Source organism: Nanorana parkeri, unplaced genomic scaffold (genome assembly GCF_000935625.1).
Source record: "Nanorana parkeri isolate BGI_ZX_2015 unplaced genomic scaffold, ASM93562v1 scaffold225, whole genome shotgun sequence".
Taxonomy (NCBI): domain Eukaryota; kingdom Metazoa; phylum Chordata; class Amphibia; order Anura; family Dicroglossidae; genus Nanorana; species Nanorana parkeri.
The window spans coordinates 113,449-185,537 of record NW_017306493.1 but is presented as its reverse complement, the minus strand read 5'-3'; the positions used below and the strand labels follow the sequence as shown (position 1 = coordinate 185,537).

The following is a 72,089-nucleotide window of genomic DNA, read 5'->3' as shown; positions in this document are numbered from 1 at the left end:
TAATATAAGCTATAGCCTATCATGCTATGCATACTGCTCCGGAGTTTCTTACTTCAATCTTAACTAACAATCCACTATTCTATTACTATGCTGATTTCTCTAGCTGTTAATTTTGATAAGATACAATTTGCAGCTTTGTACCATTGTTTTTGGCCCCAAGCTACCTTCATCATTGATCTATTTTCTTGCTTAAATAATGTATAAACTATGACATACACATTGTAAGCTCTTCTTCCAACATTTTGACTTCCATCTCAGCTTACAATGCACTGTTCTATTCCTTTGTTGATTACCCGAGCTAGCTCTAGTTGGTCAGGTCATACCTATAGCAAACCATGTACCTGTGTGTGTAAACTCCATTTTTTCTTATAATACCTTCATCTATTTCAATGCAGTGCAGGTTTCAGTGTATGTTCTTCTTTATTAAGCTTTAGGCTGCCGTAGCATATGTATGGTGAGCTCTGCACTTATAGGTTTCATCCACTCCTGCCTGTTCTGTTTTTCGATATGCTAGCTACTACTAAGTTTTATTATTGAGCGAGCGGCCGCCCGATGACAGCCAGGTGATCGTGTCAGGGAGAGGGAGCCATGGCTTCGTTTAGCGGGGGTCGTGACGGCGCCCCCCCTCAGTCCTGCGCCCGGCGCAAGTGACCCCCCCGCACCCCCGGTTGTTACGCCACTGTCTTGGACGGTCATTTACACCCCTCCAGAAACCCTTACAACCTTTTATGTTTTGTCTAATTATGCAATTAGGGGGAGAAGTGTAAAACTAGGTATACACAGGGGGACTACCCATAATTTATTAGATACTACTAAGTTTTAACTATTACAATGTAAACTTTTACTGTATTCTTGTTCTTTTTTTAGTAGGCTATAGCTTGCTATGGTACACCTACCCACAGTGATTTCATCTATTTCCCAGTAGATACCAATGCTAGCCACAGCTGCTGCGATGCAGTTCTAATTTATTTGTTTGCATATTTTTTATTTGTACATGTTCATGTATTTTTTGGGACTAAACTGAATTTTGGGGGAATCACAAGCTCTATAGCTCTTTTTTGTACTGCTCAGAGAAAGCTATAGCTTGCATAATATATCTAACAAATGTTTTTATCCTGGTTTACAATGCACTTTTCCATCCTTGCACTTATTTTACTACCTGTCATGTTTTAGTTACAATAAGCTCTAAAGCTACGTCTTGATGTTCATCTTGGCCTACAGCGCTGGTAGGTAAGTGCTTTTCTACGCCTGTGCTAATTCTTATCATTCTATTTTAGCTATAGCATGCAGCCTTATACCTTGCTTCTAACCTCTAATCTTGCTTACAACATATTCTCCTATTTCTTGCAAGTCACAGAAAGCTATAATCTACAATTATTTACTCCCAGCACTCTGTACATCCATGTTTCAGTCCCTTTCTTGGCATACAATGCATCTTCTTTACCTATTCTTGACAAGGTCCTGCTATGAAATTTGTGAACTCCACTTGGGCTACTTGCTTAAACCGCAGGCTCTAGTGATCTGTAGTCTTCCATGGAATAGCAACAGTAAGCTTTTCACCTATGTCTCTGTCCAGGGGCATAACTAGAAATCACAGGGCTCCATAGCAAAAAAAGTACCTACCTCCCGAACATGTTCCCGTGCCTACGCCATCTCTGTCTCCTTCTCTTAAGCTATGCTCCTGCTGGCTCTGACATCAGACCCTGCACATACTGGAGACCCTGCAGAGCCCACCATAGACCCTACAGAGCCCACCTGAGACCCCACACAGCCCACCGTAGACCCCACAGAGCCCACCTGGGACCCTGCAGAGCCTACTTGAGACCCTGCATGTACCAGAGGTCTCTGGTACATGCAGGGTCTCAAGTAGGTTTGAGATCCCACACATACCAGAGACCCTGCAGAGCTCACCATAGACCCCACACAGTCCACCATAGACCCCACACAGCCCACCTGGGACCCTGCAGAGCCTACTGACATCAGAGCCGAAGAAGAGATCACTCCACCACTCACTGGTGCAAACCCACCATAGACCCTGCACAGCCCACCAGAGACCCTGCACAGCCCACCTGACACCCTGCAGAACGCACCTGACACCCTGCAGAGCCCACCTGAAACCGTGCAAAACCCACCATAAACACCGCAGAGCCCACCTGACACCCTGCAGAGCCCACCTGAGACCCCGCACAGCCCACCATAGACCCTGCACATTCTATAGACCCTGCAGAGCCCACCATAGACCCTGCAGAGCCCACCTAAAACCCTGCAAAGCCCACCACAGACCCCACAGAGCCCACCTGACACACTGCAGAGCCCACCTGACACACTGCAGAGCCCACCTCAGACCCTGCAGAGCCCACCTCAGACCATGCACATACTAGAGACCCTGCATAGCCCGCCTGAACCCTGTGAAGCCCACCATAGACCCTGAAGATCCCACCTGAGACCCTGCAGAGCCCACCTGAGGCCCCGCACAGCCCACCATGGACCCCAAAGAGCCCATCTGAGATCCTGCAGATCCCACATGAGAAGCTGCACATACTGGAGACCCTGCAGAGCCCACCATAAACCCTGCAGAGCCCACCATAGACCCTGCAGAGCCCACCTAGACCCTGCACATACTGGAGACCCTGCAGAGCCCACCATAGACCCTGCAGAGCCCACCTGGACCCTGAACATACCAGAGACCCTGCACAGCCCACTTGACACCCTGCACATACTGGAGACCCTGCAGAGCACACCATAGACCCTGAAGAGCCCACCTTAGACCCTGCAGAGCCCACCTTAGACCCTGCAGAGCCCATGTGAGACCCTGCACAGCCCACCATAGACCCCACAGAACATATTTGAGATCCCGCAGCGTCCACCTGAGACCCTGCAGAGACCACCCGACACCCTGTAGAGCCCACGTGAGACCCTGCAGATCCCACATGAGACCCTGCACATACTGGAGACCCTGCAGAGCCCACCATAGACCCTGCAGAGCCCACCATAGACCCTGCAGAGCACACCATAGACCCTGCAGAGCCCACCTGGACCCTGCACATACTGGAGACCCTGCAGAGCCCACCATAAACCCTGCAGAGCCCACCATAGACCCTGCAGAGCCCACCTGGACCCTGAACATACCAGAGACCCTGCACAGCCCACTTGGCACCCTGCACAGACTGGAGACCCTGCAGAGCCCACCATAAACCCTGCAGAGCCCACCTGGACCCTGCAGTGCCCACCGTAGACCCTGCAGAGCCCATCTGAGACCCCGCAAAGCCCACCATAGACCCCAAAGAGCATATCCGAGATCCTGCAGAGCCCACCTGAAACCCTGCAGTGCCTACCATAGACCCTACAGAGCCCACCTGAGACCCCACACAGCCCACCGTAGACCCCACAGAGCCCACCTGGGACCCTGCAGAGCCTACTTGAGACCCTGCATGTACCAGAGGTCTCTGGTACATGCAGGGTCTCAAGTAGGCTTGAGATCCCACACATACCAGAGACCCTGCAGAGCTCACCATAAACCCCACACAGTCCACCATAGACCCCACACAGCTCTGGTACATGCAGGGTCTCAAGTAGGCTCTGCAGGATCCCAGGTGGGCTGGTGGCTCTGCAGGGTCCCAGGTGGCTACTGCATAGCCCATCTGAGGCACCGCACAGCCCACCTGGGAGTGACCCTGCAGAGCCCACCATAGATCCTGCACAGTCCACCTAAAACTCTTTATGGTGGGCTCTGCAGGTTCTCAGGTGGGCTGGTCGGGGTCCCTTCACACTGTGCTCCTCTTACCTGTCAGTCCCCAGCCGCCTGCTGCTGGGCCCCGGCCTCCTCTACCTCCGCCGCCGGACTGGTGCAGCTGGGCCCCGGCCTCCTCCACTGCCGGGCCCCGGCCTCCTTCTCGTCCACTGCCAGACCATTGCTACTGGGCCCTGGCCTCCTCCACCTCTGCTGCTGGGCCCCAGCCTCGTGACCGAGCCCCCCGAGCCTCGGGCCCCATTGCGAACCTGTGGGGTCTGAGCTGTTGGTGCACTCCATATTTTTGATGCTTGTTGCATTGAGCTATAGCCGGCTGTTTCTTTTTAGAAAGCTTGTCATGGTACTGCTTGCTTTCAAGTCATTGTATATGCACCTGACTTATTTTGGTTAAGAGTGCAATCTGCTATTTCTATGCCTTTCCCCTTTCTTTTTCCTGTTATGGTCATGGTACAACTATAATAAGCTATAATACTAGGCCTTTTATAATGCTTTCATTATATTCTGCTATGCTTGTACTGAGCTTCTATATTATAGATCTCTGACAAACTATTCTACTTTCATTGGAAAGCAACAATATAATTTAATTCTCTGAAATGATTCTTTATATGATTCTCTATATTAATCATCAGCTTGTGCATTAGAAGTCATATCGAATTCCAAATGTGGCTAAAATAAAACATGTCCTTTGGGGACCTGAAACATTTCTACCTAGCAAATTAGAATCTTATCTAGCAAAAGGATAAGCACCATTTCTCTATGTATTTATTTGAAGAACCTCAATTACTATCCCTAAAAATCATCTCCAACTGTACTGAGGAAAGATGTAATCTAGGTATACTGATATGTAATCTAGGAACTTTCTAGACGTATTGTAAATCTTAGCTGCATATTTCACAAGGACAACATTACGGATGACTAAAATATTAAGAAATAAGAATTCAATCAAAAAGTATCTTACCATAAGCACAACTTGTTCTTGTACCTTACATCAAGCAATGCGTCACCTAGAGCCCATATGTTAAAAGGAACTCAATACTTAATTAGTTCAAGCAAGCAAAAAAAGCACCAAACCCGGTCAGAAATTATATTTCCTGTTTAATTATTACATACCTTGTTTAGTTTTCTTTCACAAAATGCACAATAAATTTTTACTGTAACTTCTAAACTGAATCATGCTGCATCATGTTAGCACTATTTATGGTAGACCATATTTTTTGCATTTTGGGTTCCACAGCTTGATTCCTGTGAATGCTTGGAATGCATTTACAGTTACTGGAACAAAACATTTTCTACTTAATTACGATTTAATTTAGGTAAACAATGAGACCAATTTGAGTATGTACTACATGTTAACATCAGAGCTTCTATTTCTGTGCTTTTCCCTTTTCTTTTTGCTTCAGTGCCCTGGCCTGATATGGTCATGATACAACTATAATAAGCCCCATCATGGTACATTCTATGTTGGTTTTCATTACATTCTGCTATGCTTGTACTGATCTTCTATGTTTTAGAACCCTAGCAACCTACTCTGCTCTCATTGGAAAGCCACAATATCATTTCATTTTCTGAAATGATTATTCTATATTAAACATCAGCTTGTGTATTAGAAGTCATATGGAATTCCAAATGTGGTTAAAAAAAACATGTCCACTGGGGACCTGAAACATTTCCACCTAGCAAAATAAAATCTTATCTAGCAAAAGGTTAAGCACAATTTCTCTATATATTTATCTGTAGCACCTCACCTAATATCATATCGTGCAGTTTTATAATGCTGCCTGCACAAAGTTATCTATAAAGATCTTCAAAAGTGCTGTTTTAGTACATGTTTTCTTCCTAGAAACCCCATATTTTACACTTCCCTTACTAGAACGTGAGAGAAGCATTTCGCCACTGTACATCAGTTAACCCTGAAAATACAATTGTAGATGGGCTTTTAAAAAGACCTGCTAACCTGTTTGTTGTATGCCTGTATGCATCCTTGCAGGTAGCTCTGTTGATATTATGGATGCAGTAACCTTGTCTATGCATTGTATAATACACAGCATATACAGCTATAAAACCAGCAAAAATTGATCTACCATTCATGATGAGAAGCCCATGTTGTGACTTTTTTTTATCTTTCTGTTCCTTTATTTAAAATCACCAAGTTGTGTTTTTTCCAAATGTACATTAGTCAGTTCCCTTACCAAAATGTTCTAACGCTTGAAAAAGAAATTGAAAGAGAAAGAAAACTGGCAAATTGCAAAATGTAATCTTGTAATCAGCATTAACTATTGATACAGCATATTATATATTATTTAAATAAAAGTATACTAGACATATATTTTTTTACACCTCATATTATAATTGACACTATTGATATATGCCCTAACAAAATTACTCACAGCAAGTAGCTTGTTTTGTGGACAAGTTGGCATCAGGTAATCCATTCTTTAAGAGAAATATCAGCTCTTTAGATTCCTTTTTGACTAATCTACAGTTGTAAAAGAAAAATATGTAAAAAGATATCCTCATGTTTTTGTAGTCACAACCAAACTCACTCTTATTGGTTTGTGACCAATCATCCTTCCTAAGATCATCTCCAAAAGTGTACTGAGGGAAGATGTAATCTAGGCTTGCTGATATGTAATCTAGGAACTTTCTAGACCTATTGTAAATCTTAGCTGCATAGGACAACTTTAGTGATGACTAAAATATTAAGAAATAAGAATTCATTTAAAAAATATCTTACCATAAGCACAACTTGTTCTTGTACCTTACATCAAGCAATGCTTCACCTATAAGCCCATATGTTAAAAGGAACTCAATACTTAATTAGTTCAAAGAAGTTAAAAAAGCACCAAATCCGGTCAGAAATGATACTTCCTGTTTAATTATTACACACCTTGTTTAGTTTTCTTTCACTAAACACACAATACATTTTTACTGTAATCTCTAAACTGAATCATGCTGAATCATGTTAACACTAATTATGGTAGACCACATTTTTTGCATTTTGGGTTCCACAGCCTGATTCCTGTGAATGCTTGGAATGCATCTACAGTTACTGGAACAAAACATTTTAGACTAAATTGTGACTTAAAATATGCAAGCAATGAAAACAATTTGAGTATGTCTTCAAATAAATCTAGTTGTGTAGTGCAGCTTAAAGTGAAACTCCAGGAATTTTAAAAGTTAGCCCTTGCAGTGGGGCTACCCTCGCACTGCAAGAGTTAACGGCTCGTTTTTGTCTAGGGGACCGAACAAAGAAGAAATACTCACCTGTGCCTCAATTCCACCTGACTGCTACACTGGTCTCCCCTGCCTCTTCCCCCTCTGCTCCAGCAGTCTAAGGTCCAGTGAGTCACCATGTCTAATATAGTGTGTTAGACATAAGGACGGCAAGGGACATTCCATCGCTGGAGTCGGGGCAGGGTGAGGCTACAGAGACCAGTCTAGCAGCCAGGTGTGATCTAGGCTTGGGTGAGTATTTCTTCTTTATTCAGTCTAGACCAAAACAAACAGTTAACCCTTGCAATGTGGGGTAGCCCCATTTCAAGGGTAAAATTCGTGGAGCTCTGCTTTAACATTAGAGCTGCTTGCTTTAACACACACAGATTGTTGCAAAATTTGGAAAATGTCTATAATTATTATTATTATTATACAGTATTCATATAGCACCAACAGTTTGTGCAGCGAGAATCATTAGGGAACTGTTATTTTTTAATTCCTTTACTGCAGATGTGCTACATTTCACAGTGTAGAAATATAAGTATGGGCAGGTCAGTCAGTGCCTAAAAATATTTAATCTGATCAAATTTAAATAAAAATTCTATTTTTGTGTATTTGTACATATGTTTAACCTACAAATCAAGGATATTTGAGCCAGAGTATATACTATCTTGATTTCCAGACATGAGTCATTCTCTAGCTTCACGTAGTGTAACAGAATATTAGGCCTTTCCTACACAGGTTGGGCACAGGAAGCTCTGCTCTGAAAACAAAGGTGGTCGCTCGCTCAGCACAGTGGCCATTCAGAGAATGCCCAGTATTGTTATACAAAGCACTCTCTGAATTGCACAAGAGACAGTGATGCCACAATCCTCTTGTCCAATCAGGGAACTCGTTGTATCCATTTATAAAAATACTAGGCCTTTTCTGAATGGCTGTTGTGCCGAACGAGTGAGCGAAACCCTGTGGTTTCGGAGCAGAGGGGAAACCACTCTGCACAGCACCATACCAAGGAAATCCCTGTCAGAGCTGTAGTAGCTCTGGCTGTTGGGCTGATCAAGTATGGCATATACAGTAAATATTTACATTGGACCAATGTAAAAATGCATAATACTTTATACCTGGAGTTCAGGTTTAAATAGAACATGGCACCAAAGCCAGTGCTGGACATGCTCACTCATTCACACTCTTAAGGTGGCCATACACTTTACAACCATCGCAAGACCTTAGTCTTGCGATGGTTGTAAAGTACTTAAAAAAACGTACGATCTGCCCATCTTGGACAGGCAGATCGTACTTGCGATGACTGCAATGAGGGGCGGGCTTGCAAGCACGGCAAACGGGCAGTGTGCGCGTGCACACACCGGCCCGTTCGTCAGTTGTCGAACAAGCAGGCCACTCACTCGCCGAGAATCGTACGATTCCCGGCGGATTTTCCAGCCTGCTTGTTCGATGGAAGACGTGCGACCGTACAGTAGAAACGGTAGCACGCCTTTCATACACTGTACGATTCTCGTACGATCGCGGGATTTCCCGCGATTCTCGTACGAGAATCGTACAGTGTATGGGCACCTTTATGCTTTAGTACATGCACGAACAGATACATAAACATGCGCAGATGTGTATACACCTGGTTCCCTATGCATTACTATGTACTATGTGCACATGCAGATCTTTGAGCATAGCCATGTGCTCGACCTTCCTAACAACCTGACTCTAAAGTCTCTGTTGTGATCTTTGAGGATCTTTGAGAATGAATTACAGTGCAGTAAAAGCAACTAGAAAGGTCAGTGATGGCCTGTTTTATAAACTACTTTATTGTCCATAGTCCAGACAGAAGTGCATTTTAAACTTATAAACTAAACATAAATATTTATGGACAGGTTTGATGGCCACTTATGTGATAAAGTATGTATAAATAGACTGATGATAGTTATTGTAGAAAAAACTGCAAAACTGTTTTTTTTTTGTTTTGGATAGAGTGGAGAAGGATTAGAAGATCTGTCAGGTTTTTATTGCTGTCTGCGTCTCGTTAGAAAAATTCACCCTGTCCATTTGTCCTGGTGACTGTCACAACAATCACAAATTTTGAATTGTTACCAGAACTGGAATAGAGGTGAAATCTCCCACTGGGGATACTAGTTGTGGTGACAACCCGGGAATACCCTTACTTTAGAGGGACTTCCACTCACTGCCTGTTGTAGCTATGATACAGTAAGTGAAGGGAAATCTCCCCAGTGGGACACAGATGGCCAAAAAAAAACAAAAAACCTACAGGGTTATTCTCACAAGGGTGAAGAGTTTGGAGAAGGCAAGTAGAAGTAAACAATCTAGGACAACATAGATGAACTGGAAAGTGAGCTAAATTGGAGAATTTTTCCAAATCAGCTATGTTGTCCTAGATTGTTCCCTTCTCCTGCCTTCTCCAAACTCTTCACCCTTTTGTGAATAACCCTGATAGAGTGGTTATAGCCCCTTCTTACACGACCCAAAATCATATAAAAAAAAGTTTTGGCTTCAGTTCTACTTTTAATTAAACCTTAATATCTTCTGCATTTTTATTAACATCATTGTAAGATGAAAGCATATGTCTTCAGCAACCAGGTGTATCTCAATGCTCCCTAAATGCTGACTGTCAACAAAATGAATTTAGACGGCCACTGAGAAAAACTGCAATTCAATTCTGAATGATAGTAAAAGAAACATATTGAATTGGAGTCTTTAAAATATAAAAAAAAAGCGGTGTGTTTATTTTTAAATAATCCTGCTGTATGTGACATTCCTAAAGAAGAACTCTGGACAGAAACAAAATTAACCCTTGCAGTGGAGCTACCCCTTGTCTAGGGAGTTAAAACAACAAAGATTATTTTAGCTCCCTACAAAAAAAACCAAGCACTTAACCCTTGCACTGCATGGGTAGCCCCACTGCAAGAGTTAAATGTGCCCAGAGTTCTTCTTCAAGAAGAAGTGTTTGTATGTCTGATGCTATGGTGGGTAGGCTGTGCCCCTATTGATCCCTGGTCATCCCTGGCCTCTCGCTGAATTGCTGCTCATCTTCCTCTGGTCTGCAGACCCGCCTGCCTCCTTTCCCCTAATTCCTCTGGCATTTCCATGCTCCAGCCCCCCAATTCCTCTCCAAGGGCATCTAAGGACTGGCTGCACAACTACGCAGGCAGCTGCCATCTTGCTCTGGCTGACTACATCTGCACAGTGGCTCCTTGGCCATAATGATACACCAGAGGGTGGAGAGACAGCTTGACACTGGGATTTCTTGCTCTGGTGAACATCAAGGATGCCTGTCTGCGTGTATTAATATTCCCTCTGCACCACATATTCTTGCTGTTTGCCTTGGGGCAGGAACACTTCCGATTCATGGCACTTCCCTTTGCTTCTCCACGACCTCACTGATTTTCAAAAAGGTGTTTTTTTTTAGCTTAAAATGGTCTTACAGGTGCGTTCCAGTGCGTTTGTAGGCATTTTTGATGCGTTTCTATGAGATTCTATGCGTTCCAGTGCATTTCAGACCAGACAAAATAAGACAAGCAGTATTTTTCTGGTCAGGTCTGGAATGGACTGCGCCGGTGTGAACAGAGGCCAGAAATAGCATAGGATGCATTTTGGGTCCGGAAACAGTCTGGTCTGGAGATGATCCGGGCATGGTGTGAATGGGCCCAGAGTGCCTGTAAAGTCAGTATCCATGCAATCCAGTACCTGTACAGCCATTACCTGTGATACCCAGTACCAGTACCTGTACAGCCAGTATCAGTGCCATTCAGTACCAGTGCCTGTACAGCCGGTATCAGTTCCTGTACAGCTGGCACCAGTGCCATCCAGTACAAGTGTCTGTACAGCCAGTACCAGTGCCATCCAGTATAAGATGTCTGTACAGCCATAACCAGTGTCATCCAGTACGAATGCCTGTTTAGCCAGTACTAGAGTCTGTACAGTTAGTACCAGTGCTATCCAGTACCAGTGCCTGTACAGCCAATACCAGTGCTCTACAGTACCAGTGTCTGTACAGCCAGCCCCTGTGCCATCCAGTACCAGTGCCTGTATAACCAGTACCGGTGTCATCCAGTATCAGTGCCTGTGCAGCAATTTCCAGTGCCATTCAGTGCATGGCACTGGAAATGCCATTCAATGCTATTCATTACCAGTTCATGATAAGGGATGAGTAATTTAACCACTTTATAGGCAGGCTCAATATAAAGCAGTCCACTGTAACTTTTCCAGATATGGTGTGAATTTGTACAAACTGTGTGAGAGAGGCACAGGCTACTCATTTGATTTCCACATTCATGAAGAGAGAGATAGCCAGCAGGAGCCCCCTTGATGCCCATCTGATATAGGTAGCAACTGAAGCATAGTGTGGGACCTTATGTCGCCCTTATTTCATCAGGGATATCACCACTATGTGGACAATTATGATTCCCATGTACCACTTTTCAAAGATCTTTTGATCAAACCATAGCTTATGGTGTAATGCGACCAAATTGCAATGGCTTTCCTCAAAGCCTTGTTAACACAAACCTGAAAAGGAGAAAGTCAACAAGTCTGTGTAGTGGGGATTTTTTCACCACCTAAATGTAAGGGATAAATGGGATCTTATTGTCCTTATTATGTTATGTTATTGATGTTATTGAGTGAACCTAAATATGTGAGTGTGTTTTTATATTACTATTTTAATAAAGAGCCTTTTTATGGTTTTATTCAATGTACCATTTTTTGTATTTCTGTGAGTTATAAAACATAGAGATTTTGAAACTGAGAGAAGATAGGTCCAATGGGATTATTAAGTGCATTTTGACTAAACTGATATAGGTTAGTTGTGGTCTTTCGTCTCCACCCTTTACACTTCCCCCACGGCCCGCATTTGCACCTCATCAGCCATCTCAGCGTCCTTTCCTCTAAATAAGGGTACACGCCAGGGATGTCCTTTATTCCTCTTTAACATGGCAATCGAACCACTCTCCGCTCCCTAGCCTCCTCTCCCCTGTATTCAGGAGTCTCAATAGGCCCTAATGATGTTAAGTTAGCCCTGTTCGCCGATGATATAGTACTGTTGTTATCCGACCCCTCTACCCAACTTCCACGAGTGCTCCAACACATAACTATGTTTGGTACATTCTCGGGGCTAAAAATCAATTTTGCCAAAAGCGAATTATTGCCCCTATCACTTTTTATCATATATATTCTATCCAAATACATGTACATGTATTATATATTGGTGTATATAACATTTTCATATATTTTAGTGATGCATCGATACTGATACTAAGCAATACTTGTGAAAATGACCTGATACCATAAACCGATACCGTCGCTTTAATTTTTTCAAATTGATTTGGCTGCATGAGGTCCCACACTTGCTTGGGACCTTGCGGCTGCCTTCTTGGGAACCATGCAATGCCTATTTACAGTGTTTCCGCCGGCTCGCACATCTCCCCCATCATCTCTCCCGGTACAGGTCAGTGTGTGTACGGCGCTACTATTACTGCAGGAGCAGAAGTTACTAGAAGAGGGACTAACACCCTCCATAGACAGGACTGTCACCTGTCCATAGCACAGGACACCCTCCATAGATGGGACTAACACCTGTCTAGAGCACAGGACACCCTCCATAGAAGGGACTGATACCCTCCATAGATGGGACTGTCACCCTCAATAGATGGGACTGTCACCTGTCCTGAGCACAGGAACACCCTCCCTAGACGGGACACCCTCCACAGATGAGCACTGCCTTCCTGGCAAGGTTGGTCCTTGAATATGTTCCATTGGAATGTCCCCTATCTCCCATAATGAGCAATAAAACTACTTTCTGTATGTCACATTCACTACAATCAGCTGTCACTGTGATCTGATCATGTGTATGTTATAATTTACAAAAAGTATAGGGGTCTATTCATTTAATATAATAATAATAATTCTTCTTCTTCTTATTTAGCTACTTCAGACACAGCAGAACTGGGATCCTAGAATACTACTACTTACAAGAATAAAAATAATACTACATGTAATAATACTAATAATAATAACTCCAGGATCTCAGTTCTACCTCAGGTACAGAACAATAAAGATCCTAAAATGTTTATTATTTTATATTGTTATTATTATTTTGCTATTACTGTGACTACCTCTGGTACAGGAGAACTGCCATTCATAACATTATTATTATTATTTTATTGCTATGGCTACAGCAGATCACTAGAACTGTGATCCTGGAATTATGTTAATTATTGTCTTTGCCATTATGCATTACTGTATAAGGTATTGCTGAGATTTGTAGTCGTCTGTAGCTTATGGTATTATTCTGCATTGCTGGAATTTGTGGCCCTCTAGAGCAGGTGCCATTCTGCATTGCTGTTTAATGTATTGCTGAGATTTGTAGTCCTCTATAGCTGATGGTATTCTGCATTGCTGTATAATGTATCGCTGGGATTTGTAGTCCTCTATAGCTGGTTCCATTCTGCTTTTCTCTATAATGTATTGCTGGGATTTGTAGTCCTTTATAACTGATGGTATTCTGCATAGCTGTATAATGTATTGCTCAGATTTATTGGGTTGAGGGTAAGGAGTCTGTGCAGACCAGTTAAGTTCCTCCACCCCAAACTCGCTCATCCATGTCTTTATGGACCTTGCTTTGTGCACTGGTGCGCAGTCATGTTGGAACAAGAAGGGGCCATCCCCAAACTCCTCCCACAAAGTTGGGAGGATGAAATTGTCCAAAATGTCTTTGTTATGCTGATGCCTTAAGAGTTCCCTTCACTGGAACTAAGGGGCCAAGCCCAACCCCTGAAAAACAACCCCAGACCATAATCCCCCCTCCACCAAACTTTACACTTGGCACAATGCAGTCAGGCATTCTCCTGGCAACCGCCAACCCAGACACGAAGTTTAGAGGTCTGTAGCTATTGACTCTGCAGACAGTTGGTGACTTCTGCGCACTGTGCGCTTCAGCATGCGCTGACCCCGCTCTGTCATTTTACGTGGCATACCACTTCGTGGCTGAGTTGCAGTTGTTCCCAGTTGCTTCCACTTTCTTATAATACCACTAACAGTTGACCGTGGAATATTTACTAGTAAGGAAATTTTATGAATGCACTTATTGCACAAGTGACAACCTGTCACGGTACCACGCTTGAATTCACTGAGCTCCTGAGAGCGACCCATTCTTTCACAAATGTTTGTACAAGCAGTCTGCATGCCTAGGCACGTGATTTTATACACCTGTGGCGATTAAGGTGATTTGAACAGATAAATTAACCAGATAAATGCCACTATAATCCAGCCAGGCTGTCTACAGCCCTGGCTATCACTAAATGTCCAGTAGCCACATCACAGAATGTGATGGTGGCTACACCTCCAAGCCTCCAGTCCTCTCAACACTTTCCCCTAGAGGACAACCTTCACTATAACACCTAAATCTGGGACATACATCTCCGCCATCCTGGCTAGACCCAGACGTTGTTATCTGCCTGCTGCCACAATATACACACATATACTTTATACATATATATCTATACATATAGATATATATGTATATACACTGAGTGGCCAGATTATTATGACCACCTGACGTTTGTAGGCAAATTAGCCATAATTTCGCGCTGAAGTTGCTAGAGGGCCAGACCATTATAAATAGGGAAGCAGGTTGTTTACCACGACAGTAGAAGTGATTTTTTCCTGAAGATATGGGTAAACAACGCAATTTAACAGCCTTTGAACGTGGGATGATTGTTGGCGCTCGGAGCCATGGAGCGAGTATCACCAAAACAGCAGAATTCGTTAAATGTTCAAGAGCAGCTGTTGTTAAAGTGTTTAAAGACTGGACTGTCAGCCGAAAATCTAGGTCTGAACGTGCGAATTGTGACCGTCAGCGACTAGTCAATGTTAGGGAGAGTGGCAAGACTGGTACAAGACAACAGAAGGGCAACAGTGCATCAAATTACTGCTGATCCTAATCAGGGATCCTCTCAATGCAGGTCATTACTTGCAGCGCGGCTTCCTGATTGCGCGGGAAGCTGGCTCCATGTTCCCCTACGGCACTACCGGTCAGAGGAAATTTTCATCTGCCCGTAAGTTTCAATATCGGGGAGGGTATCGGAGCATTTGGGTGAGTACTCGCCCAAATACTTGGTATCGGCACTGATACTAGTATAGGTGCATCAATAATCAAAATGTATTTGACTGTGCTAAATAGCGCTTCTCACTGGTCAGTGCAGTCATCTGAACCACGCTGACCAATGAGTGCTTGCAATTTGCGAGCAAAATTCACAATGCATAGGGCAGGACTGCGCTGGACAGCAGCACGGGGTACAGATAGTACACCCATGGTGAAGGGGAGGGACTGTTCGCTGAAAGGTAAGTATACCACGGGGGGTGGCGGTTTGGGAGAAACAAGGCCAGATTTCATAGGGTCATTCCATTTTCCCATATTACCTGGGAAAGTGAACTTACCCTTTAATGCACATTGTGTGTGTGTAAGAGAGTTCTGCTGCCAGGTTACCACAATGGAATGGCGGCGACGATCTCAAAGCACATGCACAATGTCCTACGCGTGCATTTATTTGCATCCAGATTTTGTCTACTCCAGTTTTGATAAATTCCCCAGTAAAAGAAGGGGTATAAACAGCTAGAAAGGCCAGGGGTGGCTTGTTTTAATGATATCACTTAATTGTGACTTTTTTGTAACATAGCAGATAGGTAAAGAGAACATATGCGTTTTACTTTAGAAGAAATGTATTCCCATTCTGACGCTACACTGTGACATACCCAGGAGAAAAATGGATTGCAGAAATTGTTTGTATAACATTAAGATAACCTTGGGTCACACTGACGAAGGTACACATTAGCACAACAGCTACTTTTTTTACAGGTTTGCAACAATTCTAATGACATTGTCTTAATTTATGGCAGTATTTGGCAATAGTGATCTATTGCTGGCTACAAACAGCCAGCAATAGATCACTATACCAGTAATATTTTGCTGCAGGGAGATGCTGGACCAGCAACCATTTAAAAAAAGATATATAGCAAATAGCCACTATCCCACTGATGTTTTAAAATGCCTGCTGGAAACAAGTGGGTAATGTCCTAGTTTGGACACAGGTATACTTTAGCAATAATTTGGGTCAGTGCAGATGGGTCTAAATAAGCTATAGTTCTGCAACTCTTCAGTTCATTAAATACATGCTTTTAATGGCACCCCACTTCTGTGAAACTTCTAGAAGAACAGGTACCGCACTGGTTCAATTAGAATAATGTGGAGAGCTTATTTGTGGAAGTTCTTCCTCTTACTGCTTCACTTCTCAGTCTCCTTCTAATGAAGGGTGGGAAGCCCCTAATAAAGGAAAACAAAAAAATGTAAAGAACTTACACAAAAAGCATTAAAATACAAAAGAACAAAATAAGGAAAAACTAAATTAAATAAATCAAACAACCCTAAATCCACAGATGCACACAATGATTTACTAAAGGAGCTGAGAATCTTTACTCAAAAAGAGTGTGAATTTTCACTTCATTTATCAAATAATATGAAAAGCATCAGCAAATAATTGTGTATCCAGGAATTTGCTTTTTATATGATTTGATAATTGATATGAATGTTCACACACATTTTTAAATGAAGATTCCCAACTCTTTTTGTAAATCAGCCTCAATGTGTCACAATAAGCAACAGACATAATGCACTGCAGACAACTGTAATGTAAGTGTTTCATAGGATTTTTGGGTCATTTGACTCCTTGTACTGTGTGTGATGCAGTGACGTGCAGTACGGTCCGTGCTGGGTGAGGCATTCCCCCTGCCCATCCCAGCCCCACCCCCATCCTGCCCCGCTCTGCCCCAGCCCAGTGACACCCAGCCTCCCAACCCAGTCACCTAACTGTGTGTAGAGAAGGGAGGGAGAAAGGAGGAGACAGGGGGGACCCTCCCTGTTCCTCACTTGCTTGTCACTGGTGAGGCATCAAGATGTCCTCAGTGTTTTTTCTTTTTTTGATTAGACAGCTTGGACCAAACCATCCACAGAGCTCAAGCCTCTAACACAAAGTAGAGGCTGTGACAGGTCTGTCCTCACTATGTTAGGTTACACAGCAGTGGGGAAGCCCACTGCTGTGTAACCTAACTTAGCTGTCAAAAGTCGGATGCAGCTCCGCCTGTAATTCACTGGTAGTGCTCCGTCCATGACAGGTTACACAGCGGGGAGGCTTTTCCCGCTGTGTAACCTGTTAGAAGCTGGTCTGAATGGAAAAAAAGCTGTCAGCTTCAGACTTGAATGTAACAGCTTTTTCCTCCATAATACTCGGTGAGGCTCTGCTTCACCTGCCTCCCCTGACCGCACGTCCCTGATGCGATGCCTTGTAACAAGGATGTCATGAATCAAATTAAAGCACAACACAGAAGGATACCACAAAGAACTCCATAAACTACACTAATTCACTATAATGGGCAACACAAAACTGTCAAGAATACTTTGTCCAAACTTTGGTATCTCCTTAATTCAGATTCAGTTCCTAAAAAAGAGTTGCGAATGCTAAAATCATTCTCTTTAAAATATCCAAACAGTGAAAATCCGACAGTTCCAAAGACACTTACTGTAAACTACACTAATGTCTACATTATTGAATTTATATTTAAAGAAGGACATGTCAGCAAAGGTGGTCAGTGTATTTCTATCAGTGCTGGTTTTCTTTATTGGCACATCAGATTATTCAATGATTCTGAAACCAGGTTTTACTTAATAACCTATTTATTTTCTTTTACTTCTAAGGACTTCAGAGTTACTGCGATTGCAGCATGAATTGCAAAATACATTGACTTACTGTAAAATTAAGTTAACAGACATTAAAGGGATAATAGAATTTAGAATTTTAACATTGATTGCACACACATCAGTAATAATATGCTCAATTTTATTTGAACTTTCCAAGAGCAAATATATTTACATAATTTCTGAATGAACAAGGCATCATCTAGCTAAAAAATTTGATAATTCTGGATTCATTTTACAAACAGTTCCCAAAATGATTACTACACGAAAAACTATAGCACCATAATATTTAAATGGGATTTTTTTGGTGCCAATATAGTCACAGACTATTCAAAATTCAAACATCAATGTATTAAGTACACAACCTATACCACATATAGATTAAAGGCAGTCAGTATAAAACAGTCAATATATCAACCATTAAAAATAAATCACCTCTGCTGTTTTGCAGAGAACACCTCTGCTTACCACATATTATATGCATAGCACTATGTATGAGCCATATATATACTCTTTCATTCCATGGTCAATTATATAATCGTGGGTTTCAACGTGAATATCAGAATGGATAGATTTCAACACATTTTGCAATGATGTTCTTCAGGAACAGAGGTAATGTACAATTCAATCTAATTCATGATCAATATATATAGTTTATCGATAATTGAATTCCCATACAAGGTGTACACCTAAGCATACTGCCAAAATCAAATGTACATATAAGAAGTTAATCACAGATTCATAGTGGAGCCCTCCTGGTTTGGGGGGTTGGGGTGGGTCACAGGAATCAAATAAAATAGTTGTGAATCTTTACTGTAAAATGTGCTCACATTTGCAGATTTGTGCCCTCCTTGTTTTTGGTGATTGGTGGTAAAATGTGGCCTCATCCTGCCTACCTCTGCCTCCTCGCCATCCATCCGTATAGGAAGTTGGGAGGAAAGGGATGGGAGCTGGTGTAACTGGGAAAGGCTGCTGCCACTGTGCCACCCATGGGAGGACTCACCTGCCTTATATGGTGGCTGGGCCAAGTGGAAATGTAGTGTGCATTGCCATGCCAACGGTGACACCAGACATCGTAATCACATGCTGTCAGGGTAGATAAATAGAGGGACTGGCAGTGTTGCCAGTCCCTTTGGATAGAGACCACAGTCACAGACAGAGGGGGAGATTGGAGGTATTATTGAGAGACTGTACATATGTTTTCTAGCACTCTATGATCTATATCGCTCAGTTAGGGTGCGGAGTGTAGAGGGGCATAGAATTGTTCTTAGACCACCCTATGGTATGATATGTGAGAGGTGTGTAGATATTGTTGGCAGATGGGAGATTTTATGGGGAGGCTTGTGAGGACTGGATGCCGCAATTATTTGCAAAAACTATCAAGTATGATATTGTTTGATGAGTTTCAACTATTTCTTTACTGTGTATCTGTGATAATGAGTATCAAATTATTTCAATATACTTTGGAAAGATATTCAACCAACTGGATCTTCCATATCCTTCCCCCCTGCAACCCACCCAAACCAGGAAGGACTCTACCATGAATCTGTGGTAAACAGCTTTATTGTACATCTGATTTTGGAAGTATGTTTAGATATACACCTTGTACTGGAATTATATTATAATATGGATTAACTGGATAAAACGGCAAATAGAGGTGTTCTCTTCAAAACATTAAAGTAGATGTATTTTTAATGGTTGATATATTGACCTTTTGGTGTTAATCTATATGTGGTATAGGTTGTGTACTTAATAAATTGATTTTTTTATTTGTATATATATTTATAAGTCGTTTACTATATTGGCACCAAAACATCCCATTTAAAGATTAATGTGTCATAGTTTGTTGTGAAGCATATGATGCCTTGATCACCTCCTAATCTTGTGATGGCTGCACCGGTCAAAACCCACTGTATGTCAATAACACGTGACTATATGCAGTTCCAAACCAACCAAGCCTTCACAAGGACGTGGCGATACCACTCCAAGCCTCACCCTGCACAGAGATTTTCCAGCTGGCAGGACAACAATCTCAGGCCAGCAAACTGAGAGCAATCACCACTAAGGTTGGTTAACCCTGCAGTTAACTCTTTACACACAAAACAGTAGCTTCCACCACATGTTTTAATGAAAACACGCACCGTTCTCAGTAAATGCTTTGACAATTCAAAAACTGAAACAGAGCCTATGATACCGGTGTCCTTTCAGACAGGAATATGACTGGATTCACTATACAGTAGCACTCTTCACAGAGACATAGACACTTTGAAGGAGAACTATGAGGTGAGTGCTTTGCACTCACCTCATAGTTCTAGCTGACCTGTGACAATGAGACTGTCACAGGTCGGCTCAGTAGATCAGGAGGTGAGCAAACACATATCGGCGTTCACTCACTTCTCGATCTTGTCACGGCACTCTGCCGTGACAGGGGAGTGGCTCCCTGCTCCGATCCTCCAGTGTGGGGTGGGGGGGGGGCGGGTACAGCTGGCTCTGCCTCTAGATAGGCAGAGCCAGCTGTCACTCACGCAGCTGGGCGGATCAAGACATAATGGTCAGGATCCGCTTCAGCGTCTCAGTATACCGCGAGCTGTTGCTTGCGGTATACTGCGGCGTCTCAGTATATCGCTAGCTTTAGCTCGCGGTATACTGAGCCTAGGGTGACGGGAGGACGCTAGTTTGTGTCCTCCCATTACCCTAAGGAGAACTATGGGGAAAAGCGCTAACCCCATAGTTCTCCTTTAAGTTCTCATTTAGAGGGTAAAGATAAGCTTAACGATTTTTAAGATTGCTTTTTAATAAAATGAAAGGTGCAGGAAAAAATATAGAAGATGTTAACAAAGAGACAGAGATAAGAACAGTAAAATAAAAAGGAATAAAAGCAGAGAACTTAACAAATCCTGCGTTTAGTAAGCTCTAGCAGAGTCCAGTTCAGTGCAACAGAAGATGGTTCTGAATGGCTCTTTCTTCAAGTAATGATGCAAATGAAGATCACCGGCACTTGATGGATACTTATAATTTCTTGTTTCTAATTATATCAAAAGGTGCGTCACGTGCAAAAACCAACGTTTCGGGGCCATGCAGGGTCCCTTCATCAGGGTGACAGTGACTATAGGTCCCTGTGTGGCCCCGAAACATTGGTTTTTGCACATGATGCACCTTTTGAAATACATAGAAACAAGAATTTACAAGTATTCTTCGAGTGCTGGTGATTTTCATTTGCATAAAGACTTGGTATTGCACGGCACCATCCTGCGAGCATCACCATTTACTGTATGGTCCTAAACGCTGTAAGAAGTGCATGGGATACATCTGGACACCAAGTAAGGCTTGCAAAGATTCTTTCTTGATGTTAAAGGGGGACTTTTCTGGGATATTACAAGAGCTTCTCCTTTTGATGTTACGAGCTTTGGTGTTACAAGCAACTCCTGACTGCTCTGCGCAGCTGGTTTTTGTCAGTCCTCTAGAGGGTGTCCCTGAGCTGGCCCCCTAGCCCAATCCAGAAGAAGCAGGGAGGATGACTAGGAGGGAAGAGCATTTTATGATCCTCTCCTCTGCCCCTCCAAGCTGTTAATTCCATAACTATCAACATAGTTTAATATTCATACATTTTACTATCTGATAACCCCTAAATTATTGTGTGTCATGACATTATCTTTGTGTGGATTACTAAATTCAACGTGCTTATGAATTATGGGTGGCTCAGAAGGAGAATTATGTGTTTATTGCTTTCTGGACCTCCTAGACCCATCAAATTTATATATACTTAAAGTGACATTAAACCCTCAGATTTTTTAACATAAAACAATACTGTAATGTGTGCCTTACTGTAATCCATGGTAGTTTCCCTTCTCTTTGCTGCTCTTCCTTTTAAATCTGTATCTGTTCTCATGCTCTGCAGAACTTCTGTTTTGCAGCAGACTGCCTTGTCTCAGGAATGGATACACGGTGTCTGTGTATCCGTTTGTATAGGCTTGTAACCTGAGCCAGCACTACAGGAAGACCATGGATTACAGTAAGGCACACATTACAGTATTGGTTTATGTTAAAAAATCTGAGGGTTTAATGTCACTTTAAGGTAGGAACCCCAGATCTGGAGTTATGATTTTTGAATTTGGGGATAACTTTCAGTTTATGGCTCAAGGTGAATTGGAGTTCACCACCTGGGTCGTTATCATTGTCAGACCCTCTTGTGTTTAACTAGATCTGTCAAGTGTTAATTTATTGGTGATCTGCAACTATGATTGTTTGACTTTCATTAGGGCTTTATGAACCCCTCACCCCTAGGCCAAATATAAACACCTCATACACCTAGCAGGTTATTGTGAAAGCTAGAAAGATCATTGGGCAGATTAGCAGATATCCAATTACTCTTAAATGCATCCTGGCAAGGCTTGAGGTGACTGTGAAATGTGAGGAATCTTTAACCTCTAGACAGATATATATTTTGTATTTAATTCAGCCATATCTATACAAGACTTCCTAAATAGAACTGGGGTTCACACCATATTACAAGTGCAATAAGTTTTCCATCTTGCAGTGAATACTGAATAACTGATGTAGATCAGTATGCCATCAACTGCACAAGTTATGCTTTCTCAGATTTTTTCCTGCCATGCAAAATTGTGTTAAGTCTGTCTCACATTGCTGGCTTTTTAAAATATATTTGAGATGATCAACTTTACCAGGGAGACATCAGTTGGAGACTGGCAAAATCATGGACATGTATGACATTACTTTTGTGTTATTAAATGCAAAAAGCACACTTTAAAAATCCACAAAAAATATGAGTAGATTAGGAAGTTGGCAATTTTGAGAGGAAAAGTGGGAGTCTTGTTGAGGTAAATATGTGAGGTGTTTGATGACCAATATGAACAATATTTATCTATACATCCATAATCACTTGAAGAATACAGACATTTTTATGATTCCATCAGCAGTTGATAAATACACAGAATACAATTCCCTATATCATCTTAAACTGTATGGAAGACCAAAACATTATTTCTTATTTAAAGTGTAGGAAGAGGGTGAATCCCCAATCAGATTATTTTATTTGCTGTCCATGTCCTGCTTGGGGAGATTTTTATTCACTTCCTGTCAGGAACAGGAAGTGAGAAAAAATCTTGTGAAAATGAATGGAATTCCTTAGAGAATTGCATTGGAACAGTTCTACCCTTTCTGTTATATCTTGTACTGGTAACAACTTTTTGGATTTCCCACCAATTTTATCTCAGTGACAAGGACCACTAGTAAAACAGAAGGGTGAATCTCCTCAGTGGGGACACAGAAATTTTAAATTAAAGAAATGGAAGCCCCAGCTAAATTATCTAAAGAACACACTTGTTAAAATAAATACTTTAATTGCTACATAAGCATATTGTGCTCTTTGACTGGCGCATTCTAGACAATACCTAACTGCTGCATAAGCTTATTGGGCTTTTTGACTAACACATTCTAGACAATACATCCTCATTTACCGATTAAATGTTTTGTTTTTATTTATTTGTTCTATATTTCTGTGACCAAGCACTTACTGCAAGTATCAGGCCTATGTCTCTACCTCCAACTTCTGAGGTGAACATAAAAGTATATACACATGAAATTGAGTCATATTATGGTTGCAAACTTGTATTATGAATTCACTCATTTCAAATCAGTGATATAGATCTATGGATATAGTGCAAAAAATATATAAAGCTTATTTCACAAAATGTTCAGATCATAAACTGCTTATGCATGGTATGTAGTGGGAATGACTAACAAGCTTCGCTCTTATACTGTAAATGCACTATTGTTTTGGATTTATTCAATATACAATTCCACCAAAAAGCTATATTTATTGACCACATTTCATTTGTTAGAGTTCTTCATGGAGTAACTGAATCCAGCACTGTAACAAAATTCTCATCAACTTTGTCAAGCTGAATAATCCTAGAAATGAACCATTTTACCTATAAAAAAAAAGAAAGTAAAACACATCTGTAAGTTGCATTCTTACTAGTAGCAGGAAAATTGATACATAAACTGGTAGTGTCTCCAGCCAGCAGGCAGGTCAGCAATACATCCCGTGTCTTACCTAAAATATAATACTTAGCACACAATGTTTACACCAAGGGTGCTTATTGTCAGACTACTTGTTCCCAACTTGCATGAAGGGCATGTCAGAGGCAAAATGTACAATCCAACCACTTTTTGTCTACAAGTCCTCATCGAGCAGGACAAAGCTATGGTAACCCATAACGCTTATGCAGATGCTTGCAATCACAGGCTTCAGCACAAAGGTTTCATCCATATTAGATGAGTGCAGTCTTTTGACTCCTTACATCTCAAAACTATGATCCAACTGTTCCTTACACTATTTATTTATTTAGTATAATTATCATTATCATAATATTAGTTCTATGTTGCAGCTATGCAAAATGTTAGTTTATTAGTAATTCTTCACTTGCGCATTTATCAGCAAGTGTTAGCTATAGTAAAATCATCATTGCTATACTCTAATAGCATAATTGACATGTTTTAAATGATAGTAATAGTTAAACTCCACAGTGTCCTATCACTGAAAAATTGGGTGCTAAAGTAACCAACAGGTAATACTGTTACATTCTCCAATATAATATAGATTACCAAAACTCATAAGCACAAATTCAGTAATTTTTATGAACTTCTGTCAATGTTACAGAGATAAATCCAATGTTTTGGACCACTAAGGCTTTGACAAAGGTCCTCCGCAGAACTGAAATGTCACCCTTTTCTTCATGACGTTAATAAAAGTTAGTAAAAAGGATTGAATGGGTTCAAAAGAGTGCTGGTGACACATGCTATTTCTAAATTTATTCCCATGAAAAATGTAAAAAGTGAAGAGTTAAGACCTGAAAATATGGTGTCATTTATCCAAATCGGAAATAGCACTTTTTAGGATTTTTTCCTCTCAGTAAAATATACCCTACCATCGGATGCACTTCGTTTAGCCAAAGTGCAGAAAGACTTCGATTCAGCCGATCCAACATAAACACACATCAAAATATTTTAAAGAATCAAAATGCTGTAAAGGCCAACCTTTTAATCAAGAACTCCAGGAAGTGCAGTTGTGAAAGGCTTGAAAGGTTATGTATAATGTGAAAATGACCCTTATATCTGTGGTACTCCTTTCTAGACCTGCTGCTTGAAAATTGTGGGTCTCCCTGCAGTTCAGCTCCCACTGGCACACTTGCTTAAGACTTTATATATTTTGAATTAGAGTAGTCTGCCCCTTACAAATATTTGGGGATTTCCCTACCTACCGTAACAGAGAGCAGGAAAAAGAAAAGTGCTGTCAGTGGACGAAGAATGAATGACACTGCAGAGGTCAGTTTTACACTTACCTTCACAAACCTTTCTCACTTTCTAAAGTCCTTGTTTAAAGAGATTCAGTTACTTTAGTCATTCAGGAAAAAGTGACAGAGCCTCTTGAAAGCCAACTCCTACACATTTATACTCTCCTTCACCTGCACTCCCCACAACTCTGTTTTTTGCTCTGAACTAGGTTCCTTGTCAGATGATGTAGGAGCTTACATAGGGTTGATGGCATCATCTTCCTTCTCATGTGACAGTAAAATATAACAGTAAGTTGTATCTACAGGCAATGCATACTCAGTTCAGCTGCAGTGTTCTTGCACTTTCTTGTATACTCCAGAGTAGTGTTGTAGGTGAACTTGGTGCAGAGTTTGCCCAAGCCCATGCGGCATGCCCATGTCATTTGTAGCAGGGCCTTTCCCTTCCAACAGCTACATGTCACAAATGGGTGGGGGAATGCCCTGGCTGCACCTGGGAGGGGGGTATGTCAATGACAGATTTGCGCTGGCTTGGGCAAACTCCAGCGAACCAGATTCTCACCAAGCCCCAATACAACACCACTCACTAAGTATCCTTTAGTGATCCTCTATGATTAAGCACATGTGGTGAAACGAGTAAGGGTAGAAGGCATTAGGGAGTGTTTGGAGGTGTTTACTTATGGATGTATGTTAGATCAACTACAATAAAACTTGATTTTATATGCACACTGGCTAAGTCTGGCTGATATTTGAGGATTATCCTTTGGTGATAGTTTAGTTCAAATTTAAGTACTGAAGAAGGACAGATCTTTAGTGTAATGATTATGCAATGATTAATATAGACAATCATATAAACATACATAACTTCTTTTTGGGTGGAAAAAGCTGCATTTTGAATATTTTTGTTTACTAACACTGTATAAAGCTATTCCACTAAAAAAAAATGCTTCTTCTGCCATAATTATGGTTAAGAAACACCTTTTCAGATTATGAGCAAGCAATAATACATCACTGTTTTTTTAAACTTATTCATTGCCATCCCTTTATTTTTGGCCATCAATGTGAGGATTCTTTTACCTTTACAATTGTGATAGTTGCGCTGTAGAAGAAGCTCAGCAGAAAGAGGGTGATGAATGTAGCAGCTGTTGACCATAGACTATCCTCGTCATCCTCATTGCTGTTCTCCCAGATGAAGTACTCTAAAGTGGTAGAGATTGGAGGAAATGGGTTATTAATTTGTGTAATTGTTAATTATCCAAGGTCAAACAAGGAAAGGCACTGCCCAGACACAAAATATATGTTTCTTGTATCAAGGCCTTGTGAGCCCAGGGACAATAAAAAGTATCCAAGGTAACAACGGTGCTGAATTGTTGGCACCTTGCAGGTTCTGCAAGTATGTGTTTCAGTCATCAAACTGATCTCTGTGTTCCTATGGAGCCCTAAAATAAGTCTTGCACTCTCCAGGTGCCAAGACCACCCCGGTTGAATTATTGTTAAATGACAGAACCTCTACTGCTCACTGGGGTTCTGGCAATTGACAGTTGAATGGCAGGATTTAATCTTAACTCTGTGTTTAGCTTTAGCCTAGGGTTCAAGGGACTAAGATGACAGGTATTGTGGTTGCACTTCAGCACTGCTCCTACGTTAGATATGTCTTGTGCCAGGTCACGGTAACTTTAAACAATGCAATAGGGTTATGCATGTTTTATGACTATGATGTTACAATGAGTGACAATTCATAAAGGTGGGCCTGATGCATAAAGTTATATGCAATGTATTTTTTTTTATTGCTTCCCATTTTTCACATAATCAGGTAATATTTTGCTATTTTCTTTAAGGCAAATGCATGTAAAAATCATTTATACCTCAGACTAATAAAATGGTTATTATAAATGAATACCAGGCTTAAAAATAAATGTAATAAGCAGTAGCTCAAGGGCTGTACAGAATACTGGTTTGTAAACGCTTGATACTAACAGGGTTATTCCCAAAAGGTTGAAGAGTTTACAGAAGGCAGGAGAAAATTCTCCAATTTTGCTCACTTTCCAGTTCAGCTATGTTGTCCTAGATTTTTCACTTCTCCTTCCTTCTCCAAACTCTTCACCCTTTTGTGAATAACCCTGTAAATAATACCATCAATATCCATATAAAGCAGCATTCAAAATATATAGTCAATTTATGAAGGCGTTTCCCAACGACCTCATTAGTTTGTGTTTTCAAAAGGATGGCAAAAAATGTGCAGTAAAATTTTGTATTGACTTTCAACATGTTGTTTCTAAAGTTAATACTCCATAAAATTCAACTGATGATACCTAAAACAATCATTATATGATAGAATTACCATGCGAGTCTCATTTCTGATAAAAAGGTACTAACCTAATCCAGAATTTGAAGTACTTCACTTTCTATTTAGATTGTATGTGCTTTTCAGTTGCTATTGCTAATAAAATATTTAATATTTTCTAAAAATAAAATAAAGTAATATTAAAGTGCTTCTAAAGCTATCCAGGAATTATATCTAGTGGCAGTCAAGAACATTGGGCAACTCCTGTATGTTCTGGTAGTAGACATGTCAGAAGTGGACCCCAGGCCTCCTGTGAATGTGGAGTTCAGATAAGTGCAACATAAGTCGGAAAAGTGTAGCAGCTGAGAAGAGAATGCCAAGGGTGAATTCCAGAGAGCTTAGAGGAGAGTGGAAGGCGCCAGAAGGTGATGTTATCCACAGGATTTCCACATGATAATGTGGTGTCTGGACTCTGTGGTCATTACATTTTTAGGTGTGTGGGTCGGAAACGACCTATTGCACATCAACATTAGAAGGTGGTGTATGATTGCCAAAGAACATGGAGACTTTCGGTAGGAAGGGGATGAAGTAATAAAGGATGCCCTACAGCTACGCGTGGGTCAAAATTCCAGGCTGGCAGAATCTTTTTTAAACTAGCTTCTTAATTATAGCACTTTAATTGTTGAAAATGTACTGGAGATCCACATGTGTCTTTAGTGATATTTAACATTTCTTTCATTTAAACTTATGAGGACCTAAAACACATGATGGTGTTGGTCTGAAGTGCTGCTGGTAATGGGATTGTCAGGGTGACCAGACCAAATCACATCAAAAGACTTTAAGTTCATAAGTAAACCGTATATACATTTCATTTTGATTGAATGTGCCTTTAAAATCTTTTTTTTTCCAAAAATCCTTACTTGATCCCCTGAAATGTTTATGTTTTTAGGACTGTAAAAAGTAAATGTTCCATTGATTGTGTTTTGCTAAAGCAGCAGCTTGTAATTTGTTAATATAAGAAGTAAACTGATTGATCTAAGTTTTGTTTTCTAATGCTAAGATTTCTATATTTAGCAAGTCAGACATGTGATAAAATAGTGATCCCTGTTATAAATATATCTTTTAATGCATCTGGTTGGCAGTCTAACACTGCAGCAATCATTAGTTAACTAAGGAGCTTTTTTCAAATATGATCCTTACTGTATAATACAGAATTGGCCATATAAGAAACAGACATGCGATAATTGGACTAATTTAGTTGAAGGTGAAATAAGTAGGCATCTGAAACACTGGATATTTTCTTAACTCTTTTATGCATTTAAAGGGTTATTCACAAAACGGTGAAGAGTTTGGAGAAGGCAGGAGAAGTGAACAATCTAGGCCAAAATAGCTGAACTGGAAAGTGAGCTGAATTGGAGACTCTTTCCAGTTCAGCTATGTTATCCTAGATTGTTCACTTCTCCTACCTTCTCCAAACTCTTCACCCTTTGGTGAATAACACTGTTAGTCTTTACAGAAGAGTTTAAGCAGACAAACACAGGACAATTTCACACATAAAAGGGCTACACGCTTGACAATAGAAAACAGGTATCACAATAGTATTGCGGGGTATGCCAATCATTCAAGGATATTAAAGTGATTGTAACCCAAAATCTATTTTTCAGAATGTTTGGCTAATTATCTCACTGTATACAGTTTATATGGACAAATCATTTTTATGCATCTATTGCAAAGTTTCTTAGCTTGAGATCCTGTCAGTTACAGCACTTTGTGTTGCAGGCTGACAACGATAAGCCACTATTTCGTAATTAGCAGCAGAGTTGTCCGCTTTCTCTCCAGGTAAGATACTTTGCAACAGATTCATGCAAAAATTATTTGTACAAGATAACTGTATACAGTGAGACATGATGTCAAACATACTGCAAAATTGATTTAGGCTTTACATACACTTTAAGGTTTATGCATTATCTTACACTAGGTGTCTGTTAAAATTAGCCTGCATAATTTTCATGTGTGGCCTAGTGTTCACTATGTTTACGGGCTGGAGTGATTTGTTCTGATTGAGCGCATCACACTGTTACATTTTTTTTTAGACTTAATTGAAGTGCCAAAATGCAATGCATGCATTCCGGAGAGCAACGATGACCTCAGGTGAGCTCCAGTGCATTGCACTGAAACCTTCCTCAAGTCAGCGTTGCAATGTAAACAGGGCACATAGGCAAAAAAATGTGTTAGCATACCCTGGCGATGGCCAGCATTCTTATTACGCAGAAAAATGCAGGTCGCTGCATATAGTGTAAACGAGCCCTTAGAGGCATATTTTATACCATGACCGTAACATTGTAAGCAGGTATGTAGTTGGTTTCTGTACACATCTCTAACAGGGTAGCATTGGATTTTTTTTTCTCTAAAGGAACCTAATGGTTACATAGGCAAGTTAATGTGTGTGCTTTTCCAACACTTCGTACTGTGTAGAGAAATTTAGCAAAATAGGAATTTAATTTGCATGTTTGGTTGATTAAAATTAATACAGATTTACTGAGCTAGTTATACTCCTTTAGTAAATGCACCTCATTAAGGTTAGTACTGACTGGACAAAATTATCAAGAGCACGGAGATTGTTAGTGCACGTTAGTCCATGTTATGTAGATTGTAAGATATCTTATATATGGCCTATTAGAAGGATAACATAGATTTAAAGAACTTAGTAGGGCTGAGCCTATGACCAGTACCTGAATATGGTATTGTATTTTTTTCCTACTGCATTCTCTAGTTTAAATTCAGCGTCCTCACATGTATGTTGTTGTGTATCTACCATATGCTTATATTTAGGCCATGGACCCTGGGCCTGTACCTTTTTCCATGGAGGACATTTTCATAGACAGTGATTTTTATTATAACCTTTCTGCTTGGCAAGTGCCAAATTAGAAACGATTTTGTGGAAATGTGTTGTTGGTTACTCCCATGTACTTTGTTTTAAAAGTTGAGAATAAAAAATCCAAAATACCGGTGAGACTTGGTGCTCAACACTTTGATTCGAGTGAGCAAAGGAGGCGATGCTACAAGTTGTTAAGGGCCTATACAAAGTTTAGTAAAATTTAGACTAGAAATATATTGAGAACATATATATTATAATTTAACAGTAAAACTACAGACACCACTGTTTATCAATTTGTGGTGGAAAAGCAGAAAAAGCCACCATATGCACTAGAAAGGTACTCTCTGACAAACTATGTATTCTTCAGATATATACAAGCACTTCCATTTGCAAATTTAGGTCCATAGTAAGAACTTTGCAAATCCAGTCTGGCTGTTATAAAGTGACATATTTGTGTGAATATGACACTTTTTTCTTCTAAAATACATTTTAATAAAGGTTTAGATTAATAAGGCTGTGGATGTTTATGTACCTATACAGGGAATGTCAGCTGTACGCTTTTAAGTTAGATTTTCTTATTGAAAATCTAACTTAATCCAAAAGTAATGCAATATTTATAAGTACGGACACTTTAGACATGTATATTTATAAAAATTAAATACTATGTTATACCTATGTTATATATATATATATACTATGTATCTATGTTATATATATATGTCTGATATCTGGTTTTATCATTGTAATTATTATTTATGCATCTCTGTTTGTAGCATAATGCTATATTAGGACCCCACATAAGTAAAGACAGACATACTGAGTTTAGCAACATAATGTTATACAAGAGTTTATTGAGATATAAGCACATGACATGACATGACAGACACAAAGTGAAATCCAGTGTTCCACACACCAGAAACAGGGGGAAGGGTAAATGCAAGATATTAATGAATTAAGAATACATAAACATTGAAACATGTTGGAAATCTTGATAAACAGTGTTAATACAATGCCGTTGTTGTCACTAGTGTACTTTTCAATGTTGTTAGTATTTCCTCTGATTGTTCTTAAGATACATGATATGATTATATAATTTCATCCAAATGGCAAAAACTGCATTGGGTTAACATTTGCATCATTCTATGGCACTAGAGCACTAAAGCTTGATGTTCCACACATCAAAATGACGATAGGTTGTAGTTAGAATTTCAGATATTTAAAGATTCATTTACCCCTGTTTTTCTTTATTTCTTTTGAAGTTATATCCCTGAGCACGCCTGAACAGGTATATATTGCTCCTCTGTTCCAATCTGTTTTATTAACAATGGCTCTGGTGTACATCCAGTAGGTCCCAGTATCTTCATCCAGTATGGGCTCAGTGTTTGTGTACTTCTCTTCATCCATGACTAAACCATTCTTCTTCCACTGCACATACAAGTCTTTGGGATTGAAATCTTTAAACACGCAGGTTAGACCTATAAAGTCAAATACAGCCAGCTCCTCTGATGGTGGTTGATAACAATATATTGTTGGATTTGTCATTTCTTCATCTGTAGGGAATACATTTTTTATAATTAATACAATGTATATTTGTATTGCTATACAGATAACTATCTTTTAAATCCAATAAAGGGGTCTGTCTAAGCAAAATATAAATTTAACTCAGGTCACCCACCATCTTCTTACAAATAGAATCATAGCAAAAGCTAACCATTGGTTCAGCTCATCAGCAGCCACCCATTACTGAAATATAATTTTTTTTTTTCTACCCAAATGTTTACCCTTAGACTTCTGTATTCCGTATATCAATATTTTCAGGCAGAGGTAGTTTGCAGTGGTATATATTTGGAGAGTTAATAATATAGGCAGTAATATTTATACTAGAGAAATATGTCCTAGGACAAGATACTTCCCTGATCAAAATTGCCCTTTTAAGTCAAGTCCTATCTTTTTAGGACGTAGATCCTTCTCTAACGCATTCAGATGTCGTGTAATTTGGACTTCATCAGTAATAGGCTTTTTTTTAGGAAAACAGTAAAGATTACCCTGGTAAACATGAGACAAGGAGCCAAGAGCTCCATCTGCAGGCTGCAAATCAAAAATATTATCTAGAAAAAAACAACAGTGAACTTTGTCTGTGAAGGTTCTTATTCATCCAGGTCATGATATATCTGAACTTTGCACTCCTTATCACCTTATTAGTGTGTTAATAACAGCGGCGTTTTATTATCTGTCTAGATAAGGTAATGTGTATACTTTCACTAAAAAAAATACAATATATCAAAAGAATGTATTCATATGTATTGACCTCACTCAAAGAAATCAAATACATTTAAAAAAATAGATTTTATATTCCCGATACATATATATTTATGCATAAATTTGTACCTGCTCTATATTTAATGTTCTTTTCCACGGGGGCTGGAAGGTCACTGTGTGCTACAACACAGGTAAAGGAGTTTCCAGAATGCCAGTCAGCGACACTGATCCTCAGGGTACTTGTAACAGTGTATGTGCCATCATATCCCTGCTCTGGGTCATTGGTGAAAACCTGAAGTCTTTTGCCATCCTGACGCCTCCACTTAATTTCCAGAGACTCTGTAGAGGACAGTTTTTCCACTTTACAGGTAACTTTGGCTTCCTTGGTGATCACCAAGTCTTTTGGGGAAGGTGGCAGGATAACAACCTTTGGAAGTGAACCGGATGACTCTGAATAAAAAAAAACAAACAACAATTAGAATTTAAAAAAGGAAAAAAAAAGCCAAATGACCTGCAGCAAGGTGGTTATTATTTTATTATAATGATCTGCATTAGACCTCATCAATTAACCATTTTGGATAATACTTAAAGGGGAATTTTTTTTATTAACCCTTGCTTTGGGGCTATCCCTGCACTGCAAGGGTTAACTACTCTTTTGTCTTGGTGTAAAAATAAAAAAAAAGTTATACTGACCTGATCCTCGGAGCCGGCTTGTTCTCAGACTGTCAAGCAAAACATCCAAACCTCTGTCATTATCCTTAGTGGTGAGACAAGTTGTTTTACATGCTGGTTTGTGAGTGTGCCATGATGCCTTTCTGCTGTTTTATTGTTTTCAGACTGGTCCCTGCCTCCTCTCTCCCCCTCCACTGCAGAGGTCTGAGGTCCCGTGAGTCATTTGGTCTTATACACTGTGTATAGGACATGAGGATGCCAAGGGACATACCATTGCTGGAGCTGAGGAGGAGGCAGACTGGAGGGAGAGCTGTAACAGCCGTCTGGCTCCAAGGATCAGGTAAGTATAACTTTGTTACTTTTCTCCCTAGACCAAAATGAGCACTTAACCCTCAAATGCGGGGGTGGCCTCAATGCAAGGGTTAATAAGACATTTCCCTGGATTTCTGCTTTAAACGTTACATTGTAAACACTAGTAATTCCTTTTTGGGATGTTCATCACAGATGTCAGATGTTCTTTCACTTTGAAATCCATGTTACAGAAGTGACAACTAGAATTTAAAATCCATAAAAGCCATTTTAAAAGCCATACACTTCTGCATGTCACCTCCTCTACATCCCAATCAATTCACAGTGCAAATGGTCACTAGTGTCCCACGTTCACATTTTTTATGAAGTTTCAATAAGCAATGGTCTGTTCGTTTAATACAGAGTGGGGGGGGATCCTAAATGTTATATGGCATTAAATCTGTCGCTGTCACAGATAACACTGCAGTTTTAATATACCAAAATCTCTTTCAAACAATGTCTGAGTTGCCTTACTACAACAAAGAGGATTCAAGCCTGACCTGGAAAATAAAGCTTTAATGTCGCTGTGAAACAATACTGAAAGATCCCATTAAAGAGTAGCTTCTTTTTTAGTCTTGTAAATATATATTGAAATAGATTTCAATCATAAGTAAAAAAAAAAAAAAAAGTTGATCCTTCCAGAGATTATGTAAGCTAATAACTTACTGTACCCTCTGCATGTGCTGCATTGCAATCAGTTAGCATTGTTCACATGTCATTCTGTGAACTACAGAACACCTCCCCCCTATGTTATGGAGGGAAGAGGAGATGTTTTGTAGTGTGCCTTACTTCCTGTCCTAACAATGCTGCTCCTCCAGTACAGACACAGCACAGTGAGTAAGTATTGTCACCCAAGGACAGGAAGTGTCTTGCTGCCAGGTTCTCCAGGTGAAAATAAAGGAAATAGAATCTGAAAAAAGAAAATGACTACCGTCCCCTTTTCCCCTTTTCTAAGTAACTGGTAAGCTGCAGTATATTACATTTTTGATCTTAGGTTTAGGTCCACTTTAAAGCAGAACTCTGGCAAATCAAACCGGCACACTGCAAGGGTTAAGTCTTGTTTTGCCTAGGGGGGCTAAAATAACAGATATATTCACCTGAATCACGATCCCGGCCAGCTCCTTGACTGGTCCCCTCAACGTCACTTCCCCTCCACTCCAGTGGTTTAACTTGGTCCTGTGAGTCATCATGTTCTATACAGTGTATTGGACATGAGGATGCCAAGGAACATTCCATCACTGGAGTGTAGGAAGAGACAGGCTGCAGTGGAGGTAGAGAGCTGTGTAGTGTAGGATCCCGGTTTGGGTGAGTATAACTTTGTTATGTTAGCTCCCTAGACAAAACATGCACTTAACCCTTGCAGTGCAGGGGTAGCCCCACAGCAAAAGGGTTAAGATTTAATTTGCCCGGAGTTCTGCTTTAAAAATGTTTTACTAGTCCACCTATCTTTCAGATGCTTTTGGCAATGACAGTTGTTTTGTTTGTGTTTACAGCAGATTATGCTATTATTACCTGCACATTTATGTATGCTGTCTTTTTCTGTGGTGGAAGTTGGTGGATGGATCACCCTACAAGTGTAAGTGTCCCCAGAATTCCAGTCATCCTTGGGAACAGAAACTTGACTTCTAGATTCAAATTTCCCTTCGGAATTCTTGTATGGAGTGCTGTTTGTTGGGGCAATAGAAGTTGTCTTTCCATTCAAAAGCCACTGTATTTTAATTTCATCTGGAAAGTATCCAGTCATGAGACAAACTAGGTCCACGGAACCAGTTTCCCCACAAGATCCTTGCATAAGTGCTACAGTGGGTGGACTTGCTGGGGTGGGATCACTGCATTCTAAACAAACAGATAAAACATGAATTAATTGCAACCTATTTGTGAAATACAGTTAATACCCCAACATATTTATTAGTTACATGTAAATGCTGGAGTTCCACTTTAAGATAACAAAGTAATACAAATAATGTTTTTTTCAGGACAAGCATGACTTTCTTTAATTATATTGTGTTGCAATTTTTTTATTTATTTATTAAAGGTATTTATATAGGGCAAACAATTTATGCAGCGCCCTCAAGCAGCCTACAGTCTAAGGTCCCTATCTCACATGCTTATACACAAGTGCCAATTTAGACAGGAGCCAATTAACCTTCCAGCATGTCTTTCGAGTGTGGGAGGAAACCAGAGTACCCGGAGAAAACCAACACAAGCACAGGGAGAACATGCAAACTCCTTGCAGATAGTGTCCTGACCGGTATTTGAACCGGGGATCCCCAGTGCTACTGTAGTATTACTATAAATAAAAGTATACATTTATTTTATAATGTTTCCCATTTATAATGACACTTACTGGTGTATACATAAACAAATTTTCAGAGCCATTCGTCCTGCAAAACTGCATGTACGTTCTGTGTGCATAGAGGCAAAAGCGAATGTTATTTGTATATTTTCTTTCAAGTCCGAAAGTAATATCAGTAAATACTCCATTTTGGCCAATAGATGGAGCTGAGGATTGGAAACAAGTATTTAACTCCTATTTTCCTGAGCTCCATTCGGTTGAATTAATGTATATGCGGTTTGGCAGGATGAATGGCTCTGCAAATTCTTTTTTATAAATACACCCTTAAAATGATGACTTTGGCACAAAGTGTTGCAAAGAACGTGTTCTTTTTGCTGATCACATTACACAATATTCCAGAATACAGTAAAAAGAAAATAGGCAAAAAGAAAAGCAGTGCTTCACAACAGCATAGCTAGTATTCAGTTCTACAGACATTTGTGGCTATATTGTATGAACATATACATAGCATTAAACTATGGCTGTATACCAACTAAGGGCTAAGACTGAAAGGTTTTACAGGAATAGAGCCCCTCTTCTTCAGTGGAATCTGAAAGAGGAATTGCACCCCCAAATATTAATCAACTGTACTTCTGTGTTGCCAAATATGCAAGAATATATATTCTTGTATATTTGGCAACACAGAAGCACAGTTAAATGAGGCATTAAAGCACTGCTAACCAGCCTGGGGGCCGAATGTAGCCCTTTGGCACTCATTGTGCAGTCCTTGGGGCCCCTGCAGACATTAGTCTGTTTTTGGATGCTCACTAAGGCCAGCAGAGGATTTTTTTTTGGTTCATTCTGTTTTATGCTTTTCTTTTCTGTCCATCCTTTTTCTCTTTTTTTCCCTCTTATCTTTTATAATTGATTTTGAGAAACATCAAATATGAAGTAATATTTAGGGGGGCTGTAAATAGAACAAATGTGGGAGCATTGTATTAACAGTTATCTCTAGCCATCTCGTGTAAACTTTCTCTGGTCTATAACTGTCTCCTGAAGCAGGTCCCCAGCCTCTGGCCATCTCTTGTAGCATGTTCCCAGTCTCTGACCATCTCATCATCCAGCATGTCCCCAGTCTCTGACCATCTCTTGTAGCATGTCCCTAGTCCCTGAACATCTCTTGTAGCATGTCCCTAGTCCCTGAACATCACTTGTAGCATGTCCATAGACCTCTGACCATGTTCTTTTTAATGTCTGCGGTCTCTGACAACTTTCTGTCAGGGACTGCACTTAGAGCCCACTGTTAAAAGTTAGACCATTTACTTGCTAATGTAACTTTGTTAAATTAGTTACATGTTTGCCTATGTTTATGAGACAAGTACATTTACAATATTGGTAAACTTACTACTAGAAAAAACAGTTTTGCTCTTACCTGGTATATCCTTGTTGATGTTTTGACCCGAGGCCTTGTGATTCACATTACATGTATATTTGTTACTTTTCCAATTAGATGTAGGAATAGTCAGATAGCTGGATGAAATATAGTTCCCATTTCTACTGAGTACGCCTGGAAGACTTTTAATTCCAGTAGTTATGGAGCCTGAATTCCAAGTGACATCTACAGGTTCAGGGAGGTAGCCAGTAGACAAGCACCCAATGGTGACTTCTGAGGATGTGATGTCACAGCAGGGCACCAGGGGGAAAACTGATGGAGCGCTTTTCTCAGCTGTGGGTAATAAATTAATTTATCAGTTATCAGATCATATCTGACAGAAAAACAGCAAATACATCTCAGTTATGTCAACTCTGCAAAGAAAAGGATATTTTTACATATAGTTACCAACCAACATCTCCTTTGTTAGTTTGGTATAGCTATTGGAACGGATAAAGACATGCAAAGAATGTATTAGGTGTTAGCACAAATCATTGCCAGGTGTGTTTTGTTAACATTGCTGGTTTTCTTATCATTCATACCTAGTGAGATTAGCTAACTTAATATGTATTAGTATAATGTGATAATGTTTGGAGCATAACAGAAAAAAATGGAATGCATTTTGCCTTTACCTAATGTATGTGATAATTCCAAAATGAGATGTTTTTCAATATGCTATATATACTATATGACCAGGTGATTCTGTTATTTATTGCTGATCTATTGAATTCTCATAGTAATGAATCAATTAATTGACTCTATGATGCTTCCATTTGAAAAAAACTGGCTGAAAAATAGCTGACTCAGACTCCTACCAGACAGGCTTTCCGATCACGTACACCTGTCACTTTTTCAGGCCGACCCAATCGGATGCCCAATGTAAGTCTAAGGATAGCTGGATCTGAATAGATGTAAGTCTAAGGATAGCTGGATCTAAATGGATGTGTGTCAGTTTACATCCGGCCAGGTCTGGAAAAACAAACGGAACAGTGTTCCATTTCACCAAGACTGATCATGCCAGATCGGGGGTAATTTGTTGTTGGTCCATATATATCCAATTTCCCATAGACCGACATGGAGCCTGGTCATTTCAGTTTTTTCCTCCATTGCTGATCAGGAGGTAATCCGTGCATGGAACCCTCCTAATCGGACAGTGTAAAAGGGGCCTTAGAATTCTGTCAAAGCCAACAACAGTCATCAAGGCTAACTATCCTCAGGGCTGTAATTTCCCACAAGGCCAACCGAGGCTCGGCCTTGGGGCAGCAGGGAGTAGAGGGGCAGCAGGGGTGTGGAATTCCTATCTCCAAATGCTTGGTACATGCAGTTCTGGGCACAGGGTGGGTTGCTGTTTTCTACATTTAGCCCTGCTTTGGGCAAGCAGAGCTAAATGTACAGCAGGGAAGCCGCCGCTTGTTTTGTACAAGTGATCTCGGCGGTGTCTCAAAGATCACTTGCATGCAGCCTGCATACAGGGGGGCGCATTGAGGAACCTGGCCTTGGGGCAGCTGAGAGAGTAAATCTGGCCCTGACTATCCTACCAGTTATAACTGGATTACTATTTTTCCAGAGACTGGTTTTGCTTTTTAACTTCTAAGTGGAGTGTCTTTGTAGTTTTGCCTTTCCATCATCAGTATAATTTAACCATGTTTCCACATTGCCTCTACATTGCTAAAGCCTGGCTTGGAAAATATTATAAGAACACTGGGGTTAAAGGAGTATTGCAAAACTAGTTAACCATTGGGAATATTTCACCAAAAACTAAATTTCTATTGCAATGGATGGGTAAAATTTGACTTACATACATGCATACATACATACAGGCAGGAAAGAACATCTCTGTATTGCTAAAGCCTGGCTTGGAAAATATTATAAGAACACTGGGGTTAAAGGAGTAGTGCAAAACTAGTTAACCATTGGGAATATTTCACCAAAAACTAAATTTCTATTGCAATGGATGGGTAAAATTTGACTTACATACATGCATACATACTTGCATACATACAGGCAGGAAAGAACATCTCTGTGGGATTTCCATACACCAATGGAGTACTTTCTGTACTCCATTGGTGTATGTACTCTGGGTTGTCATGTTGCATTGAATTCAAAACAGTTTTAGAAAGTTACAGCTGCTGCAGATTGAAAGCCAACTGAAGCCAATTACAAAATGGCTTTTTATAGGCTATATTTAAAAAAGAAAAGAAAATGGCAGCTGTTGACACAACAGGTCAATAGTGCATTTTTATGTTTGCCTACAGAAAGCTCAAAAACAAATGTGATGTAGCCATAAACTTATGATATACTAACAATACAGTAAGTAACATTGCTTGTTCAGTACACAATCTGTTATATTTCTACTTTCACATACTACATTTGTCTAGTATACCACTATTGACCTTTGCAAGCAATTCTTCCAAGTCTGTTTGTACAGCTACAATAATTCCCACACTGGGATGCACCTGGAATTCCAAAATCTCTTTCTGGAATTCAACATAGGGATATTGGGATAGCAGAAAATGCCACACTGACAATAGGAGCCCATTTACACTTCTGAGATGTTCTCAGGTGTTACATGCGTGAGCACTTTGCTCGACCATTCATTTTGAATGGCACACCAACACACTAAGGTAATGCACTACAATGCATTGTGTGCGCTGCTTAAGAAAAATGCTGCTGGATTGTTTTTTCTTGTGCATTCTGGTGCATTGGCAGCTTATTTAAAATTAACGCAACCTACTTTAACACGTGACACAATATGCATTAACACAATGTACAAGAAAAGGCAAAGCGTGAATGAGCCCCAAGGGTCTAAACATAAGACTTTAAGTACCAATTCAGAACTCTATGCATATTCAACTGTGGACTTCTGTTACCGTATTCACACACCTATCTTTTAGGCCATGCATGTATATAAGATTACCCTATTACTTTACATTCATTTATCTGTATCCAGCTATTTCTCATTTTGCTGCTGATAACAATATCCTCACCATATAGGCACAGAGCCTATAGGTGGCTCTCACAGTGCTATCTTTTATATGGTACACACATTGCTGCACAGCTTTTTTAAAGATATTATTGAGAGAAGGGTTATTTTTGTTACCAGTCTGGTTTAACTTCAAGTTAAATGTGATTCACAAATTGGCATACCATGGATTCTCTATTCACTCATTGGGGTTGATTTAATAAGGGCAAATAGGCTCTTTTACTTTGCAAGGGAATTTACACTTTGCAGGGGAAGTTTCCCCTTAGTTTAATGAGGTAAAGCTCTGCTGACTTCCACCTTCCAATCATGTGCAAGCAAAAATACTCTTTTTTATTTTCCTTGCACATGATTGGGTATTTGGGCACTTAGCAAAGTGACATTTCACCACAGTCACCAAGCTAAGGGAACATATTTCCTTGCAAAGTACAAAATGCCTGGAAAAGTGAACGGCCTATTTGTCTTTAGTAAATCAACACTACTGCCCCTACAGTATGCACAGATTGTCTCTATTGCCTTATCCTTACTATTTCTGCAATTATTTTTAAGACGCTTAGAGGGCTAGAAATAAACCCTGTCCCTGATTAACAGTTCTTCTCCTTCTAGCATCACAGCACTATTACTATGCACTGTACAGTTTATTTTCTAACTGAATTTTTTTTGTATTTATCTAAGGAACCCTAAGTCAGTTTATTTGAAGTCCATTATTCCTAAGTCTCTGGCATGCAACGCTAAATACCTAATAACTCTGCACTGTCCTGTATTTTTTGTATATTGATATATACAGGGGGTAGTCGTATGTTACTTGCCCCTCTGTGCAGTATATGTCAATATGGTGCCTACCTCCTCCCAGGAAAGAGAAATTCCTGCAAACAATGTCACAGCAGTGATGTTATACGATTTTATCAAAGTGGCCTAATGTGCTAAATGTAGTTCCATCTTAGCAGTTAACATGTAATGTTACCAGAGTATTGCCACATTGCTGGTATCATTCCACGCTATTTCAGCCCATTATTCTATCTTAGCAAATAAATGGACTAAAAAATGAAGAAGCTGTTGGTTCTCCCACTTATCCTGTCCAAGTAATGATAAAACAAGCCAACACGCCACCATGGGAACTTGCTAAATGGTGGGACATTTGCTAAATGGTGGGACACTTGCTAAATGGTGGGACATATGCTGAGCAGTATGTGCAGTACACATTGAAGGATATTTATCGAAACTGGAGCAAACAAAATCCAGCAGCAGTTGCTAATGGCAACAAATCAAGTTTTAGCTTTCATTTTCAAACCTTAACTGAACAAACTGAAAAGAGAATGTCATTGGTTACTATGGGCAACTGCTCTAGATTCTGTTTGCTCCAGTTTTGATACATTCCCCTCGATATCCTTATCCAGCAATGTGCAATGCACATCTGAAAATCTGGGCACCCCCACATTCACAAAACAATGTACTGCATGACTGCACAGGTGGTCTAAGGCTATGATTTGGACAAGTTTGTGCACATTTTCTCCTTGTCTTTTCAAACTAAGGACTATTGTAATGTTCTAAGCCTTTTGTAGTGTAGGTAAATGATCCTGAACATGGTTTACAGCTCTTTTGGTTCTGAACAGAGCCAATCAAGGTCAATAATGCACACATAGCATTTTGGGGCACTGAAAGCTCTGATAACCCAAGATCCTTGACTACCATAGCTTTTCGTGGCATAGCTGACATTAAAGCTTACAATATAGAACTTAATTTTTAGGGGATTTATTGACTACAATATAATTGCAAAAGAGCAAATTTTGTTTAGCTCCATATTGTCCATGTTTCAGTGGGCTATAGCTGGCCTCATGGTTCTGCGCTGAACTGCAAATAATGTATCTGTTTTGGGACTGAAGTTTTAATTTCCTAGCTCCAGTTAATAAGCTAAAGCTTATTAGCTACAATAAGCAACACTCAATAGTATGTGTGCATCACCCTGGCATCATTCTTTTTCGGGGCAGTAAACTATAGCTCGTGCTGAACTGCCAGTAGCTACTTTAACAAGCAATAGCCTGCAGCTCTGTACCTCTTTTTGACCTCTATTCTGACTTGTTTTTTTTAACTTGGCTCAGCATTTTATAACCTGCTGTGGGATTCCTACAGTATTCCATGTGCCATCCTTCTGTTAGCTTACAACATGTTTTCTATTCTGATTCTTGTTTCAATAAGCTTTAAATGTATATTATATACCTACATTAAGCCCCACAGCCATGGTTTATCCAGATACAAGCTTACCATTACAATATAATTGCAAAAGAGCAAATTTTGTTTAGCTCCATATTGTCCATGTTTCAGTGGGCTATAGCTGGCCTCATGGTTCTGCGCTGAACTGCAAATAATGTATCTGTTTTGGGACTGAAGTTTTAATTTATTTGCTCCAGTTAATAAGCTAGAGCTTATTAGCTACAATAAGCAACACTCAATAGTATGTGTGCATCACCCTGGCATCATTCTTTTTCGGGGCAGTAAACTATAGCTTGTGCTGAACTGCCAGTAGCTACTTTAACAAGCAATAGCCTGCAGCTCTGCACCTCTTTTTGACCTCTATTCTGACTTGTTTTTTTAACTTGTCTCAGCATTTTATAACCTGCTGTGTGGGATTCCTACAGTATTCCATGTGCCATCCTTCTGTTAGCTTACAACATGTTTTCTATTCTGATTCTTGTTTCAATAAGCTTTAAATGTATATTATATACCTACATTAAGCCCCACAGCCATGGTTTATCCAGATACAAGCTTACCATTTTTTATGCCTGTGCTTTTTACGGTCTATATGCTTCCCTTTGCACCTAGCCTTCAATACATTTATCTTTGCCTAGATTCTGGCTTAAAACACGTTATTCTACTTTTTGCTTTTGAGTGTGAAATATAGCTTGCTATTACTTGCTTTCACGCATGCCCTCCCTCCCACATTTTGGCTTACTTTTTATTATTCTATTCGGATTTTTGCCCAGTAATCTATATGCAGCCATAGTATATATACAGTAAGCATTGCACCCATTTTTTCTCAATGGTGCTTTCTCTCCTAGACCTGAATGGTTTATCTGTTTAAGCTATAGCATGCACCAACCATGCTGCTAGCATATAGTGCATTCTACTATTCCTATGCTTATTTAAATTAGCTATAACCTTTAAAGCATACACACTTTTGACCCCTGTTCTACCTGTCTACCTTCCATCCTGGCATACAACACACTAGACTATATCTGTTGTGTTTTCTCCAGCCATTGGCACAGCAAGCTCTATTCTATCACAGCATACCTATAGCAAGCCATGCACCTGTGGTTCTGACCTTCATTCTAGCTTAAAAGGCTTTCTCTCCTGGACCTGAATGGCTTATCTGTTTAAGCTATAGCATGCACCAACCATGCTGCTAGCCTATGGTGCATTCTACTATTCATATGCTTATTTAAATAAGCTATAACCTTTGAATCATACACACTTTTGACTCATTTTTTACCTGTCTACCTTCCATCCTGTCATACAACCATGCTGCTAGCCTATAGTGAATTTTACTATTCCTATGCTTATTTCAATTAGCTATAACCTTTAAAGCATACACACTTTTGACCCCTGTTCTACCTATCTACCTTCCATCCTGGCATACAACACACTATACTATTTCTGTTCTGATTTCTCCAGCCGTTGGCACAGCAAGCTCTATTCTTTATTAAGCTATAGCCTGCAGCAAGCATGCTGCTAGCATATAGTGCATTATACTATTCCTATGCTTATTTAGATTTGCTATAACCTTTGAATCATACACACTTCTGACCCCTGTTTTACCTGCCTACCTTCCATCCTGGCATACAACCATGCTGCTAGCCTATAGTGCATTCTACTATGCCTATGCTTATTTAAATTATCTATAACCTTTAAAGCATACACACTTTTGACCCCTGTTCTACCTGTCTACCTTCCATCCTGGCATACAACACACCATACTATTTCTGTTCTGATTTCTCCAGCCATTGGCACAGCAAGCTCTCTTCTATCACAGCATACCTATAGCAAGCCATGCACCTGTGGTTCTGACCTTCATTCTAGCTTAAAAGGCTTTCTCTCCTGGACCTGAATGGCTTATCTGTTTTAGCTATAGCATGCACCAACCATGCTGCTAGCCTATAGTGCATTCTACTATTCCTATGCTTATTCCAATTAGCTATAACATTTGAATCATACACACTTTTGACCCCTGTTCTACCTGTCTACCTTCCATCCTGGCATACAACACACTATACTATTTCTGTTCTGATTTCTCCAGCCGTTGGCACAGCAAGCTCTATTCTTTATTAAGTTATAGCCCGCAGCAACCATGCTGCTAGCATATAGTGGATTCTACCATTCCTATGCTTATTTAAATTAGCTATAACCTTTAAAGCATACACAATTTTGACCCCTGTTCTACCTGTCTACCTTCCATCCTGGCATACAACACAAGTTGGCACAGCAAGCTCTATTCTTTATTAAGCTATAGCCTGCAGCAACCATGCTGCTAGCATATAGTGCATTCTACTATTCCTATGCTTATTTAAATTTGCTATAACCTTTGAATCATACACACTTCTGACCCCTGTTTTACCTGTCTACCTTCCATCCTGGCATACAACCATGCTGCTAGCCTATAGTGCATTCTACTATTCCTATGCTTATTTAAATTAGCTATAACCTTTAAAGCATACACACTTTTGACCCCTGTTCTACCTGTCTACCTTCCATCCTGGCATACAACACACTATACTATTTCTGTTCTAATTTCTCCAGCCGTTGGCACAGCAAGCTCTATTCTATCACAGCATACCTATAGCAAGCCATGCACCTGTGGTTCTGACCTTCATTCTAGCCTAAAAGGCTTTCTCTCCTGGACCTGAATGGCTTATTTGTTTAAGCTATAGCATGCACCAACCATGCTGCTAGCCTATAGTGCATTCTACTATTCCTATGCTTATTTAAATTAGCTATAACCTTTGAAGCATACACACTTTTGACCCCTGTTCTACCTGTCTACCTTTCACCCTGGCATACAACATACTATACTATTGCTGCTCTGATTTCTCCAGCCGATGGCACTGCGAGCTCTGTTCTATCACAGCATACCTATAGCAAGCCATGCACCTGTGGCTCAGACCTTCTTGCTTAAAAGGCTTTTTTATAATTCTGCACTTGTTCCAGAAAGCTATATTTGTCCCCATACAAGCTTACCATTTTTTATGCCTGTGTGTTCTGACCTTCATTCTAGCCTAAAAGGCTTTCTCTCCTGGACCTGAATGGCTTATTTGTTTAAGCTATAGCATGCACCAACCATGCTGCTAGCCTATAGTGCATTCTACTATTCCTATGCTTATTTAAATTAGCTATAACCTTTGAAGCATACACACTTTTGACCCCTGTTCTACCTGTCTACCTTCCATCCTGGCATACAACATACTATACTATTTCTGCTCGGATTTCTCCAGCCGATGGCACTGCAAGCTCTGTTCTATCACAGCATACCTATAGCAAGCCATGCACCTGTGGCTCAGACCTTCTTGCTTAAAAGGCTTTTTTATAATTCTGCACTTGTTCCAGAAAGCTATATTTGTCCCCATACAAGCTTACCATTTTTTATGCCTGTGCTTTTTTCTGTCTATATGCTTCCTATTACACCTAGCCTTCAATACATTTTTCTTTGCCTAGATTCTGGTTTAAAACACATTATTCGACTTTTTTGCTTCTCAGTGTAAACTATAGCTTGCTATTACATACTTCCATCCATACCCCCGATTTTAGTTTACCATTCATTATTCTATTCCTATTTTTTCCCCAGTAAGCTATATGCATCCAGAGTACAAGTAAGCATTGCACCCATATTTATTTTCTCAAGGGTGTTTTCTCTTCTGGAGCTATATGTTTATTTCTATAAGCTATAGCCCACAGCAACCATGCTGCTAGCATATAGTGGATTCTACTATTCCTATGCTTTTTTAATTAGCTTTCCATCCTGGCTTACAACATACTATATTATTTCTGTTCTGAATGTATATATGTGTTTCTATCCTCCATTCTTCCTAATATGTTTACTCCTGTGCTTTTTTGTTGAGTAAACCCTGCACCCATGGCTCTGTCATCTAACTGTGTTGAAAAGCATTGTGCCCTTCCTAGCTTAATTTCCAATGGCAGTTGCTGCAGAAAGCTATAGCTTGCCACATCTATGTTACTCACACTCATGAGTGCTTAGAACAAATTATTTTCTGGGTGTGCTTGTTCAAATCAGCTAAAGCCTACCAACATTAAAACTTTATTAGAGTATTTAGATACATTACTGGCCTTCATCCCTGCACCCATTGTTTTATCTAGCCTTGGCATGCTATGCATCCTTAAATTCCTAAGCTACTAATAAGCCATATCATGTCATGGTATATCTACAGTAATCCAAAGGTTGTGATATACTCTTTAGGTTGCAATATATTCCTCTGATTCTGTTGCTTATTTCAGTGCAATAGGGTATTACACAGTCCCAAAAGCTATAGCCTGCTATAGTAAAACTTATTGCAAAAAAAACACTACAGCATGGTATTGCTATAGGTTTTTGAATTACATAGCATAGATGCTTTTACATGATATTGTCATAATATAGCTGTAGCAATCGTGTCACCCATGTTTGTTACCCTATATCTGACTTTCACTATCTACTATGTGCTGAGCTTCCATTACAGTAAGCTTCACCCTTTTATGGTCTACCTAATGTTACCCTCACATGTATGCTTGCTACTTTTAGTCTTGCAGTCTACTCTAGTATTCATGGAAGAACCGCAGTCCCACACATCAAAAGGTTTTTGTTTGTCCAGACCACAGTTCGTGTACTTGAAGTTATGCTGTTAGATGATATCTTTCCTACCTTGTAACCTCATATTTTACATATCACTTTCTAGAATGTGAGAATAGCATCCTACAGCCACTGTACATAATAAAACACTGCAAATAGCATTCTAGAATGACTAATATATACCTGTGACCAGTGCTGATAACCATTTTGCTGTAAACCTCTACTAATTCCTGTAGCAAACTTTGCTAAAATTCTTCTTTGCTAGTCACAGTCAATACATTTGTAGACAATACATTTTGATCCCTAATGTATGCTATTTCCTAATCCACACTAGTTGGTTCCATAACGAACATCAATCCTACTTTATATGTTTGCTCTGACTTCTAAAAATATAACACTTCCAACGCAAACCCATTAAACAGAAAAAATGGACACTTTACAAAATAAATGTATAATCAGTATACTATAAATATGAATATATTTACTATTACAGTTAAGCACAAAAATTCATCTGTTCGGATGAGGATATTCCAAAAGTTGAAAACAAACTTTTTTTTTTACCATGGCTTGAATGTAATAAACCAATACAATATTTCCCTGAAATTCTCCAACCAAAAAAACTTACTGCAATGAAGTTATTCTCAGGTAATCAATGTTTTCTCCATTACTAGCAACTCTTCAGATTCTTCTCTGGCCACTGTAAATAAGAAAAAAAAATATTAAAGAAAGACTCATTTTCTCATGGTAGAAAAAAATCACTATACTCACATCTTCCTGTGCATTCCCAAGTCATTTCTTTTCACAGTTTTAGTATTCAAAAATTACAACATAACTATATGTTTGTTAGACAATATTGATCCAATATTTGGAGAAAATACAATTAAGAATGATTAACAAATAATATGCCAAATAATGTTATTTAGAAACTTACCATAAGCTGTCATGATGCTGCACCTTATGTCAAGCAGATATTTACCCAAAGTGGTAGAGCTCACATGGTATGGCTAGCTTTACTTGCCAGCTGAAGCAAGTAAAGAACATTAAACTGGTTCAGAAATGCCACTTCCTGCTATATTGTTCATACCTTACTTGTTCCATTTTCTTCAGAAATTCACAATACTAATTTTAATCTCCAAATTGAATCATATTGACAGTAAATATAGAAAACCACTTATTTTGCATATTGGGTATCTGCACAGCTGGATTCCTGTGAATGGAATGCCTATCAAGTTACTAGCACAGTATTTTAGACTTGTGCATGACACGAAACTTGCAAGCAATGCAATCAAAACATGATTTCCTATAACACAAACACATTTACAACATGATGGAAGTGTATGTGTTTCTTTAGCAATAGTTATCTCTTTTCCCATAAAGAACACAGTATTGTATACTACCAAGGTTTCGGACAGTGTGGCAGTGCAAGTAAACCTGGCCAGATTTTATAATGTTTGCCATTATTCTTTTCATGTACACTGTATAGCCAAAGGAGATGTATGAACATCACGTAAGTTCAAATAAGCATTTTGCTTTTTTATATTTGCATGTAGTGATAATCATGTTGAAGCCGCTTGATAGATAGGTCCTTCTGCCACTCACAGCGTGACCCACCTTAACTGTTACCAAACTCCTCACATACCAAGAAGTGTAGGGTGGGCTCTATTAAATGCAGGATAGAAGTCCTGCATAAATGGGGTATTAAAACAAACAATAGCACAACAGCAAATATAACTGTAGTTATAACATTAAATACTACTGGGAATAACAAGAGCCCTATGTATATAGCATGCCTATATCACTGGCCAGTGGGTCTATGTCTATATTTTGCCAACATTGAGGCCCTGGGTCTTCAGTTGGAGCACTCAAGCAGAGTCTGGCAAGCATAATAAACTCAGATGGGCCAACATTGAGGCCATGGTTCTTCAGTTGGAGGACTCAAGCAGATTTTGGCAAGCATAATAAACTCAGAAGGGCAAAGTGCCTGTCACCACAGGCATTGTCCTTGATTAGTCCCTCAAAGGCCAAATGAAAGGTCATGCTGGGTGAAGTTGAACATTGCAGCTGCAGCCAGTAGAAGTGCTGGTTCCTTTTGGTCTTGCCAAGATGACCACCACTCATCCTACCCTTGACACACTTTTCCCACAGTCCTGGCGCCAGTGGGTGGGAGTAAAGTCCACCAGCCAAAGAGCGATCTTCTCTCTGCTGATAGGTACTGGCTTAGTTCCAGGCTGCAACTGCAGGCAATACGCCTCATATTTTGCTCCTCTTTTCTCTCTGTGTTTCTTTACTCTTGGCAGGGAAGGATCAATGACCAGTTGCCAGAAGAATCATTCTGTTGCACTGCTTTAAGGGCCAGAAGCCTGGTAGCTGGACTACATGCTTTCCTCACCAAAGTCTTTGGTCCCCAAAGAATAGAAACTGAGTTTTTGCAGCCAGTAGAAGTGCTGGTTCCTTTTGGTCTTGCCAAGATGACCACCACTCATCCTACCCTTGACACACTTTTCCCACAGTCCTGGCGCCAGTGGGTGGGAGTAAAGTCCACCAGCCAAAGAGCGATCTTCTCTCTGCTGATAGGTACTGGCTTAGTTCCAGGCTGCAACTGCAGGCAATACGCCTCATATTTTGCTCCTCTTTTCTCTCTGTGTTTCTTTACTCTTGGCAGGGAAGGATCAATGACCAGTTGCCAGAAGAATCATTCTGTTGCACTGCTTTAAGGGCCAGAAGCCTGGTAGCTGGACTACATGCTTTCCTCACTAAAGTCTTTGGTCCCCAACTACAACTAAATAAACTAAATTAACACTGAAATGGAACAAGGTAATATGTATTTACAATTGGTGTGGGCAGCAGAACTTCCCATTACCATGTGTCAGGTAATGGTCTGAGATTTTCATCCACTGGTACAATGATTAGATCTACCTACGCATCAAGAAATCTGTGCAAAGTGGAGATTACCTCTTCAGAACTGTATCATAAGCTAGTATTTTAGGGGGATGTATTTGTCTCTTTACCCTCTGCTCTCTGGAGGCCTCCCTAACAGGCTTGAAGGGTTGTGGAGGGTACTTCAACCTCTCTGGCTGATTCAATCAATGTCTTTTTCTGTTTTTTCTTTGTGTTTCCTCCTGTCTGACCTGTGGTGGGAAGTCTGGAGTATCAGCTCCCTACTGATTTGGATGATCACCATCTCTTGTACTAGTGTCTGTAGATCCCTCTGGTCATAACCCACTGAGCCCTAGATTAAACCCCCACTCATTGTTTTCATTATCTTCAGACACTCCTATGTCGAAATCAACAGGTCTGGGTAGTGCAGGCAATTATCGCTGAGTCCTTCGTAAATGAGTCAGATTAATTCAGCTGAATATCGGATCTATTGGTGAAAGCACTCAGACAGCATCTCTTAGTGGCAATAGATGGTTTCAATGTCAGGGGCCTTGTCTTCACCTCTAGGTGAATCTGGTATACAGAAAGACAGGTAATTGAGCACAGTTGATTTAAAGTTGGGAGCTCCATCAGTCAAGTCATCTAGCTTTTGCTTTCCATGGCGACCCAGATTCCTTAACAGCACATGATCTCCAGGCTGCAGATCTTAAACCCAAATTCTCAAGTCATGGTTATTCTTGTTTCTCTGACCTCAGATGTCAGAAACTTGAGCCTTTTCATAGGCAATCTTTAAAATCTTCTGGAACTGGTCTACACGGCATTTATGAGATGCAGCCTACATCCGACCAGCCAAAATTACCTTAGGCCAAATACACTGCCAGTCGAGCCTCTCTCTGGAAAATGAGCATATAAGGAGAGTACCCTTTTTCATAAATCTCTGTGCTATTATATGCATTGACAAACTCTGAGATGTATCTGCTCTAATGCTGTTTCTTCTCCATCATGAGAGTCCCAAACATCTTAAGAAGTGTGCAATTAAACTGCTCAGGCTGTGGGTCTCCTTGTGGATAATTGGGGGTTGTCGGTGAATTCACAATTCCTAACAGGCCTAACAACTGCTTAATGAGTCTGCTTTCAAAGTCTCTGCCTCGGTCTGAGACTTTTGAGGTAGTCTATAATAAACAATGTAAGTCGATGGAGAGACCCTCTGCACTCCCCACAGCAGTCCCGGCCAGATAAGAAAAAAGTGGTGCTCGCAGTGATGAATTACCACGGATGGTGCCGTGCAAACACAGGAAATTGTGACGTCACATCTTTCCGCCTTGAGGAAGGGACCCTGCGCGGCCCCGAAAACGTCGGTTTATTTGGATGTCTGCGACGCTTTCTGTCCAATAAAAGGGACATATTTATCTTTACTACTGAGTGCTGGTGATTTCCTGACTTTCCTATAATAAACAATGAACATTTCCATCAGAACTTTGGCCACAGTTGAAACTCTTTGACCTTTAGTCAGAAAAGCCTGGGTATAGTGGATAATCACCACAAAGATGTTCCCTTGTCCATTTGTATCAGATTCCAAGCACAGGTGCACACCAATTCCTTGGCTTTGGAGATGGCCCATTGGGGCAGTTCTGGAATTCCTCTGTATGCACCATAAGCAGGAATGACAGCAATTCTCAACTTCAGTCCTTACACAGAACCAGGAGAACTGATCCCTAAGTTTAAAAGCTCTTTCTGGTCCCAGGTAATAATGCTTATTGTGTAAAGCCAATAATACAGTGCCTCTATGCTTCTCAGGAAGGAATAACTGCCACATGTCTTTGGAATTGCATGTGGTGGCCCTTCATTAGATCATCACCCATCATGAAGCTGCAACTAATTCCGTTCTTTATGAATCAGTCTGGCCTGTTCTGGAGAATCTGTCAGCAAAAGCCCCAGCCAATGGCTATTTAAGGCATTCAAAGCCAGACAACAAAGAGGGTCCTCAGCTTGGTCTTTCTTACTAAGAGTAGGCAGACCTCCATCCTTCACCTGAGCTAGATTTCAGTAGAGCTTTGGGACACCTGCATCAATGACCCTGATGTCCTCAGTCCCTGTAGCTCCTCTGACTCGATGTCACACCCCCTGGCATAGGGCCTGCATTCCTTCCAGAATCAGCCTAGTTTATTCCTCTCCCAAGGCTTCACAATTGTGAGGTCTTCTGGACAAGTCTTCAGCATTTCTGTTTCCAACTCCTAGTCACTATTTCAGACCGAAGCCAAACTTGGTCAAAACAGCTAACCACCAATACCTCATGGCATTTAGATTGGCAGTTGTGAGGAAGTACAGGACATGGTCTGCTGGCTTTAAGTCATCTTCCTCTCCCTCGGTCCTCAGAAGTTCATTGAGGGTTAGGGCAATATTGGCAAATCCTTCCTCAAACCGTCTGTATTACCTGTAAAATCCCAGAAACAATCTCAGCACTTTGGCATTTCAAAGCCTTGGCCGAGGCAATAGGTTCAGTAGGCAATTGGGTATTATATTGTGTTGATTTGCATTCAAATCAAATTAAAGGCAATTTAACTGAAATGTTGGGTTTGATAAACTGGATTCTTCTCAGCACAGAGCTTAGCCCCCGCACAGAATATATTACACTGAATTTTAACCTTATGGTGCATTTTTGATTACAGGAGTATATTACAAAATGTATTCCTGTATCATAAGGAAACTAAAAATGCAAAAAAAGGTGTACCCCCAAAGTTTTTCTTTAAGCCAGCTTTATATCCAATTACAGACTAAATGCTCTATATGTACAGACCTTAAAGTAGTATTAAATGCTGGGCATTTTTTACCTTATTACATTCTCTACATTAAGGTAAAAAAAAAGTCCCACTTGCCATGATAACCAGTTGATTGTAATATTTTGGGGGGTGTAGCGGGACAATGAGGGTATGCTAGGACTTGTAGTTCAATTATGATATGTCCCAGCATGCTCTCATTTTACCTGTACACCCGCACATATCACAGGGGGGGGGGGCGCAAAATTTTGTTCTGCCCCGGGCGCCCGTTACTCTGGTTACGCCACTGGGGGTGGAGATAGTCAGTTAGCTGCAACCACTTGTTAAATCACTGCCATCTTATGTAAGAGACACCGGTGACTTCCTGGAAAAATTGAGAGATGTGGGGGAAGTCCAGGAAGATTGGATCCTGCTTACCATGGACATCTCGTCCTTATACACATGCATCCCCACTGAGTTGGGGCTAAGAGCGGCACAACATTTTCTTCACAAAAGGACTGTGGCTGAACCACCCACTGATTTTTTGATCGAATTTTTACATTTAATATTGGACAATAACTATTTTCATTTTGAGAAAGGTTTTTATCTGCAAAAAAAAGGCACGGCCATGGGAAGCTCTGCTGCCCCCTCCTATGCGAACCTATTTGTTGGACTAATGGAGGAGGAGCATATCTTTCCATTGGATTACTTTAAATGGGTGAAAATGTGGGTCAGATACTGTACATCAACAACATTTTTGTTATATGGACAGGTACGCAGGACGCTGTGCATACGTTTGTGTCATTCCTAAATTCCATTGTTAAAGGGTTTTTAACCCTGAGATATCGCATACCATGATTTATTTCCTCGATGTAAGGATAACGGTCAAGAATGACTGCCTGGACACTACCCTCTATAGCAAAGCCACAGACCGCAACACACTCCTTAGCTACCAAAGCACACATCCTGGTAGACTGAAAGACACTCTTCCGATATCTCAGTTCCTAAGAGTTATGTGCATTTGTTCAGACCATGATGACTGTGCGGTCCAACTCAGGGCTATGCACCACAAGTTTCGTGAAAGGGGATACCCTGAGGACATTTTGAAACGCACATGGAATGTGCGAGACAAAGACTACACACACCCAAAACCAGTACTAGTGCGGATAAGACCACATTTATTACTACATTCAATTCTGAGACATGTGACATTGGGAGAACTCTGGGTAGAAATAATGGCATTCTCCAGGCTGATAGGACACTAGCCCCTACTGTAAAACAGATACCACGGGTCACCTTCTCCAAAAACAAATCTATTCGAGACCGCTTAGTTAAGGCGGATCCGATAGATAAGTACTCAACCCAGGGCTTTAACTTCTCCACTAGAAAAGGGTGCTTCAAATACTTCAATTGCAGTATCTGCAACTCCATTATAGTGGGGGACTCATTTATGCACCCACATTTGGGCAAGAAGTATGTGATCCCTGGCTACTATAACTGCAATACCGACCACTGTGTTTATGTCTTGAAGTGCCCCTGTTCATTAGTGTATGTCGGCAAGACAATTAACGCCTTTAAAAAGAGATATCAGAAGCACAAAAACTATATCAAATTGGCCATAGAACAAAAAAAGAATGGGAGGTAAATGGACCCCAACAAACCGGTCACCATACATTTTGCCATGCACAGTCACCAGGTACATGAACTACGTGCGATGGTAATAGAACAGGTGCTAAACCCCCCCGGGGTGGCAACCATAACAACGCACTACTACGCAGGGAAGCGTTTTGGATACATACTTTAGAGACCATGCATCCCAGGGGACTTAACAGTACGATATCCTATACATGCTTCCTTATGGACTGATGCTATTTCCATTCCTTTATGTCCTGTACACCTTTAGGACCATTTATCCAGATACTTGACTGTAGGGATCTACTATGAATCTTAACCATCCAAACCAAATAAGGTCTTTTAGCCTTTTACCCCTCTTTCTCACCCCCCTTTTTTGATTGAGCCCCCCCCCCCCTTGGTTTCAGTGCCTTGTTATGTATTTTTGCTTATATGTGGCTTGTTGACCCCTGATCCTATGTTATTCATTTGGCATTCATTTTTTCTCATATGTGGCCTGTTGACCTCTGACCCTATGTATTTCCGATGCCTCGCCACTTTGTTCTTTCAGCCTCCCCCCTTGCCGTCTGTTACCAGCAGAGGAGCAGCTGTGCATAACAGCCCGGCCGCTCGTACTGTATCCTAACAACGAGGAGATGCCGGGAGCGGATCTACGGCCTCCGGCACATGCGCAGTTCATTGCTGTGTCCGACGGGGAACAGACAGCGCTCTCCACGCTACATTTGGTGACCATGGCAACTGGGGATGCTGCAGCATCGACAACAGGTAGATCCAATGACAGGGGTCCTTGCACACATGTAGCCTTTGAAAAAAGAAAAGAGTTCTTGTTTACCTTTTTTTTGCACTTAATACTAATAGAATTATTCTGTGTTGATGTGGGTGTGTCTATCTTTTTTATTTTGGCAGGAATTACATCAAGGGCTGTCTGTTTTCACCTGGATTGATGTGTATTTATACCTGCATGTTCACCTATGCATTGTGTCACTGTCGCTCTGATGAAGGATCCCTGTGTGGACCCGAAACGTTAGCACCGTATGACAGTATGTGACATTGGGTATTGAATAAACATATCAATACTTTAAAAACCCTTCAAGTGTGTGCCGGTGATTTACTTTTATTTACTAATAGTCAGGTAGCTGACTATCATAGTCACATAGTTAGTCAGATGGAAAAAGACACAAGTCCATTGAGTTCAACCTATAGAGATATGAAAAAAAAGGAAAACAAGCCTAAAACAAAATGCTATGCCCATAGTTACACAATGTTGATCAAGAGGAAGGCAAAAAACCCCTATAAAGCGTGTACATCAAGGGCTGTCTGTTTTCACCTGGATTGATGTGTATTTATACCTGCATGTTCACCTATGCATTGTGTCACTGTCGCTCTGATGAAGGATCCCTGTGTGGACCCGAAACGTTAGCACCGTATGACAGTATGTGACATTGGGTATTGAATAAACATATCAATACTTTAAAAACCCTTCAAGTGTGTGCCGGTGATTTACTTTTATTTACTAATAGTCAGGTAGCTGACTATCATAGTTACATAGTTAGTCAGATGGAAAAAGACACAAGTCCATCGAGTTCAACCTATAGAGATATGAAAAAAAAAGGAAAACAAGCCTAAAACGAAATGCTGTGCCCATAGTTACACAATGTTGATCAAGAGGAAGGCAAAAAACCCCTATAAAGCGTGGTTCAATTTGCCCCAACAAGGGAAAAAAAATCCTTCCTTATCCCTTCAGGCAATCAGATATTCCCAAGATCAACAGTCTCTGGTGCTTAATATATCTATAAGCTCAATGTCCAGTAATATTCTGTGCATTTAGGAATACATCCAGATTTTTTTTGAAACAGTAAACTGAGCTAGCTAGAACTAGCTCCTGGGGGAGTCTGTTCCACATTTTCACAGCTCTAACTGTGAAGAATCCTTTCCGTATGTAAATTTTAAACCTCTTTTCCTCCAGATGCAAAGAGTGCCCTCTTGTCCTTTGCAGTGACCTTAAAGTGAATAATCTGGCACCAAGCTTACTGTATGGACCATTTATGTATTTATACATGGTGATCATGTCCCCCCTTAATCGCCTCTTCTCCGGAGAGAACACATTCAGGTCAGCTGATCTTTCTGCAATACCTCTTATGATGAATGATGGAACTCAGCTGCGGAAGTCTTCTTCAACAGAAATTTTACTTCAAGATTATGTCAGTCTCTATAACTAAGGTTGTATCAATGGTAATGCTTGCATCACATCACAAGAAAAATAAATTGTGATGCTGCTGAATTCATTCTATTGTTCAGTTCACATGACAGGATTGAAGCATTATGTAACAAAACTGTTGTAATGTTCCTCACATCACACATTGTTAGTTTGAAGTCAATAAACAGTAATAATCAGTCTGTAATGTTATCTTCACACCACAAGATAATTGTCTGAAGACAATAGTTAGTAATAGTCAATGTGTAAAGTTTTCCTCACAAGGTTATGGCATTAGCTTGAAAAGCATGTAGTAGCAGAAGCAACTTGTAATAGATGATTAACACCACACGTTTAAAAGTCATACTGGGTTGTGTGCATTTCATCAACTATGGCAGTAAATATTTGCTGTTTAGTTGTACTCAGGCTCCTACAGGGGAATCCTCCAGACTGGGCTGATTGCTAGCGTTTAGAAGCCGCGGAGTAGTGATTTGCTTGAGTCTTGGTGCAATATGAGTCCCAGCAGCATCGGTTTGCAGCAGAACTGGAGGCTTTAGGGTGTAGGCTATAGAGCCTATTAAGAGGCAGTTACTCTGAGTTACTTGTAAGGGGCCAACATGCTCAGACCTGATCTTTTTACTATTAATGTATTTAAAGAACTTTTAGGGGTTTGTCTTACACTCTTTTGCAACCGTCGTTCGTTTTGAATCTTTGTGACTTTTATTTCCTTTTTACATATTTTGTTGTATTCTTTGTAGCTTTCAAATAACGACAGTGTTCCTTCATTTTTAAATTTTTTTAAACACCCTTTTCTTATGCTCTATTGCTTTTTTAACAACATTGGATGTGAGCCACATGGCTTATACCTTTATCCTTTTAAACGTATTGCTTACAGGAATATTTTTTGCAGTATGTTTGTAAACAATTGATTTGAAACATTTCCATTTCCGTTCTGTGTTTTTTTTTACTGTCATCACTTGCGAGCCCCTCTGTGCGATAACAATTAAGGAAAAAAAAGAAAGCTAAGTAGAATAAATTTAAAGAATCCCCAACTTTTTTACATTCCTCACCCATATGCACATACTAACACAAACATGCGTCAGGTGTGCCCACGTACAAAAAGCGTCTATTGCACCCCCAATGTTAGGTATTGCCACAGGTAACAAAATGAGAGAAATCATTTTAGAGCCATTATTCATGGTTAACTCTAAAAATTAAGTGTATTTTTAACTGAAATTTTTAATTTGATAAAAAGTTGCGCTAATATCATGTGACATTTGCAGCTGTCAGCATTTTATTCTACAGGATCTCTGCTTTCAGAAAATATACTGTATAATTCTGGGGGATTTAGGTAATTCTCAGGCCTAAAATGTGGATTATAACGTGTGAAAAAAAATGCAAAAATGGTTCAGGGTTAGGTTAATGGCAGACAGAGTGGTAATGCAACACAAGGTACATCCTGTTTCATGTATTCACTCCTTGAAAAACTGTTTGAAGGTGAATACTGTTGTGCAAGATGTGAGCAAGTTTATTTGGAAGCCTAGATCCTGGATCTAAAGGATCAGCTGGCTACAGGACTTTACACATCAGGTGCTGGCTGGGGCCAGTATAGAAAACAGTGGCTATATACAGTATATGGGGCAGAGTGAAAAGCGTTAGAGAGGCTTGTCCTGAGTTAATATATCCTAATAATTATGCTTTGTTGCATAATATTGGGATGATCCACTCAGGAGTAGCATTGCTAGAGCAGAATACCTCCTTTAGCTACCAGATGAGTGACAGCTCCAGTATGGATGGAAGCAGGTGCTTAGGCAATGATAAACAGATTCTGGTTGTAGGGGACTCTATTATTAGAAGGACAGACAGGGAAATCTGTCCAAAGACCGCAACTACCAGTTTGTTTCTTGCCTGGTGCTCTTTAAAATAGAGACAGAAGGATCATCACTGGCATTTCTACAGTACAAGGAATCCAACAAAAAAATGCAAGACTGCAATCAGAGCAGCAAAGATAACTTACAAAAAAACAGGTTGCTACAGAGAGTGAAGGAAACCCAAAGCAATTCTTCAAATATATCTGTAGTAAAAAGGTAAGGATGAAACATGTAGGCTCCATAATGGTTTAACAAGGGAGGCTGGTAACAAGTTACCAGGATAAGGAAGATGCATTAAATACATTCTCCTCTTCAGTTTATGCAGACAAAAGTGACAGGTTTAATAATCAAAACAGTAATACTAATAAAATTGTACTGAAGTTACCTTGATGGCTGATAGAAGTCTAGATTATAAAAATACCAGAAAAACCTAATACGAACGAATCTCCTGGACCAGCTAGCTTAAAGACCATTGTTCCTAATGTTTAAGGAAATTTTAATCACTGGAATGGTACCGACTGAGTACTAACCCCAAAAAGGGGTGGAGATGTATACCAGGTAACTACAGACCAGTGAGCCTTACATCAATAGTTTGCAAGGGATTGGAAGGATTGGTAAGGGACTGTGTTCAAGAATTTACTTGTGGAAATAGTATTATAAGCAATAACCAGCATGGATTTATGAAGAACTGTTCTTGTCAGACTAACCTATTAACATTCTATGAGGAAGTGAGCAGTAAGTTAGATAGAGGAGGGCTAGTGGACGTAGTTTATCTGGATTCTGATAAATAATTCAATACAATACCCCACAAATGTTTAATTTTCAAATTAAAGCCTATTGACTTTGAAGAAATTGTATGACCATGTGTAGAAAACTAGTTTCAGGAATGGATCCAGAGGGTAGTGATAACCCCAGGGTTGATTATAATCAGCACAAAACACAGGGGTTTCAAACAACACTTGCCAGCTAGCCTGCAACAAAACAAATTACACTGTGCAACAATATGCATTAAAAAAATAGCACAACTTTTGCAAAGTATGTGGAAGCCACAGTGCCTCATCATGGCCCCCATGTGTAGCGTGGTCCTAACTCTATTCTTAGAGAACCTCCATACTGGAGCATATGTAGTGGTAGATAAATTGAATACAGATTTGCCTGGAGGCGCCCCACTCTTCCAAGGGCACAGGGACGCACTGGAGGCCCCGCATTTCAAAATGCACTCTAAGGCCCCTAATTTTTTTATTAAATATATATGTAGGTTTGAATACGTAGCACTATCTCTGTGTTTTCTGATATCAGGCTATGTAGGGCAATAACTTCACAACAGGATATAGAATTGTTATAATAAGACCTTGATAAAAGTGAGGGGTAAGCAGATACATGGCAGGTGAGGTTCAATATTGAAAAATTTGATGTTATGCAATATACTCATTAGGAGGTTCTTCTTTGGGAAAATCGGGGATGGAGAAAGATCCAGGGTAGATCCTGGTAGACACTATGAAAAAAAGGGGGGGGGGGGTGGTACCCAGAGTCCAAGCCCAAAATTTAGTTCACCCTAAGTATAGAGGGTATTGTCGACCATAGGCTATCAAAAACAATCCTCTACTGTGGGAAACTGTAAAACAGGAAATTAGATGACCAAAAGAAGATCAAATCAAAAGGCAGTGCAATGAGGATCGCCTGGTAAGGTACAAAAATATAAAGTTTTATTCAATGCATTAAAAGATGATGAGTTGCCAAAAAACACACACCTACTGGCCACCACCTGTTCACCCTGTTTAAAATTGGTCAATGAACCAAATCACTCATTCCAAACAAACCATACATACTTCGACAAGCTGATCAGCATATATGTTTGACCGGTACTGCTCAAAAAATGGGAGCAAACAGCGCTAGAGGACAATTAAATGGTATATGTCTCAAATCGAGATATGATAAATAAAAAAGCTATGGGAGAGCAGCTAGATTGCTTCAACTTCTCCGCTGGATTCGGAAGTCTTTTTATCCACAAAGAGGATGATATGACTGGATAAATAGTTGTTTCTTTGTAGCCACAGCTATAAATGTGAAACAAGTTCATACGGTACAGGATGCCTCAACAGGCATTGATGTAGTATGAATGAATGCAGTCCTTCAGTTTGCTAAAGAGTATCACCTGGAGTTTTATCACACTAGGAAACAATGTTTAACCATACAGTGTGTAGATCCACAAATGGGGGTACTCACAGGTGCAGTGACTTTCCGGATCAAGTTCAGGGAGTCAGATCACTCCACCACTCGTTGTTTTGTAAAGCCGTACGTAGGGGAACAGTTTTCACTTCAAAAAGACTTTCCTTTTGTTCAGCAGCGTCCTAATAGCTTGTTGTATATTGTAGTTTGGTCACAAACAGCGCTGTTCGTTTTCATTGACCGGGAATCCATTACCTGACATGCAGGTGAAATCACAGCTTGGCGTCTACTACCATGACGCGTTTCGCCCCGCCTTCTTTCTCAGGGCTTCGGCAAATTCTGGTAGACCACAGATTTAGCAATAGCATGCAATGCCAAGCTGCAGCTAACAAAGCCAGCAGACTACTATCATACATTTAAAACATGTATGCTCTCGAGAAATAAAACTGTAGTTCTACCACTTTAGCAGACACTGGTTAAGCCTTAGCTTGAGCATGTGGTTTAGTTTTGGTCACCAGTCCTCTGGAAGCATGTTCTTGAAATAGAGAGAACTCTTAAAAGGGCAACAAAATTAAGAAGGTGGATAAAGGATCTGAGTTATGAAGAACAACTACAGAAACTGAACTTAAGAAAGGATATGATTGCAATATAGAAATTAATCAATGGTGACTGCATTATTACTGTATTAACCTTGTAACCTAAGAGCTCTGAAGAAGACATGTGGCCACAATGTGAAGTTGGACAAGAAGCGGTTTAATCTTACACTGCGTACAGGTTTTTTTCTACTGTCAGAGCAGTAAGAATGTGGAACTCCCTTCCACAGTTAGTGGTATCAACTGTGGGGCATAGATGATTAAAAAAAAAGACGTTTTTCAGTTTACAAAATATACAGGGGTATGAAAGTTCATAGGACATGTGAGCACACACACACACACACACACACACACACACACACACACACAGACTCATATACATACAGTATATAGGTTGAACTGGATGGACGTGTTTTTTCAACTTTATAAACAATGTAACTATGTAACTAAGATAAAATATACAATATTAATTTAATAATATTGTATGAAATAAAAATTGCAACTGCTACCATATTATTATACAGGGTCTTTGCTTTCAGAAAACATATAATTCTGGAGGGGGAATTAAGTAACCTTCAGGCCTAAAATTTGCATTATAAAAATGGTTTTGGCAGCAAAAGGATTAAAGCCTTCACCTTCTCCAGAACCCGTGTCCGCCATTAGTAGGTGGCTCTGCCCTATATTTCCCTGCCACTGAAGACTCAACCATTATGATCACTCACTCTTCGGAGTCAACAGGCCACTCTCTCCCTTTCTCCTGAAGTCTTCAGTAGCACCACCACATAGTACATGTGATAGCTCAATCTCAATCAGGCAGCAGCAGCACATGGCCCTGGGCCCTCTCTGAGTTTGGAATAGATCACGGTCACTTGGTACATCTATCCTGCATCCAGAAACAGTGATCTTTTCCAAACCGCATTTAATAGTATCACATACAATTACATGCAAACTGCCACTTACAGATGTGGCTGCTGCCACCTGGTCATTAACTTGAATGAGTACAGTGACCGCATCTGAATGGGACATCTGGGATTCTTGTGGCAAGAATCCATATGACATTGGGAATGCATTCTTGTGTCTCTGGGAGTCTCTGGGGGAGGGGGGCCTTTTCCCATGATGCAGTATGCTATACCAGAATAAGACCTTATCAAAATTTGTCCAGAGCGTTGGAGGGATTTTAATCCATTACAGGGTCTTGAAGTCAGATGCAAATTGCTTGAGTAGTAACAGGGTCCACCTCCAACTGTCACAGGGCAAACGGCTGTCAGATCACCTGGCATGGGATCCCCCAAGGCATGGAGTCTAAGAACTAGCTGACTAGCTGACCCCCAGGTTCACACTGCTTAACACGTGGAGACTACCTGTACATGCAGGAGAAGGAGAATGCAGAAATGTTCAGACAGTACTGGTTGAGTTGGAGACAGCAACAATGATAACAGAGATCTGGAAGACAAGCCAAAGGTCAGAAAAAGGGGATTTCCTGGAACTGCCATTAGAGGGGATAATTATGGTGACCTCTGCCCAGAGCAAAATGTCTACCCAGTCATCCTAATGTGCAGAGATGAAGGCACAAAGGTAGTGTTCAACATTCTGATTGACCCGTTAGTTTGCCCGTTGGACCTGGGATGAAAATCTGAAGAGAAATCCAATTTGATTCCAAAGTAACTGGATAAGGCTGTCCAAAAGTGAGCCAGAAAAATTGAACTCCTCTTCCAGAGACAATGTGTGAGTGGATACCATAGAGATTAAAGATTTCCTTGTTAAAGATTGTGGCAAAAATGGGAGCCGAAGGCAGACTGGGGAGAAAAATCAGGTGACACGTTTTGGAAAAGTGATCCACCACTACCCAAACGATGGTGGAGATCGGAGGTAAATTCCATGGAAATACAGTACCAAATACAGAACCCTCTAATAGGCGTCGCCGTTCCTATGGGGCAGGTTTAATAGCCAGAATTGCACAGTCTCTGATGGTGTAGGTTTTAAAGCATCTGAAAACTTGCAGAGGCAGAGTCTTGTCCTTGCAAGCTTGAAGTATGGATGGCTCCTACTCCTGATGAGGCATCAACCTTGAGAGAAAAAAAGGGTTTGGTAATATACAGTAGTGATGAGCCGAACAGGTCCGAGTTCAGTTCGAATTCGAACTTTAGAACATCCAAAAAGTTTGAATTCGAACTCGAACTCAACGCATGTCTATGTGGGTAGAACTTTCAAAAACAATTATCCCTTTTAAGAGGGCTTATATGCAAGTTATTAGCCATAAAAAGTGTATGGGGATCTGGCTACTGCCCCCAGGGACAGGACTCAATGAAAAAAACACTTTAAAAAAATACAGTTTTTAAAGGAGCAGTGGTTTTAACATCACTTTAAGGTTAACAATAAAAATGAAAAATTCCTTTAAATATCATGCCTGGGGGATGATAACTGGGGGATAAACTGCCTGTCAAGTGGCCAATCTGTACAATGTACAGAACCTGCTGCAGCAAAACTAACATTTCTAAAGAAAACAAAATTACATTTTTGTTTTTTAATTTTTAAAGTATGCAGTTCCCCCTCCCAAACAATACCAAACCCTTTAGGTCTGGTAGTAATGTTAGGAGGGACCAATTTTTTTATTTTTAAAGTGTAGGGTTGCCCCCAAAAGTCATACCAGACCCTTAATGTCTGGTAGGAATATTGAGGAGGGACCCCATGTAAAAAAAAACAATAAAAAGTGTGTGGGGTTTCCCCTTAAAGTCATACCAGGCCCTCAAGGTCTGGTAGGAATTTTGAGGAGAAACCCCACCACCTAAACTTCCATACCAGACTCTTGATCCGAGCATAGGCCTGGCAGGGCCGGAAAGGGACTGACGGACGAGAGAGCGCCCCCCCTCCCTCCAATACCAGGCCACATGTCCTCAGCACTCGGAAGGTCACCCCTGGAAAAGCACCTTGTCCCCTGTGCCCTGGGGCGTTGTTTGTATGTTTCTGCGGGCAGGGGGGCTTATTAACATCAGGGTACCCTTTTAATAAAAGGGCACCCAGATGCCTCCCCCCCCTTGTGAATGAGTAAGAGGTACTTGTACCCCTACCCATTCACTAAGGGGCTAAATAAAATTCTTTATTTGGAAAAAAACAAAAGACATGTTTTTGACAAGTCTTTTATTTGAAAAAAAAACCCCAGTCAGTAGCAGAGTGGAGAAGAGAAGGGTTGAGGTGGCGAAAGTTTCTCTGGGTGACAGTGTGCCATGTAGTGGGATTTAGGATTGGGGATAGGGTGAGGGTGAAACTGACAAGGTTGTGGTCTGAGAAGGGGAAAGGGGTGTTGGCGAGGTTGCAAGGAGTGCATAGGTGGGAGAAAACAAGAGAGTGTGTAGGAGTGTCTGACCATTGTGTTAGATCAAAAGAAGAGGTTAAGTTTAGAAATTGAGTGGAAGCCAGAGTGTTAATGTTATTAGCAATGTTAAAGTCACCAAGAATGATAGTGGGTATTTCTGAGGAGAGAAAGTAGGGTAGCCAGGCAGAGAAGTCATCCAGAAAGTGAGATACCGGTCCAGGGGGCCAGTATATAACAGCAATCCTCAAAGAAATTGGAGAGAATAGGCGAATACAGTGAGTTTCAAAAGAGGAGAGTGATAAAGAGGGAGGTGAAGGCAGAACTTAAAAAGTGCATTGTGGGGCTAGAAGGATTCCCACTCCACCTCCTTTACATCAACTGGGTCTGGGTGAGTGCATCCAATGGAGGCCACCATGGGAGAGGGCAGCAGGGGAGGCAGAGTCGGATTCCTAAAGCCAGGTTTCAGTAACTGCAAGCATGTTAAAGGAATTGAAGAAGATCATGCACAGCGCTGTTACAGAGTTTGTTACAGACACAGCGTGCATTCCAGAGGGCACACGAGAAGAAAGGACTGGTTCTAGGAAGCAGGGGAAAATAAATCAGGGTGCATGGATTACGTGCAGAGGTCAGGGTGTGACGCACAGTGCAGAGCTCAGGGTGTAACGCAGAGCGCAGAGGTCAGAGTGTGACGCACAGTGCAGAGGTCAGGGTGTGACGCCCAGTGCAGAGGTGAGGGAGTGACGCCCAGTGCAGAGGTCAGGGTGTGATGCACGGAACAGAGGTCAGTGTGTGACGCACAGAACAGAGATCAGGGTGTGACGCACAATACAGAGGTCAGGGTGTGACGCACAGTACAGAGGTCAGGGTGTGACGCACAGTACAAAGGTCAGGGTGTGAGGCACAGTACAAAGGTCTGGGTATGACGCACAGTACAGAGGTCAGGATGTGACACACAGTACAAAGGTCAGGGTGTGACGCACAGTACAGAGGTCAGGATGTGACGCACAGTACAAAGGTCAGTGTGTGATGCACAGTGCAAAGGTCAGGGTGTGACGCACAGTACAAAGGTCAGAGTGTGACACACAGTACAGAGGTCAGGATGTGACGCACAGTGCAGAGGTCAGGATGTGATGCACAGTGAAGAGGTCAGGGTGTGACACAGAGTGCAGAGGTCAGGGTTTGATGCAGAGTGGAGAAGTCAGGGTGTCACGCAGAGTGGAGAAGTCAGGGTGTCACGCACAGCACAGAGGTCAGGGTGCGACGCACAGTGCAGAGGTCAGATGTGACGCACAGTGCAGAGGTCAGGGTGTAACACAGAGTGCAGAGATGAGGGTGTAATGCACAGTGCAGAGATCAGGGTGTGACACAGAGTACAGATGTCAGGGTTTGATGCACAGTGCAGAGGTCAGGGTGTGACACAGAGTACAGATGTCAGGGTTTGACGCACAGTGCAGAGGTCAGGGTGTGACGCACAGTGCAGAGGTCAGGGTGTGACGCACAGTGCAGAGGTCAGGGTGTGACGCACAGTACAGAGGTCAGGGTGTGACACACAGTGCAGGGGTCAGGGTGTGATGCACAGTACAGAGGTCAGGGTGTGACGCACAGTACAGAGGTCAGGATGTGACACACAGTACAAAGGTCAGGGTGTGACGCACAGTACAGAGGTCAGGATGTGACGCACAGTACAAAGGTCAGTGTGTGATGCACAGTGCAGAGATCAGGGTGTGACACAGAGTACAGATGTCAGGGTTTGATGCACAGTGCAGAGGTCAGGGTGTGACACAGAGTACAGATGTCAGGGTTTGACGCACAGTGCAGAGGTCAGGGTGTGACGCACAGTGCAGAGGTCAGGGTGTGACGCACAGTGCAGAGGTCAGGGTGTGACGCACAGTACAGAGGTCAGGGTGTGACACACAGTGCAGGGGTCAGGGTGTGATGCACAGTACAGAGGTCAGGGTGTGACGCACAGTACAGAGGTCAGGATGTGACGCACAGTGCAGTGGTCAGGGTGTGACCCACAGTGCAGAGGTCAGGCTGTGACGCAGAGTGCAGAGGTCAGTGATAACAGTACAAAGGTGTAATGTAGAGGTCAGTATGTAAGGAGGTGCTGAAGTCACACAGAAAGAACAGGGACTTACTGTGACTCCTTTTTTTCTTGATTCAGGTGCTGTGCCCTCTTCTCTTCCTCTCCTGGTGGTGGGGGGAGCAGCGAGGTTGCCTGCAAGTTCTGAGTTGATTGCTCTGGCAGCCGCCTCGTGGTGTCCTCCTTTCAGGTCCCGCGCAGCACTACACAGCCAGCCAATAGTAGATGTGCAGTCTCCCTCCTAGCCTATAGCAGCAGAAGTGGGCAGAGGGAGCTGCCCGTGGCCGCCGAACAGCGCGATCACTGACACAGGCATTCACGAAGGCAGCCGAACAGCGTGTTCTTCTCCTCGGCCGCTGCAGTAGCAGAGCCTGCCGAGAGGGCAGAGGTGATACAAGTGATTGCGCCGACGTGGGCCAATATTAAAGGCAACAGAGAGGCCCGGGGGGCAATTGCCGCCCAGTCCGCCCCTGGCCACACCCCTGCTGCATTCCCAGTTATGCCAACCATTTAGAGTTTATATGCCAAAATTGATTGGTTAAACACAGAATTGTTTTTTCACCATTACTATTCCTTATATATACTGGATTTGCAAAATAGTAAACAAGATATGTAAGAGATAAGATAAAGGATTCAGAACTAAAATAGTAAATTTTAATAGATATTTGTACATCAGACCAAAAGAACGGACAACTGAGGAGGAAAGAGGAACAGAAGGATTTGGTTCCAAAGGAGGGTCAGTCCCTCCAAATGAAGGACAGTTGGGAGGTATGCTTGTATCATTACCTTACTCTGCCCAGCAATGACTTTAGAGGTGAAAGATCACATTAACTCTGCTACTTTGACAAGTGACTGACCTTGTGCTGGTGACACATTCTGGCACCTGCTCACAAACCCACATGAGCTATTTTCCATGGGTTCCTTATTTTAGCTCATGAAAATTTTCACATGAAAATGATCGGTTTAGTAACATAAATATTGCACGTGGAAACATTCTTTTTTCCGCATAAAATCAACATTTAACTATTGAAATCTTGTTCTCATAATTGGGTATTATTAACTCTCTTATGAGTTGTTATTTTAGCTCTGCTTTATTTACATTGGTATGTATCACTTTGTGCAGGCTACAGGTGCACTTTAAGTTACCATGAGTCATTTTATTTTATTTATGTGAGTGGTGAATTTAGTGAATGGTGTGACTAGTGTTTGTGCAGGTAGCACCTGCAATGTGTTTCCTGCTTGTCAAAGAAAATAAATATATCCATTCTGGGAAGCTGACTTCCCCAGCACTGAAGGCAGTGAAAGTAGCATGCCTACACTTAACACAGGTGCTTCCTCAAAGAACAGTCAGTCATGTTTAAGATGACTAAGGACAATTGACTTGAAGAAACGCTAAGAACTGCCTAACAATATTAACAAATGTTAAGTATTTTGAGTGTAATGCACCAGCATTGCACTACACATTAACTGAAACACCAGTATGAGTGACTACCACTCTCCTCATGGTGGCCATTTTGGAATTGGCTTAGATTGGGATCTTGCTGAGTCAGAAGTGATGTGGTCAGAGAGCCACTTTGAATATCAAAGCTAGCCAGAGGAGATGTCCCCTGGGCATATCAAGTATAGGCATGGCATCCTTTAGAATATTAGGAAGGAATTCGTTTACAAGAGCATTTTATTATGTAGAATATTGGTACTGTTTTTTTACATAGGTGTAGGGTGATTGGGGGTGAGGTTCAAGTTTGCATTACCACAAGTCCACTGCGGATCCAGTGGGTTTGAAATCAGTGGCACCAGTTGCCATTAAATTTAGATAATCCGTTTTGTTAAAAGTATCAGGAAGGCAAAGTTTTTACACACACAGTGGTTGTGGGGGGCTAGAAGGTTTTGTAGGACAAAGCAATGGTTTAGTCCAACCATCTAGAAACAGACCATGTTTGCCTTTTCCATCTCTGGTCAATGGTTGACCTCTTCCCTCTCCTCTTTCCAGGTGCAACCCTGCCTTTTATTTGCAACTTCTGCTAATGTGCCTTCTTCTTTCTCCTCCTCTTCATTCCTCCTTTCAGATAGTGAGGATGGGGAAAATAGCACCATGACCACATGGAGAGGGAAAATCAGGCAGGGTGAGGCAAGAGGCAGTGATGTTCCAGTAGCTGGCGATTACTACAAAGTTGGGTCAAGCAATGAGAAGGGGGTGGATGATGTGGCAGCAGACTGTCCATGGGTGCCCTCAATTGAAGATGAGGGAAGTTGTGAAGGATAGGCATAACAGTATCTAGGGAGGTTTTTGTCAGGGGGCAGGGCAGCTTGCAGAGGACTGGAGGGAGCAGGCATACTGATCCATTTGGCGGCATTGCTCCACAGGTACAGGGCACTGCCATTCCCAGGGCCACTCCACAAAGCTCTACATTGTGAGTCTTTTATAACACATCTGTTGGTAACATCACTGTTGTGATCTGCAGTCTCTGAATACAGCATATCAGCCATTGTAAAAGTACCAGCTACTTGGGTACCACATGCAAAGGGTACACATGATACTGCACCACAAAGCTTGATGGGAGCAGCAATTTTATAAGACAAGGAGATAGCAAAACACTTGCATTCCTGCATTCCTCCTGTTCCTCTCATCACTTTCCACATGACCCTATACCTCCACAACATTCTTCTGCTGCATCAGCAGCAACATATGCAGCCTCTGGTATAAGGAAGATACATTTTACAAATGATTTCAGAGGCTTACACACCACAAGTGGGGAAGAGGGTCATAGGGTCACACTAAGGATGATCAAGGGAAGGCAGGAGTCTCTAAGGCAAAGGCAGCTGACTCTTCTGCAGTTTCTGGAAAGTTACAAAATATGTCCCTACATTACCCCCATGACCAGTGTTCACAAGGTTTCTGAATTTACAGCTGCTCCTATTTCAGCTTGTGGAATCAGCCCACATCCACAAGTTTTTTGCCTCTACTACATCACAGTGGCAGGTACCCAGCCACTGTTATTTTGCCCAGAAGACCATTTATGCCCTCCACTAGCATGTGGAATGTAATATGTCTCTGTCACTGAACCACGCTGTTAGTGGCAAGGTACACATAACCATAAACATTCCATGGCACACTGGGTCCATCTTTTGGCATCTGGGAAGGATACAGGACAGCCCACTGCTGGAGCTGTTAGTGTACTGTCCGATAGTGACAATGTATTCACCTGTACCCCCTTCTGACTGAGCTCGTCTTCTGACCCGTTGGAACAAGCATTCCTCCCCCAAGCACCCCAGAGCATATGCAACGTCCCAGGCTAAATTATGCCATGCTGTTTTGCAGCTCATATGCCTAGGGGGAAAGAAACCACACTGGCCTAGAGATTCTGGCAGCTCTCCAGACTCATGCTTGTGGCTGACCCCATGCCGTCTTGTGCCAGGCAAGATAATGTGTGACAATAGCACAAAGCTGCTGCCTAGGAAAACACAAAAAATTACTACCTCATCTAAATATACAGATGCATAGTTCGGTGTGGCTTAAGGGCAGGGTCCATCATCCGCTGAAAAGTGGCTGTTGCCCCATGTAGGCCAACAGCATCCTTATATATTGCCAATTGCCTTCTGGAGTAGAAAGTGCTGTTTTCTCTTTAGCCTGATCAGTTAGGAGTATTTGCCAATACCCTTTTGTAAGGTCAAGGGTGGTGATATACCGAGCAGGACCTAAACGCTTGATTAGCTTGTCCACCCACGGCATAGGATAGGCATCAAATTTTGAGACCTCATTTAGCTTCCGTCGTTAAAAAATCTGATGCTACCATCAGGTTTGGAAATAAGGACAATGGGACTACGCCAATAAAAACCTCTCTATTCCTTAGTAGAAATTCCTTGGTCTCTTGTTTTAGGCTTACCGACAGGGCCTCTGCGATCTCTACTTCAGGCACCGTGGTAGACCGTGTGCCAGTCACCGCTAAGGGGTTTTGGGCCCTAAAAGATTCTCTATCTATCTGGGGCTTCAATAAATTTATGTGATAAATTTGGTAGGGTTTCCATTTACCAGGTTGGCGCACCCCCCTGCCTCCCCAACCTGTTCTACAACTTCATATGGCCCTTGCCATTTTGCCAGAAATGTACTCTCTACTGTATGTACCAGTACGAGTACTCTGTCTCCAGGGTTAAAGGTTCTGACCTTGGCTGAACGGTTATAAACTCTAGCCTGGGCCTGTTGGGCCTGTTTTAAGTGTGACTTAACAATGGGCATAACTTTCTTGATTCAGTGCATTTGGGCAATATGTTCCACCATGCTTATAAGAGGCCTCTCAGATGTCAGCCGTACAACAACTCAAAAGGAGAGAAGCCGGTGGAGGCCTGGGGTACCTCCTGTACAGCAAACATGAGGGGGCAAAAGGCAATGCCAGTCTTTTCCATCAGCAGCTACCACCCTCTTTAGCATTCCTTTCTGGGTTTTGTTGAACCTCTCCACCAAACAATCTGTTTGGGGGTGGTACACAGAAGTGAGTAAATTGTCAATTTTAAACAGTTTACACAATTCCTTAGTAACTTTAGACATAAAGGGCCTGCCCTGGTCAGTTAACAGATCAGACCTATTCACTAAGCTGCCGAAGGATCTAGCCATAGCTTCGGCTGATCCTTCGGCTTGCTTCGGCCCCAGGACCCCTTCGATTCAGTAGAACCGAAGGGCTGCTGTACGGGCTATTCACTATAGCCCGTAAAGCTCCCGAAGTCGGCCAAACGGCTCAGTCGAGCCTGAAGGCATATGCTTCGGCTCGACTGAGCCGAGGTGAAAGCCGAAGCTGGCCGGCCGACAGCCTGCTACTGACTGCTGGGCAGAGTCAGCCACCATCTCACGGCTGGCTCCGGCCACTTGCACAGACAGATCAGCGTCCCTGGTTATCAGGTAACCAGGGACGCTGATCTCCAGACAGCCCAACTCTCCCGGGCGCTCCGGGAGTCTCCCGCTATTAGATAGCGGCTCCCGGCCGCCCGGCAGCCAAACACGTTCTCCCAGAAAGGTTTACTCTGCTCCATCGAGTAGGGTAAATCTTTCCCTGCTCTGTTTTTTTTTTCCTGACATCGGAGCCGTTGGCTGCCGTCAGAATAAAAAAAAAAGCAATCACCATAGGAATGCATAGCTAGATTCCTATTGGCTATTTCAATTTGCAATAGCCAATCGCAAACTAGCTATTGTACCCGCCCACTGCTGCTGTCAATCAGCAGAGGGGACCTGAAGTTCCCATCAGGTCCCCTTTAGTTATTGACAGCAGCAGAGGGCAATAGCTAGTACCAGCCTGAAGTGAATAGCCGAACAGCTTCGGTTCGGTTAGTCACTCGGCTGCCTTTGGCAGCTTAGTGAGTAGACCCCTAAGAGAAAGCTCTTTAGCAATACTTTTTGCTGAGGTATTCCTTGAAGGGATTGCCTCTGGGTAACGGGTAGCATAGTCTAAGACCACAAGGATATACTGTTGTCCCCTAGCGGACTTAACCAAGGGACCCACGATATCGATGGCAATCCTATCAAAGGGTACCTCAATGATGGGCAACGGTACCAATGGACTCCTGAAATGGGAGACAGGAGCAGTGAGCTGACAAACTGGACACGACT

General features: G+C 41.2%; 1 gene segment (V, D, J or C); it reads right to left on the bottom strand.

Annotated features, from left to right (window-relative positions):
• Positions 1-31,028: 31,028 nt before the first annotated feature.
• On the bottom strand, positions 31,029-53,603 carry LOC108786740. The segment is given in 5 exon segments: positions 31,029-31,757; positions 32,596-32,916; positions 34,999-35,322; positions 37,194-37,487; positions 53,492-53,603. Coding segments are annotated over 5 exon segments (1,377 nt in total).
• Positions 53,604-72,089: the final 18,486 nt, after the last annotated feature.